The sequence below is a fragment of the Budorcas taxicolor genome, chromosome 9 (genome assembly GCF_023091745.1).
Source record: "Budorcas taxicolor isolate Tak-1 chromosome 9, Takin1.1, whole genome shotgun sequence".
Classification (NCBI taxonomy): domain Eukaryota; kingdom Metazoa; phylum Chordata; class Mammalia; order Artiodactyla; family Bovidae; genus Budorcas; species Budorcas taxicolor.
The window spans coordinates 68,171,150-68,236,059 of NC_068918.1; the positions used below are offsets into that span (position 1 = coordinate 68,171,150).

The following is a 64,910-nucleotide window of genomic DNA, read 5'->3' on the forward strand; positions in this document are numbered from 1 at the left end:
GAGTTCCAAGATTCTTTACTGGAAAGCTGGGTTAATTAAAGAAGATCACACTGTATAGGAAGAGAGAACTGTAAATTGTCAGTTAACATAGTTTTCCCTCCACAGTTCATGGGAAAAGAACATATACACTCAACAAATACATGCCAGCTGTCCTGCTGAGGTGCCCAAGACAGATAAAATGTCCTACATGTTGAACTTTCACTTGAGAAGCAGATAGACAGGAAATAAGTAAACATATATACATTGACAACCTAATTAGAGATGGATGAGGTGGTACTTCTGATAGCCCTTTTGGGGAATGGCGTCAGTTCTATCATTGTGAAGGAAGTGATGTGTTTGAGCTGAGACCTGAAGGGTGGGAAGGAGCTAGTCTTCAAAAAAGCCGAAAAGAGTTGCAGAAAAAGAGACCACGGGAAATTGTTCCTGGGGTTCCCTGCCCCTCAAGTCACTGCCTTATCACTGGTGTCACCCTCTGCTCTCCACCTGCTCACAACAGTGGCCGCCGGGCTTTCAGGACAACTCAGTCCACGGGGATTGGGTGTCCCCTCCAGGAAGAGCCTGCTTCTCCGTCCCTGGAGACGTTTAGTATCATCCCTGGATGGTGGGTTCTGTTGGAACCAGCGGTTTCACCACTAGACTGTGACGGCCTTCCATTCACGGACTCTTCTGTCCTTTCTCATTTTCTAGGAACTTGACTCGATTTCTTTAATTAGTGAATCTACAATTGTTTCTGAATGGCAGAGCATTTTGATGTATGATTAATTAGAAACCCTTTGTTTTCCAATTCTGTTCTGGTCACCTCCCCACCCCCATTTTCTGCCGATCATATTGTTCTAAGACTCAATTACATGAAGGTCAGAAGGCCTCCGACTGACTAACTCCAGATGCCACTGGACTGGCGTTTAGGGCCATTTCAGGAAGGTAGGTCCGCAGGCACCCAGGTGCAGTCGGAGACCCGGAGTGCGGGCGCCCCGATGACGTCACTCCAAGGCTGCCGGCTCAGCGCGGGGCGTGACGTCACGCGGGCGGGCCAGGCCACCATGAGGTCACCTAGTGGGTGCGGCCAGGCCGAATCCCCAGTGTCGTCACGGGAGGGGGCGGGGCCAGAGCGTGTCAGCGAAGCCGAATCAAAACAAGCCCGAGACCCGCCTTTTCCCTCCGGCTGGAGAGCTTCTTGCTCGCGCCCCGAGCCCGCGGCGCCCGCGCGGCTGCGAGCCTCGGGTGACCGCGCGCCGGCTCCAGGAAGCCGGGGAGGGCGCGGCGGCCGGGATGGCGCGGCGCGGGCCGCGCGGCTAGACGGGCGCCAGCGGAGCCGCCGGCCCGCGCCCTCCGTTCTCGGCCTCCCGAACGCGGCGTCGCGCCGCTGGGAGCCGCCTTCACCGACGCGGGGCACCTGGACGCTCGCGAGATGCCCAATCCCAAAAACAGTAAAGGCGGCCGCAAAAACAAGCGCGCCAACAGCAGCGGGGACGAGCAGGAAAATGGAGCCGGGGCCCTGGCAGTGGCGGGCGCGGCGGGCGCGGCGGCCGGGGGGGCCCTGGCGGCGGCGGCCGGCTGCGGAGCAGCGGCGGCGGGCGCACCCGGCACCGGGGGCGCGGCGGGCGCGGGAGGCGCGGGGCCGGGCGCCGCCAACGCCGCGGCCGCCGCGGGGGCTGCAGCCGCGGGCGACGCCAAGAACGGTAAGTCGGGTCCGGTCGGGCGAGCGCCAACTTCCTCACCGACGGGGACGGCGCGGCGGCGGCGGGGCCCAGGGTGGCGCGGGCGATGCGTGGACAATGCGAGAGTCAGGAAGTGCTCACCCCGCCCCTCCGCCCCGCCGCGGCTGCCCCTTCCCGGTCCCCACGCACGGCGGCGGCGATCGATCGCCGGCCCCGGCTCGGGGTCCGCGCGGCTCTCCGGTCGCGCGCCTCGGGCAGCCTGCGCCCCAAACTCCGAGGGGCTTTCGGGTCCCCGGTCGGGGCGGCGCTCCCCTCGGGCCCTGCCCGTTGTGCTCGCGCTGGCAAAGCCGAGTGTGTGCTCTAGACCAGGGAGGACGAAGGAAGGGAAGAAAGAGCTGCTCAAGTTGAGAAGAATGGTCCGATTGGAAACTTAGGCACCAGTTCCTTCTTCCCTGTGCTCCCCTCACCCACCCGCCTTCCCCTCCCCTGAGTGAAGGGGAGCCTCAAATTCCGGCCGACCGGGGCTTGCTGTGTCGACTGCCACAGGTGAAGAGGCCCTGAGACATTTTTACTGTAGGGTGTGTGTGTGTGTGTGTGTCGCTGGGCTGAGGGGGCGGGGGTGTGCTCTTTAATTCTGCTCGCTTGAGGAAGGAAGAGAATATGAACTTGACTTCCGTTCTCAGCCCGGAGTTAAAAAAAAAAAAATCATTATTTAATTCTACTTCACATTTTAGGAGGAAGCTTAATAACCTGAATGCACCTTTTGAGAGAGCGTTTAAGGAATAGTGAAGATGCCACAAGATTGCCGTTGTCACTGCAGAGACACAGTCTTATAGCGTGCTGGGCAAACACTTTTTCGGACTTGGGCAGTTCTTTGAATTCCTCTGGTCAAGCAGGTTTTCGGAGCAGGGAATATAGGTATATTTTAATGAAGAGAGATTGGGTTCCCAATATCTGACTTTTAACTTGTAGGTTTCAGCTTCCAAAGCCCTTCTTTATGTAAATCACTTGCTTTTTAAACTGGTGAACTGCACTTAGAAGAACCCGCATGGTTATCAGAGCAGAGGAGGCTGAAGATTAGCCTATTAGAACCTTAGGCCCCTTGGCTATATCTCTGCAATTTTGAAATAGGAAGGTTCCCCACCCCCACGCCGCCCGCCCCCCAGGAACAAACATCCCATTTGTGAATGTTTGAAAAGTCAAAATTTGGCCAGACTGTCTTTGGCGTGTTCTGTTTTGTTTTTTGTTTTTTGCCACCCCATGGGCTGTAGTCCGCCAGGCTCCTCTGTGAAATTCTCCAGGCAAGAATACTGAGTGGGTTGCCAGTCCCTTTTCCAGGGGATCTTCCTGACCCAGGGATCAAACCTGGGTCTCCTCCTTGCAGGCAGATTCTTTACCTTCTGAGTCACTTTAATCGACCCCCCCCCCCCGCTTTTTTTTGTACTAAACTTCATCTTGGTATTGATGTGGCAGAGGAGAAAGAAGCGACTCCTTGCTCAGCCATTCAGTTTTGTCATCTCGGGAAGGACAGCTGTTCTGAGCTTCAATTTCCTACCCTGTAAAATCGGGGAAGAAAGAATTACGCTGATTGTATTGGCTCCCTCAGGAAGTTATCCGTGAGGCTCAGAGTGTCCCTTCTCTACCCAGTCCCCAGTACTTGTTGTTTTAGAAGCTGGTTACATTTGTAACAAGCTTAGTAAAGTTTGTCAAGGAAAGTAAGTGATCAGTGAATGACAGCTGTCATTCACTCATTCAAAAGATACTAAGCATTTACCATGTTACAAGTACTGTGTTAAGTATTAAAGGACAGGTGGCAGTCAAAGAAAGGACCTGCTGGTCCTCACCGGAGCTTGCATTCCTGGGGATGGTTCAGAGGGCTTACCCTGCGTCTGCTTGAAAGTTTCAGGTTGACTGTTCCCTTTTCTTCTTTAAAAGATAAGACCTCGTAAGTGGTGTGAGGAAATGTTTTCCTTAGGCTATGGTTATGGTGCCCCTGTTAATGCTTTCCACTGAAGTGGCAATCTCAGGTATATTTAGCAGTTCTGTGTATGTCTGTGTGAAGGTATGTATTTGTGATTTGGAGTTTGTTTTATTACATGAATAGAGGGAAAAAGGAATAAATGGGCCAAACATTGCAATAATCACACTTAGAGAAGGTACAAACTTATGTTAGAGCAGTGAGTTGCAATTTTTTTGCTTTTAATGTTTGTTTATTTATTTATTTGGCTGCTTTGTGGCTCAGTTGGGCATGCAGGATCTTTAGTTTCAGCATGTGGGATCTAGTTCCCTGGCCAGGGATTGAATCTGGGCCCCTTGCACTGGGAGCACGGGTGGAGTCTTAACCACTGAACCACCAAGGAGTCCCCAGTGAGTTGAATTTTATGATGCCAAATTCTTGATGCTGACGTGGTGTGAAGTCTCAGTGAGTGATCCACCTTAATGTGAAGAATCTGTCACTCCAGTTGATGATCATTGCACATCGGTGCTGAGGTCTCCTGTGTGCAAAATTGATAAATAAGGATATTATAAATGCTTGTTTGTTCTCTCTCTCTTTTTTTTTTTGCCATTTAAAGTTGTGGTTTTTAATGTGGACATGGGAAAGGTGGCATTGGTGAATTTTTAAAGGAGGGGGCAGCTGATAACATGCAGCCTCTCAATCAACTGATAAAACCCACTTATTTTTAAATTTCAGGATGTTAATTGAACTCATAGTATTTCTAAGTCAATTTTTTATTTAGCTATGACATGAAATTTCATAATCATGAATATTACACATCATTTATTTCAAGAGTGTAGTACATTTACATTATTAAACTTTTAAATGATTTGCTCTCACTGTTCAAGTCCGTTGTGATCTACATCTGCAAACATTCAAACTTTGTGACTTCACCTAAAGTTAATAGTATTTATTTGTTTTTGTTTGGAGTTCATAGAATGGTTTTATGTCTTGTGCTTCCTGGGCAGTGTGGACACTAGGGCAGGGTAGTATTGTTCATAGTTTTTCACTGTTAGTCAGTAGTTATTTATAACTACTGATTCTATAAAAAAAGATTTGATGGTTAGGGAAACCTTGAGGAAGCCGTGGCTGAGTTATAGTTGAAGTTAAACTACTTGAAGTTAAGCTTCTTGGTTAAGTTGAATATTAATTGTAAGGACTTTGTACCCCTAAGAAGAAATTAATTAGTACATTTTCAGATACTGGTTTATGAAATTTTTGTGGGGATTGGAGTAAAAGATGAAGAAGCACTGTCCTCTTTCTACATAGTAAACATCTGTTTGCACATATTGCAACATTTTGATTGTAGATGGACAAGATTTGCAGTGATTAGAAGGCAATGGCACCCCACTCCAGTACTCTTGCCTGGAAAATCCCACGGATGGAGGAGCCTGGTAGGCTACAGTCCATGGGGTCGCAAAGGGTCGGACATGACTGAGTGACTTCACTTGGAATCATGCATAGATTATACCCATGTATAGTTTCACTCTGGAATTCTGGTTCTATAAGGCCACTGGTTTTCGCTTGAGGCCTAAAAATATATGAGCCTTGGTCATAGTATCTACTTTTTAATGGGCCTGGATCTTAAATCCTTTTTATAAATTTCTGTTTTATGGATGACCATGGTTCACCATTCCATTCATTCCTGACTACCGCCAGAACCTCTGGGCTGCTGAGTTTGCCTTCATTCATTCAACCATTCATTCATTATTCTTTGTAGTAGATTGGGTTAGTTTACCCAGTGATTAATCTTGTATTTATTATAATATTATGTATATAACATTATACATAATGTTAAGCTGATGCTTAAGCTCCAATACTTTGGTGACCTGATATGAAGAGCCAACTCATTGGAAATACCCTGATGCTGGGAAAGGTGAAGGCAGGAGGAGAAGGGTTGACAGAGGATGAGTTGGTTAGGTAGCATCACTGACTCAGTGGACATGAATTTGAGCAAACTCCAGGAGATAGTGGAGGACAGAGGAACCTGACGTGCTGAAGTCTATAGGGTCCCAAAGAGTCAGACTTGGCTTAGCAACTGAACAACAACAACAATATATAATATAATATAATATAATATATATATGTGTGTGTGTATATATATATATATATATAGTGGCTGACTTGCATGATACGAGCCTACTAAGGGTTAGCCACTCATGTTAGATTCTGGAAATAGTCTTTGAGACAAAGATTTACCTGCCAGATGTTTACTGGATGTGCTCTTTGCATCATTAGTGGTCAGGGAGTGAGGGAAGCAAGACTGAGCAGAGGGAGGAGCTGAGCTGTGATGCAGAGGGAGCTCTGGAGCTCCGCTGGCCTCCTGAGTTATCTTACCTTGAGGCATATGGGCGGGGCCTTAACTACCCCCCTCACCCCCACATACACATTGGTTGGTCATTGGACATGGGGTACCCCCAGGAAGAGGGAATGATCTGGGAGGGGGGTGACAACTGTTAGCTGTAGAGCTTCTGTGGACATTTCAGCAGAGTAGTAAGTACAGGTACATCACTATTTTTAATGATTGCATATAATATGCCATTGTGTGTCTGTATCTTGGATAAACTGATCATTCTGCTCTTGTTTAATCTTTAAGTTCTTATTTGTATATCTCTAAGCATTATTCAATGGCACCCCACTCCAGTACTCTTGCCTGGAAGATCCCATGGGCGGAGGAGCCTGGTAGGCTGCAGTCCATGGGGTCGCTGAGTTGGACACAACTGAGCGACTTCACTTTCACTTTTCACTTTCATGCATTGGAGAAGGAAATGGCAACCCACTCCAGTGTTCTTGCCTGGAGAATCCCCGGGACGAGGAAGCCTGGTGGGCTGCCGTCTATGGGGTCACACAGAGTCGGACACGACTGAAGTGACTTAGCAGCAGCAGCAAGCATTATTCAGTTACTTCTTTAAGATAAACTATTACCTGTAGACTTGCTATGTCCAAGAATATGCACTTTGTTATGATTTTTAATATATGCCTGGAGATTGCCCTATGGAAAGGTTGTACCATTTTAACTTCACTGTGGTCAGAGTGCCCTTTCCCCACGGCCTCTTCAGTTTCTGGCTCATACTGTTTTAAAGGTGTGCTGGAGAATTGCTGGTACTCTCCAAACGTATCAACAGTAGGGAGGCCCATGTTTAGATTCAGAGCCTGGAGCAGATGCTGCCATACTTGGGGGTATTTTCCAAGGCTGCATTTATTTCTCCTGTGATCTTGTTAGCCACCAGATCAACAAGGATTCAACAAAATACCTAATAGTGGTAAATGGTATCTTACTAACTGGTGATAGTCCATGGGATCACAAAGAGTCAGACATGACTCAGAGATTGAACATGCATGCACGATTGTTAGTGAGGATGCAAGCATAAGCTTTTGAAATTCTTGCTGCACTGTTATTTTAATCTTAAAAAATAAGCCCTAGAACTTTTTGTAAGTTTTAGTCAAAACGTGGTGTTTGAACAGACCTGGGTGTAACCCAAGGTGCCACAACTTAAGGGCAAAGTGACCTAACCTCTCTCAGCCTTCATTTTCTGAACACAAGCCTTTGGAGTGTTTTTGCAGATTAAGAAAAATGGTATATGTGAGAGATCTTGGCATAGGGCCTGGCAAATATGAACACTATTAACAATGTCAAAAGTTTTGTGATTTGTTCAGCCTTATCTAGTTACAAAACTTGTTAAATTATTCTGTTGGGAACAGACACTGAGAGACAATAAGCTGGTTTCTTAATGTAGAAAAACACTGGTGTCATACAGATTTTTATTCAGGCATTGATTTGACTATACATGATTTTCTATTCTTCCCTCATCATCTCTCTTTTTCCATAGTTTACCTGGAAAAATCAGAGGATTTAACCAAAAGAAAAAAGTAAAAAGCAAACTGTGAAAATGGTTTCCTCTTCCTTTCTTCGTTCAGTCGTTTGTCTATCTAGTATGTACTGAGCGCCTGCTAGGTGCTGTGTCAGGGCACTGTGTTAGGTTCTGGGATTACAAGGACAAAAGAATCAGCCCCTGGGGGCTTATGGCTTAGTTGGGAGTCCTTATGGAAATGAATGAGAGTAGGTTATTGCATGTACTACGCAAAGGCAGCTATGGAATAAGGAGCAGGAACTTGTGAGGTGGTCACGTATCGGATTAAAGCTGGGGCTTGTGTCTGAGGACATGAGCAAATGAACTGAGCACATAGAAGTAAAGAGTAATTCAGAGGAGGTGAGGCGCTCCGGGTGTTCTTTGGGGATCAGCTGGGGCTTAATATTATTAATTAAAGACCCTTTCCTCTCTCCAGGAAGCAGCTTGAAAGCTCATTCATTAGCTCCTGTGTTTGTTTGTTTGCTCATTCACTATTTTGTTCATCTGTGCACTCATGCATTTACTAAACATTTATTTTGTGCCCGCTGTCTTCTATGACTGGAAGTGTGACACTGAATTATACATGGAGACATCAGAATCTGCATGGCTCATGGAAACTGGGAGAGAGACATGTACACGTCAGGGGTAATGATCATAGGTGCCCAGTACAAGAAAGGATTTGTTTCCTGCAAGAGGGGGACCTTTGAGCTGAGTCTTGCAGGAAAAGAAGCAAGGCTCTGAAAGCAGAGGAAGGATGTTTTGAGGGTGGCTGGGGGAGGTGGGCAAGAGCCTTGAGTTCTGGTTGCTGCTGTAGTAGTTCATGGCTGGTGTGAGGTTCGGTGGTAGAAAGGAAATGGGTCCAGACAGTCAAATCTGGGTGCTTAGTCACCAGTACAGAACCCTCCCTGAGGTTTATAAGCAAAGACATGATTGGTTGACCCTGCAAAGGGGAATAATCATCAGTTGGCAAGCTTGTAAAGTTGTTGTTTATTTTAACATCATGGGTATCTTTCGGCAATCTTTCTTTTATTACAGCTAATCATGGTTTGGTGGTCCAGCCTGCCACTGACCGTTGATTGTGATTTTTTTAGTAAAGTAGTGGGCACACAGCACACACTGCTTTTCTGCACAGCAAGATGAAAGTGTGACAGCCCCAAGGAAAAGTCTCTCTTAATTGTGGGCACCAGCATCCTGATGCTCTGTTAGCCATGGGAGGTTAGCTAATTGAGGTGAACTTCAGAGAACCTGACGCCAAGGGAGGGCTGGGTACCATATGAGCCAAAGAGCTTCCTCTGGATGGATGGGTTGTCGCTATGGTTTATTTTTCACATCTTGATAGAAAGTGTCTATCTCTGTGCTGGGTTGGACTAATTATATTTGTAATTTTATTTTTTATCCTCATTTATTGTTTTAAAACAATAAAGTCTGGTGAGGGAGATGTCATTATTTTATACAAAGTGACTGTGTTTTTAAGTCTGTGTGTTTCAGAAAGCTTCCATTTCTCAGTGGTTGGTGAAATAGTAGCTTGCTTTATTTAATCAACAGGATGCTTTAGCTCAATTGTACTTGAGAGGTTTTTGTAAACTGGCAAAAAATGAGTAGCATTTCTAATTCTTAATTGTATGTTCTGATTTATCAGAAGTGGATAGAAAAATTATTTCTGCTAAATTATACTTAGGAGGATAGTACTTGAAAGCATTCTAAAAGTTAGAAACAAGAAAGATATTAAGAGGAAGTTTAAAGAAAAGTGAAGGAGAACTTAAAAGGAAGTGTTTAATGTTAATCATATCATTGTTTAGAATAACAAGAACGTTTGCATGGTTCTCATATGTACGCATAGTGCAGTGTATTGATACTTCACTGATTTAAGTTGTCAAGGAGGAAAAACTTTTCTTCTCCCCTCTTAGGTTCATGATTTTGGGGCTTGCAAATTAAACTGACAGAGTAGCAAGAGAAAAGACAGATTTACTCACAGACAAAAACGTGACTCAAAGGTGTGGTTAGAATTTGTGTCTTATCTACTATCTTAATGAGAGATGGGGCGGGGAGAAGGGTTCTTCTTGGAAAGCAAGTGGCTTCCTAGTAAGAGTAGAGGAGAGGGAGAAAGGGCACCTATAAGAAAAGAAATGAATTTTTGAAGAGCTCAGTGGGCCCTAAAAGAATACATGGGTGATGATCATTTTGTGACAGTGTGTGTTTAGGTGTGGTGTGGAGACTTATTTCTGATGGTAAAAGTCAGTCTTCTCAGGTTGCTTTTGAAAGGGATTTATGAGTTGTTTTGAGAGGCTCTGTTTTTAGGCAGAGATTTCAGCAACTCAGATGCCTTCAGCTTAGAATAATTTTTAGGCCACAGTGGCAGATTCTGAACCCCTTCAAAACTTGTTGAAGTTTAGTATCACCCCCATAATAGCAGTTAGAAAAGATAGTGCTATAATTCTGGATTTCTATTTTTCATTTTATTGTAAATTTATTAGAAATAGATGGCCTTAAGCCATATGCCTTTATAAACTGAGAGAGTAAATTAGGCAAAAGTTAGGAAGATATCAACTTGCTCCTATAAGTAAAGGAGATATACTCGTCAAATTTCAAATGGATGTTTCTCCCAGGGGTTAGTATAGGCTTGATACCTGAGATCGTGTCCCTTTAAATCATAAAAGCATCTCAGGAGTCTTTGACACTAGTATTGAAACTAAATCACAGACTACTTTAGGTTTCTAAATGAGCACTCCTGAATGTGACATTACATCAATATAATATTTAGTTGAACTGTAGAATTTATTAAAATGACACATTACTTGTTATGCCTGACAGACCTCAGTGTCTGGACAGAAATGGAGGGAATGGGCAATGGAGGGAATCAAGGTCTGGCTATTTTTGATTGGCAGCAGGTGCAGTCTGTAATCTGAGAGGCTGAACCTGGAATGCTTGGTGATGGTTGTTACGAACAAACGCAGCGCTGCCAGAGGCCATGAGAGAGCCTGGCATTGGAAGATAGGAAGCGTTTTTCTGTGGTGGAGGCAGAAACGAGCATGTCTGATACACACAGGGCAACTTGGAGAATTCTTCCACTTCACCTCCTCAGATCTGTTCTTACTGGGCAGTGCTTACAAGTTGGAGTATTGTTAATCCTATAATGATATGTATTGGGCATTTAGTTTTACAAATGCTGATGATGTGTTGTGGTTCAGTAGCAAATTAGGTAAAATGCCTAGATGGTAGTTATGTTGGGGCTGTAGAACCCCTGGAACTCACAGAAAGCAGGAGCAGCTTTTGCCGGCAACAGGAACAATGATCACTCCCTTTATGGAGCTCTGACTGGGAGCCAGGTGGGACGCCCCTGCCGTCTGCAGTCTGCATTGGAGGACAGGGACACTAAGCTCCAGAAATGGCCTCCTTCTCTTTTTACAGAAAAGGCACACTGGTGTTGGAGGGATGTGCTGGACCCTGATGTTGCAGTCAGATCTTACATGATACTGGGTCTGTTTTGACTGATATGCAAACCTGTGTATGAATAATGAACAAGTTTTTAAGTAGAGGGCTTAAATTTAGTATAAAAACATTAGGGGAAGCAATCATTGTTATTGTTGTTTAGTCACTAAGTTGTGTTCAACTCTTTTAGACCCCATGGACTCTAGCCCACTAGGCTCCTCTGTCTATGGGGTTTCCTAGGCAAAAATACAGGAGAAGGCAATGGTACCCTACTCCAGTACTCTTGCCTGGAAAATCCCATGGATGGAGGAGCCTGGTGGGCTACAGTCCATGGGGTCACTGAGAGTCGGACACGACTCAGTGACTTCACTCTCACTTTTCACTTTCCTGCATTGGAGAAGGAAATGGCAACCCACTCCTGTGTTCTTGCCTGGAGAATCCCAGGGACGGGGGAGCCTGGTGGGCTGCCGTCTATGGGGTCGCACAGAGTCGGACACAACTGAAGTGACTTAGCAGCAGGCAAAAATACTGGAGTGGGTGGCCATTCTTGTCTCCAGGGGATCTTGCCAATCCAGGGATCAAACTCGGGCCTCCTGCATTGCAGGCAGATTCTTTACCGCTGAGCCACCAGGGAATCCCAAGAAAGCAATAGGGCCATTTAAATTACTTTTAAAAGACCTCATGCTTATCTTTCTGGTACTTGAACTGAAATTAAATTTGTGAAACAAGAAAACATTTGTCCAAGGAAGTACTTAGCTTACACATTGTACGCTCATATTAATTTGATCCTTCTCATGATAGAAGGACTTCCTGGTCTTGGGATGGCGGAAACAGGCCATCTGCATGGACACTTCCAGTTCTTAATGGATCACAGTTCATAGCGCAGATGTGATTATCTTCTTTAGGCCGAAGTTCTAGAAGTGAGATCACTGGTCACCAGGCGTGTGATTTTCAAGGCTTTGATGCCTCTTGCCAAACTGCTGTCCAGAAAGGGTTCCCCTCTTTCCACTGTCTCTGGCGCTGCATGGAGTGCTCCATTCTCCACACTCTTCCACCGGGAGTTTGATAACCACTTTCCCCTATGCCAATCAGATAGGTGAAAAATCACATCCCATTGTAATGTTCATTTCCATTTGTTGACTTGCCAGCTGAGTGAATGTCTTATTACGTGTATGCTGTTCATTTGTGTTTTTTCCTGTTTGTGTTTTTGGGCCATTTAACTAATGGGCATTGATCTGCACAAGGTCTTTGTATATTCAGGATACTTTTTGACATACATTTCTCCTGGCTTATTGTTTATCTTCTTACCTTGTTTGAAGCATCCTGGCTGGTTAGAAATGTTATCGATTTGTATGATCCCAGAAAATCCACGAAGAGATAGAAACTTAAGAGAAAGACAAGAGAGAGTGGGGAAAGTTGTCTGTAAAGTTACTTGTAGGAAAAGCAGTTTGGGCCTGGCGTCAGGGTAATGACTGAATTCATTTGGGTGTCAACGCATAGTAACACTGTTAGGTTTGTGAGGTTCTGTTTCCTTCTGTTTGTGAGGTTCCTGAGGTTCTGTTTGTATTTAATTTGCAAGGCTTTGTTTCACAGGATTGGTTATAGTTCCCATCACCCTCCTTCACCTCCTCCCTGACCACTCCTGCCCATGGGAGCTGAGCTCCCATGCTCAACACCTGTTGTTTCCTGCACATTCTTAAAGTCCCCTGCAGTTTTTATTCCAGCCAGTTCCAAGGACTTTGAAACTTGTAGATAAAAGCTTACTAATTTACTTATCACTTCTGCTACAAACTGAGGCCGCTTATGGCTAAGTTACCTGTAAATTCCCTGTGATCATAAACTTAAATGCTGAATTATAGGAAAGTTTTCACTTTTTTCATTCTGGTACTTGCATTCAAATTACATTTCTGTGTTAAGAAAGTGAGAACACAGAACTCACCTGGACCAAAAGTTTATTTGTGCGCTGTTCATCACGCTGATCCAGTCTGCCCTGTGCTTCTCAAATGTCTGTGACTTGCAGGAGATTCCCAAACTCAGTGCTTTTTTTAAAGAGTGTGAGATTTGAGAGACCCAGGTCCTAGTTTGAGGTTTGCCATTTTGCAAGGCTGATGGAGCTTTCTGAGGCCAACTATTCTTATCTGTGGAAAGCAGGATAACATGATACTGCGTATGACTAACTCTTTGCAAAAACCTGTATTGCTATTTGAAAAAGCCCATGGTTGTGTCATGCTTTGGGGTTTTGGCTGTTTTCTAGTTGGTGTTTTGGTTTTCTGTTTGTCATGTGGTTGTGTGTCTGCTTCCCCTAGTGGTGAATGCATGCTCTGATTTGTTGAAAGAACCGGGGCCAACCTGGGCTTTGCCCCACAGCTTGCAGTGAATGTTGCTCTTCCAAAATGCTGATTCTACTTCCTTGGGAGAGCCTTTCGTTTCTCTGTAGGTTCAGGTCTGGCAGCTCTTGCTGTGTGGGTTTTCCCAAGGAATCTGCAGTGTTTACCTGCTGGTCTCAGGGTGAGCGCCCTCCTTGAGTGGGTTCTTCTAGGGTTTCTGACCCACGGAGGGGAAGGCCTGTGGAGGCTGAAGTCATGGGGCGGGTGCTTTCCCCCAGCCTGAGTAGAGCTGACTTGTGGATTGTTTCATTGTGATTTGTGAATCATCTGTCCCCAGGTTTCATTATAACCACAAACTGTGCTGTGGTTTTAACCATTTGATTAGCAGAGCCTTGCTTTTGGCCTGGTGTGCCTGTGTCTGTAATCATGCCTTCTTTATTTAGTTTGTGTCCACTCGCTTCAGGCCTTTGTGCTCCCTGCTCTTTACCAACCTCTGGGGTTCTGTGGAGTAGGAGTTTGTATTGTAAAAGCATTTGGGATACTTTCGTAACACTTGCGTGCATGCTTGCTAAGTCGCTTCAGTCATGTCCGACTCTGTGCGACCCTATGGACTATAGCCTGCCAGGCTCCTCTGTCCATGGGATTCTCCAGGCAAGAATACTGGAGTGGGTTGCCATTTCCTCCTGCAGGTCATAACACTTTGGGTTGTTTCCTTACCTCCCTTTCAGATTTTACATCTTAAATAAAATTTAAGAATTGTGAATGTACCAAATTGTATTATGGGTTTTAACAAGATAACTTCTACAGGCATATGACACTTGGTATGTATCTGTGTTGGTGTGTTTATATAAATGTATGGGTGCGTTTTTTTAAATCATTGTTTTTCTTGGGATTTGGTTGATTAAAAACAAGCCTTCTCTTTGAGATATTCAGATTTGAAATTTTTGACTTTGTATCAGTTTTCCTCATAATTTATTTTTTAATGTTCATGAGGTGTGTGATCTAAAGATGAATTGGAAAAGTTTTTGAAGAATTAATTTGAAATTTTTTCTCTTGACAGATTTGGAAATACTGATTAGAATTTATATGGAGTATAATCATATATACATTTGTATATGTTTATATATTTTAATAAAATTGTATTTAACTGGACAAATTCTTTTATGACAAAAGAGAAATGTCTAGATATTTTTGTTAACTCTTTTATAAATGGTATATTCCCTCTCTAGGTTAGAAATGAATAGTTTTGAACCTTTGAAAATAATCATACTATAAAATTATATTTTGTGTTCCACAAAAGTTAGTAACTGGGAAAGGAAGGATTGTTTAGTTATTAATATAATGACATCTTTGGCTTAATATATCAGTGGGATAAAAACTTTTGGGGAAGAACTTTGAGCTTCCTTTGCAGTAGAAAATTTTATGGCATATTCTTGTGAAAATAAGTCATATTATAGCAGCTTTATTGAGTATGTATATGTGGTGAACTACTGAGTTTAGACATAGACATGATTTATTTTTGAGTCTAGTTTTCATTTTCACTGAGGTATGTATAAGGCTTAGACACACCCTCTGCTTTGACAAGTCTTTCCTTGTTACAGCAGATTCTATAACTTGCTTGTTGGTTGCTGATGCAGCATTTTAGAAATAGGCCGAGTAGTGTGGCCCCCCCAGGCTAAAGCTTTGTCTTCTCTCCCTAGCTCACAGCAGAGTGACTGCGGGGGTGGAAGGGAATGCTATAACACTTTTTCTCAGCTTTATTTTGAAGGGGAGGCAAGGGAACTGAGAGTGTATTTTTCAGGGAGTTCAGCAGGATAGGAAAGGAATATGGAAAACAAAGGAGTGTAAGGATTTGATTTAGCTAGGAGTGTGGATAGAGTAGGGAAATGAATTTAGCCACGTTGTGCTGGGGATTTATTGATTTAATGACAATAGTAGCCTGAAAATCTTCTTGGGGATTGCTGGCATGTTGACCCAAGAAGGGTTCAGGCAAAGCAGGTTGAGGTTCTGCTTCTCAACGCCAGCGCTCTTTCTGCTGCCCCATTCCATAGTGTCTACTGATACAATGCCAAATCTTTATGTTCTTTCTGAGAAAAGTTGCTTTATTCTCGTTGACATGTAAGCCTTTTTTTTTTTTTTTTTTGAGATTAGCACTTCTGTTAGCTAGAGTAGATTTACCTCACTCTCTTTCTTTGTTTTTAAGGAGTGCGAAGATTGGGGTCAGGAAATCTTTATGTTGTAATCGGGTTTAAGCACTTGTTTCTTTAATTTGACTTTCTGTAGACCTAGTTTTTAAATAATTCTGGATTGATGTGGGCATTGGCCATTCTGAATAAACTTGTGTCACCAGATCATAGTCAGTAGTTCGATAATTTTGCATGAGACACTATTTCAGATTCTAGAACTGGTTACTGTACCTTGTTACACAGAGTTATTGGTCACTGCCTCTCCTTATAAGCTGGCTCTGTGCTCTGTTGATCTCTGTGCAGTATGAGTGGGTATGGAAGAGGGAAGGCGCCTTGCTAGCTGAATGACTTTGGGCAGAGCAGTAAAGGATCCTCTTGTGGGCTTAGGATGTGTTTGTAGAATGTGAACCAAGGGATTGTCTTATTTGTATTGTGTGAAGTTTTGGTATTTTTAAGAAACTTTCAGGGAAAATTATGAAACCATTATCTTCATCCTGATATTCAGCCAAAAGCGGACGTATCTGGGGTCTGTGTCCTTTTAGGTCTTGACATGATCTCTGGTAGATAACAAAACTGTGAGTTTTCTACTTTAACATCATTATTGACACAGATTTCTTACTGGTATCAGGGTTTTTGAGCCAGAATGGAAATTTAAAAATGGGTAAAATAGAAGTCTGTAGCTTTCTATTTAGTTTTAACTTCAGAGTAGGTAGGCTTGTGAATTTTAACTGAACCTAAGAAAGAGTGAGTCTAGGAGAATAAACTGAATCTATTGAGACAACCTTAAAAACCCAAGTTGTTAAATATAGTTGGAGAGCACGTTGTTGTTGTTGTTTTTTTGGTTGGTGGGGGAAATATGAGGCTTCCATGTTTATTTGGGTGGAGTGGTTTGTTTGAGTAGAAGTCTTGTGTTTAATCCTATTCAAAGCATGAAAACATGTTTAACTGAATTTAATCTCCATGTACTCAACTTGCTACCCTCTTTGGAACAGTCTCACACACTAAAATAACATCAGAGAGGATAAACTAAATCAGAGGTTAAGACAGATATGCTTAAGTGAGCTTTACTATAGCTCCCATACTAATTAAAACAAGTTGACAAAATACTTTGAAAGTATTAGTTTCCCTTCGTTATAGGACTTAGTATCTTTTAAAAAGTTTTAGTAGAGAAGGGTCTCGAAATAGTTGAGAAAATTTACTTAAAAACTTTTTAAATTTTCACTTGAGAAAATACTCACCAGTTAGTCAAGAAATGATTTTTAACCCCCTGGTGAGTCTGAGGTGTGGTATGGGCACCGGCCTCCTTCTCCTCTGATCTGCGCTCAGTACTGCCCCACAGGGAGGGCTGGTGACCGAAGCAGAGGCTTGGCACATGGGCCTTATGGGTGACCAGGTGGCAGATCCAGTCCTGGACCTAGTTGTGGCGCTCTTTGAGTCCAGCCGAGGGACGTGGGGCTTTGGGCTGGGAGTTTCTGAGATTCCTGAATGCATCTGTGATGTCATCACTGTAATTTTCAGCAGGCTGATTTGAAGGTGTTGATAAAACTTTTTTTTTAAATTTTTATTTTTACTTCATTTTACTTTACAATACTGTATTGGTTTTGCCATACATTGACATGAATCCAACACGGGTGTACATGCGTTCCCAAACATGAACCCCCCTCCCTTGATAAAACTTTTTTAAGACAGATATACTTAAGTGAGCTTTACTATAGCTCCTATACTAATTAAAACAAGTTGACAAAATACTTGAAAAATACTTTTTTTCGCTTGTGTATCCCCTAAAGGAATTTGAGAAAGCAAAGTCCCTTTTACTTAATACTATTTCACCCTTTTTTTTTTTTTTGGTTGTTGTTGTTTAAGTTTAAATGCAGAGGGTACAGTCTTCAGTTTATTGTAAAACTCGTCATTTTGATGTATTTAAACAGAATCCAAATATCATAGTAACTTGATAGCCATAGTCATTTAAAAGATCATGGTCAGAAATTTTACATTTTTTTTCTATTTTTATCATCTTGTCATTTTTCTATAACAAAATATATCTTTAAACTTAAATTTATATTAAGACCTACTTCCAGAATGATAGAAGGACCTCTGGATATCTGCCTCTCCTTAAAAACAATGTGAACACCGGAAAAAATGATCAAAATCAACTTTTCAGAATTCTAGAAATTAACAAAAGACTTGCTTTAATCCTCGGAGTTTTTATTCAAGGGAAATGCCTGAGTCATAGTAGGAACAATGAATTTTGTTTTCTCTTAACTTACTCTATTCCCGTTCCCTCTCCTTGGCTCCATGGTAGCTTCGTTTTTTTTAAAAATATATGTGTGTGTGTGTGTGTGTGTGTTTGAAGTATGGTTGATTTACAGTGTTGTGTTAGTTTCTGGTGTACAGCAAAGTGATTTAATTTTATGCATATATATATATATGTATACTTTTCAGATTCTTTTCCTTTGGTTGTTATAAGATATTGAATATAATTTCCTGTGCTGTGCAGTAGGGTCTTATTTATCTATTTTATATATAGTAGTATACATTGTGAAAGTAGTGTCTGACTCTTTGCGACCCGATAGACTGTACAGTCCATGGAATTCTCCAGGCCAGAATACTGGAGTGGGTAGCTGTTCACTTCTCCAGGGGATCTTCCCAACCCAGGGATTGAACCCAGGTCTCTTACATTGCTGGTGGGTTCTTTACCAGATCAGCCCCGAGGGAAGCCCTGTAATATTCGTAGTAGCTTTGAAACAAGCAGCCTAGTAGTCATTGGAGGGGGAAGAACAGATTTGAAGCTTCCCCCAAAACTCTAGTCCCAGAGAACTACCACCTTTCGACATGTCTGGAAGCTGCCTGGTAAAATCTCATTCACAGGGCTGGTCTTTATTTGACCTGGCTCAGAGATTACCCAGTGTTAGAAGCCCTCTTACGATGTCTGCTGAACACACTCAGCAGCAGTTGTTTGTCATTGTAATTATGATACTAGCCAGCAGCCAGAGCAAACAAGAAATGGGTCAAAACACTTAGGAAGAATGTCTTGAAAGTGGGAAGTCCATAAGGTGTTTTGAGAAGCTCTGACACATTCCTGGTGCCCTAGAGCAGGGGTCCCCAGCCTCCAGGATCTAATGCCTGATGATCTGAGGTGAAGTTGATGCAGTAATAATAGAAATAATGTGCACAATAAATGTATTGTACTTGAACCATCCCGAAACCATCCCCCCAACCCCTGGTCTATGGAAAATTTGTCTTCCGTGAAACCTATGCCTGGTGCCAAAGAAGTTAGGGACCGCTGCTCTAGAAGACCATGCATGTGGGCAGGGCTCAGAGCATGCCCAGGGAAGACTTGAAGAGCCCCTCATTGTTGCTTCTGGCTGATCTGGAGACTCCAAAAAAAAAAAAGTAAAGGCCAGTAAGGTTGTAAATTGTTGAAGCATTGAAGGCTTACCCAAGACACACACAGCCGCTTGGCAAAGGGTGGGACACTTACTGTCCCAAAGGGTGGGACACTTACTGTTCAGGGCATTTAAGGAAATCTCCATCTCTTATTAGCTGACCACTAAACTAACTGAGCAGAAACTTCGGTGGCTACATGTGATGGAAAAATAGAGACCTTATAGAATTAGTCACTAAACAAGCAAACAGCAGTAACAACAGCAGCAGCATACTGGAAGGAGGGAAAATCTGATTTTCAGAGTTGCCACTGTTAGTAAAAGTGTCTAGTTTTCAACAAAAAAATATAAGATACTCAAAGACACAGGAAAGTGTGGCTAACAAATTTATTCATCATTTGCAGCCCCTATATGAAGCTCTGGACTGGGCACACAACAGGTGTTCAGAAGTGTTATTGAGTTGACTTGTAATTAGCTGATTTTCAGAGACCCTGTGTGTTTTTCTTTTGTAATAAGTGTTTAACCCTGAGACAAACCCTGGTATGTTTATTTTGTCCCCTAGAACAGGGTCTTTATTAAATAATAACTATTAATAGAAGCCATACATTTGCCCAAATGAGTGTTTATTAGTATTCTGGAAAATTTGAAAGCTGTTTCTTTAATTAATTAAGTATAATAAATCTGCTAAGAAAACTGCCTCATTCAGAGACCAGATTAGTTTGAAATATTTCCTGTGTAAAGTTTGCCTGTATAGTTTTACAGCATTTTGAGAATATAACTATTCTGTTTTGCAAATGTCCAGATCTCTAGAGACCTGTAATCAAGTGCTCATGTTATCCAGTATTTGACTTCTTTATAGTAGATTCCAAAACTTTAGTGTGTCAGACCTAGTAAACCAGTGTTACATCTACATATCTGGACATGCTTATTAAAAAAAAAATCTGGAAAACAAATCTGGCCTCTAATCCATAATATTTGCAGATGATAAATAAACCTTTACTGTGTTCATGATCAGTCTTGAGGATGGCAGAAATTCAGGGTTATGTACTATATTGACATTCCCTGATTCATCCCAGGAGCAGAGGAGGAAAGTGGAACTGCTGAAGACATCACAGCAGTGCACAGAGTGTTATCAGTATATCCTGGTTTCAGATACTTACTTGTATATATTTTTCTATATTTTTCATCATCCTTTTCTGCTCCAGTGTCTGTAAAAAAAGATGAAGCAAACCTACTGGACCTGCAGGCCTCAAAACCCCATGTCACTGCAAGGAGAAGATGCTCACTGAATTTGCATTGATGCCAGGGAGGAAGGCAAGGGAAGATTAATATCTTGGAGAATGTGGTCAGAATTCCAAAAGCTGTTGACAGATCCCTGCCGAGGCTAATGCTAGGCTGGCAATATTCAAAGAGCGACACGAGCAGGAGCAAGCTGTAAAACTGGTAGTTGTTTACTGGCAGTTGTAATTGCCAAAAAGTCTGGGGTTTACCGTGGATCTTGAGGCTAAAATTTAACTGTTGAAGAACTTGGTTAGCCAAAGCCCGGGTCTTTTGTTGTTGTTCACTGTGGAAGTAATGTTGCATCTAGAGTAGGTGTGTATGCGTGTAAACATGCACGTGTATGAAACTACACTGTTAGGGTGATATCTGGTTATTCATAGATACACTCATGTACACCTATGTATGACTGTGTGCCTTATTTCAGTTGGCATGTTATAAACTTGTTTTATTCTTATATTCTTACATGTGAATACATGTATCTAAAATTAGTATACCAATGGACATGACTTTTATTATTAAAACAAGTTGTCATTATAATTGCTAATGCCATTAATAAAGGCTCGATGGCTATAGTAATCTGCTATTCTTGCTGTTAGGTTTTACACTGGCGTTTTTTCCACTTGCCATCTTGTAGGGGCTCAGATGGTAAAGAATCTGCCTGCAATGCAGGAGACCTGGGTTCGATCCCTGGGTGGGGAATATCCCTTGGAGAAGGGAATGGCTACCCTCTCCATAGGGTCGCAAGGAGCCAAACACAACTGAGCAGCTAACACGTTCATCCGTAGAAGGTGAAGTTGGTTGGACTCTTGTAGCTGTCAGTGGTGATGTAACCTCGCAGCAGGTTCAGATTGTGTGGCCGCATCTGTAATACTTGCCATCTCGCGGTTCACTGCTCTTTTGTCTGCCTCTCCCTTAGAGCTGATCTCTGCAGTGAACATGCGGTCTGTCAGAAATGAAGTCCTGGGTTTGCTAGGTGAGGGAGGAGTGGGAAGAAGGGGAAGTAAAGAGGCTGCTGTTGGCAAGAGCTGAGTGGAGACAAGACTGGGCCCACACGGGGATGACAGAGTCTAGGCTTTGTGGTTTAGAGCCCTGCAGACAGGATCTCCTCTTCCCCGAAGAAGATGAGGTGGGGTGGAGTTGGCAGGCGCCAGAGCCCACTTCACCATGTCTCGACTTCACCGGTGAGGCTGGGAGCAGGTGACGGAGGAGGCACCTGCCTGGTCCAGGCAGGACAAGGAGGCCGGAGGGGCTGGATTGGCTGGCAGAGCTCTGAGCAGCAGGAGTCAGCCTGGGATGTGTCTGAGAGACACCAGGCTGGTTGGGAACAGGTGGATGGCTGGGCATGAAGAGCGGAGTGGGAAGCTGAAGGGGCTGAGCCCAGGAGAAGGAGTGAGTGTGGAGCTGGTGAGCACGGCGGCTCCAGGACTCACTGCTTATGCCGCAGCCAGCCGCCCTTCCTGAAGGGGCTGTGTCTGTGGGGCTCCTGGGCTCCGTGGGTCAGCACTGGCCTCTTCTCTCAGTTTGCATCCTTTTCTGGCTGACTTTGGAAAATGAGGAGGGAGGAGAGCATCTGCCCCCACCCCAAAGTCCATAGTTTGATATGAATTAGGCAAAGCTGGTTTGAAATTTACAGGAAAATGTGGGGAATGGATTTTTGTTTTGATCATTTATAGCCTCCTCCTTCTACAAATAAACTGGCTTTCAAAAATACATGTAATACTATAATAAATAGTAAATAAGTGAGAATATTAGTAATAGGGATGACACTGTTAGGAAAAATAATGGATATCTTGGGGCATTGCAAGAGGTAGGTCACAAATTTGGCTTTCAGATTTCTAGTACATGGAGGGAAGAGGCAAACAGAAGCAGAGGTCTGCACTCCAGGGTCCATCAGATAAGAAAACAAAGCAAAACAAAACCAGTGACTTACAATATGTTATAAAATACTGAGCAATGTCCATGACAATATCCTTTCATAAATAAAACAGATTTATAAGGTCTGCTCACATCATTAAGGGGCTTCCCAGGTGGCACTAGTGGTAGAGAATTCACCTGCCAATGCATGTAATACCTTAATACTGTAAGAGACATGGGTTTGAATCCCTGGGTCAGGAAGATCCCTTGGAGGAGGGCATGGCAACCCACTGCAGTATTCTTGCCTGGAAAATCCCATGGACAGAGGAGCCTGGCGGGCTACAGTCCATGGGGTCACAAAGAGTCGGACATGACTGAGCAACTGAGCATGCATCGTATGCACCATTAAGAGCAGCCTGTCCAGGGAATAAAACAGTGTGGTCCAGGTAACCAGCCCTGTGACACCTGGCTCTACTAAGAGATAGCTTTTACCAGGTGCAAGGCTGACACACTCAGATGCCTCCAGGGTCCTGGTGTATGAATAAGTACGTGAACAGGGCGCGATGCATCTAAAAGGCATTTACACTTCATAACAAGAATCCCTGTACTGGTTTAATAAGACACTGCAGGCTAGACCACCCCACTGGAGCTCAGATCTAGAAGACTGTGGACATCATCTTTGACATCTTTCCCAAAAATTGTTTCTCTCAGTAGAATGTTTGGACGGTATTAAACAGCAGTGAGTCGTGGGCATATTTTTTGACGGGTGTCTTGTCTGGGATGACCCCTGTTGCCAGTTGATCACACAGCTGAATGTTTTACCCGCTGGACAGACTTGGGGGAGGTGAAGCCATTTGTCTTTTCAGCTGAGGCCTTCAGGAATCCATAGGCAAGGGGAGGGCCCAACTCCACTGTGGCCTTTGGTCTTCAGGCACCATTCTGGATGCACCAAGAGAGAAGTAAGCCAACATTTTCGGGACACTGTACTTATAACTTAGGTGGTAAATGGCAATCACATATAAAAATATTATTTTGGAGTTTTGATTATGGCTGTATTTGGAATATTTGTGCACGCAAAGGTAAGGCCATTGACAGGGATAATCAGAATCAGGTTCTTTAGTGTTTCAGGGAAGCAAGGCAAATGCTTTAAAATTGGATTATAGTACTGTTCCCCAAGCCAGACTTCAGCAATACATGAACCGTGAACTCCTGATGTTCAAGCTGGTTTTAGAAGAGGCAGAGGAACCAGAGATCAAATTGCCAACATCTGCTGGATCATGGAAAAAGCAAGAGAGTTCCAGAAAAACATCTACTTCTGCTTTATTGACTATGCCAAAGCCTTTGACTGGGTGGATCACAAGAAACTGTGGAAAATTCTTCAAGAGATGGAAATACCAGACCACCTAACCTGCCTCTTGAGAAATCTGTATGCAGGTCAGGAAGCAACAGTTAGAACTGGACATGGAACAACAGACTGGTTCCACATAGGAAAAGGAGTACGTCAAGGCTGTATATTGTCACCCTGCTTATTTAACTTATATGCAGAGTACATCATGAGAAACGCTGGACTGGAAGAAACACAAGCTGGAATCAAGATTGCCGGGAGAAATATCAATCACCTCAGATATGCAGATGACACCACCCTCATGGCAGAAAGTGAAGAGGAACTAAAAAGCCTCTTGATAAAAGTGAAAGAGGAGAGTGAAAAAGTTGGCTTAAAGCTCAACATTCAGAAAACGAAGATCATGGCATCTGGTCCCATCACTTCATGGGAAATAGATGGGGAAACAGTGGAAACAGTGTCAGACTTTATTTTTTTGGGCTCCAAAATCACTGCAGATGGTGACTGCAGCCATGAAATTAAAAGATGCTTACTCCTTGGAAGAAAAGTTATGACCAACCTAGATAGTATATTCAAAAGCAGAGACATTACTTTGCCGACTAAGGTCCGTCTAGTCAAGGCTATGGTTTTTCCAGTAGTCATGTATGGATGTGAGAGTTGGACTGTGAAGAAGGCTGAGTGCCGAAGAATTGATGCGTTTGAACTGTGGTGTTGGAGAAGACTCTTGAGAGTCCCTTGGACTGCAAGGAGATCCAACCAGTCCATTCTGAAGGAGATCAACCCTGGGATTTCTTTGGAAGGAATGATGCTAAAGCTGAAACTCCAGTACTTTGGCCAGCTCATGCGAAGAGTTGACTCATTGGAAAAGACTCTGATGCTGGGAGGGATTGGGGGCAGGAGGAGGAGGGGACGACAGAGGATGAGATGGCTGGATGGCATCATGGACTCGATGGACGTGAGTCTGAGTGAACTCCGGGAGTTGGTGATGGACAGGGAGGCCTGGCGTGCTGCGATTCATGCGGTCCCAAAGAGTCGGACACGACTGAGTGACTGAACTGAAGCGGAGGATAACATGAAGTCTTTTCTGGAGTCTCAACAGTGGGATGGTTTAATAGCTGGGCAGTCTCTCTGTTGTTATATATGTGCACACATTCAGACACACGTGCATATACACATATACTTAACCTGGAGTTCTGTCTGCATCCTGTGATATTGTGGATTGGTTCCAAGAGCTCATGGACCAGTCTTCAGAGTGAGTGCATGCGGTACATGAAATGCCAGGGTGCTGTGTAGTTCTCTGTGATTTAGTGCCCTCAAGATCTAAATCTCCAGGCAGGAGAAAAGGCAGTCTGCTAATTTATTTCTTAGTATCACATGATCCCATTGTATACAAATTGAATTATGCAAATTTCAACTAATGATACATAAATGATAATAAAAGTTTCACGTTATGTGCAAAGTTTTGGCAGGCACATTCCCCCAAATTATGCATCAGGCTATCTCATGTTTTCAAAGCCAGCAGGTCAACTGAATTGTAAAAATGCTTTGTTACCCAATGTCACATCCTTTTCTTTTTAAGAGAAATACCTTCTAACCCTTGGCAATATTATGTGAACTCTTGTTGCTTACAGATATTCTTCATGGATTTAAGTAACATTTGTGTTATTATTTTCAAATTAGCTTATAACTCAAACCTTTATTACAGCATTCAGAGTAACCGAGTTGTGCTAATAATACTCATGCTGGAAAACATCCTGAAAATCTGTAACTTTGGAACAGAAATAGGATAAAACACTGTGCTGTGCCATGCTGTCAATTTATGAGGTACAACTGAGAAATATTAGAGATAATTCTGATATTAAAAAGCAGCAGTAAACCAAAAACACAGCACAGCGGCTGAGCTGCAGATTTATGCGTTCCGAGGATGCATTCCCCATACTCCGCCCGCGGACTGTGAGATAATCAGTCTTGAATTATGTAAGTTCTTTAGGAACACATCTCATGAATCAAAGGCAGCCATGCTTTTTGTGAATCCCAGTTACCCAGGCGTGGAAAAGATCTTTTTAGGTTGAAAACTACATATAGCAAGGTACTTGGCTGACACTGAATAGAAGATCTTTAACGGGCTAGGAGAACAGAATTTTCCTTCTGCTTCTTTAAAACTTGTCAGTACATATTTAGTGACTTATTTTATGCATGCCACCCTGCTTTGTTTATGGGGGGAAAGCACTTATATTTTGCACTTACCTACAGATGGAGAAAGGAGGTTGGTCACTTCCTGGTTGTAGCTTTGCTCTAAATGAGGTCCTTTTGTTTCTACATCAAGTAATATAAAGTGATAGGGCTTTTAATAATAATTGCGTGTATTTAAATTGTGCTCATTATGGGCCGGGCACCATTTAAACTGCCTTAATAACTCCTTTGATATTCACGGCAACCCTTTGAGGTAGGTGCTCACTCTTGTTGCTGCCATTTTACAGATGAGAAGAAAGAAGCCCAGGGAGGTTGAAGTGGCTAGTCAGAGGTCTTAAAACTGCTAAGTTTAGAGTTACAAGTCAATCCAGGCTGGTTGGCTGGCTCCAGAGGCCATATCCTCAATCACCGTGCTCCAGCCCCTCCGGAAGCTTGGAGATAAATGAGCATCCTCAGGTCAGAACAGTTGTCCCCCCAGGGGAACTTGCTCTTCAGACAAGAGGGTGTGCTCCCACTAAGAGGAATTACTGTATGGAACAGACCTGTATCATAAAACAGTTGTTCAGAAACCTTAAAGTTTGCATTTGGTACCTGGATGCTGAAGGAAGGTAGAATAGATTGTGGTAAGTTTGAGGAAGTGAGTGTGAGGGCCAGGCGGTGCCCGAGAGGGGCTCCTGGCTGAGTCTTGAAGGCCTGTGGAGACTGCTAGACAGGGGGCTGAGCTCCCTGGGGGTCACCTTCCCCCACCTTCCCTCCTCCAGCACTCCATCACTGCAGACTCCTAAATCTGACTGGACCCTAGTTGCCTTCCCTGAGACATTTATTAGACACGTGACACAGTTTTCACTGTAGTGGGTTTGCAAGGATGAATGTGACCGAATCCCTACCTTAGGCTTTGTCTAGAAAGCCTCACATGACTTCAGAAGCCTCTCTACCCCGCCAAACTCCCCACCTGCCTGTGATGCTTGAAATTATTTTAAGATCTGTGAGAACAGTTAATTTCACAGTTAAGAAGCTGAAAACAGCAGTGTCTGGTTTGGGGGTTCCTGTGAGTGTGAACGAGTTTATCATCAAGAACTTTGGGTTGGTTGGGCAGGCAGTGTAAATGGCCGCTGTCAGATCCTTCCCTTTCATTAGGTGCTGGGGGTGGAGTTGGGGAGGGGGACACAGGATGAGATGGAGAGGGACAGATGTTGCCCAAGTGATGTCAGCCTCCTTATCTTATTGTCCAGACTGGAAATGACTTGAGATTTTTGCCCAGAATGGAGTGAAAGTAGAAGTGAAAGTAGCTCAGTCGTGTCCGACTCTAGGCCAGAATACTGGAGTGGGTAGCCTTTCCCTTCTTCAGGGGATCTTCCAACCCAGGGATCGAACCTAGGTCTCCTGCATTGGTTGCAGGCTGATTCTTTACCAGCTGAGCCACAAGGGAAGCCCAAGAATAATGGAGTGGGTAGCCTATCCCGTCTCCAGGGGATCTACCTGACCCAGGAATCGAACTGGGGTCTCCTGCATTGCAAGTGGATTCTTTACCAACTGAGCTATCAGGGAGCAGAATGAGGTGAGCCCTGATTATTTTCACTTGGGCAGGGAGAAATTGAGTGTGAGATATTTGATGGTGAAGCCGTAAAAACATGTACTGGAGAGTTCCTATACGTTTTTTAAAACTATACTGTCTTCATATGAAGGAACCTTTTCTCATTTTGCTTGTTAGGCAACACAGCTCAGACAAAAGTCCCGAGGGTTGTGCATAACAGAGGCCCTCACTGAAGTGAGGGTTCCCTTCTCCTCACTTCCCCTCATTTATACCTTTGTGGGACTACTGTTCTTAATAGTTAAGAATTTTCTAAATTTAGAAGTAGCTTTCAGGAAACAATCAAATACTTTCTATAATGTGGCAAATTTTGTTATAGGTGTGATATTTGAATGCCACTAGTGCTGTTTTTTACAGTTAAAAGAACGTTTGCTATATGTTTCAGTAAATTGCAAAACTTAGGAAACTGAAAAAAAGGCATGGCATTATTCATTTATTGACTTACTGTCTAAATGTCTTGGAGCAGCTTGCATTTAATGGGGGAGCACTACATTTAGAAGAGTTTTTATGGAACTTTACTGTCACGAAGCGCTTCCACCTGCATTTGAGGTGAGTGCGCGCAAGCATCTGTAGCCTTACTTTACAGATGAGGAAACTACTCCAAGTCAAACAGCTAGTCAGTGGTGGAATGGGTACCCACACCCCTTTCATTCTTCCCAGCTGCCTTTCCAAACAAATCCTGAAGGAAATCGTGTCTTTGAGCAGAAAGGCAAGCCCTCCATGGCTTCACTGGAAGCCTGTGTAAGAAAAAGAAAAGGGGGGAAGAAAAAGAAGGCTGTGTAGATACAAAAGGTTTGTCAGAGGCCCTTTCCCAAGGTTCCCCTATTCCTCACCCTGTTCCTCAGAGCCTCGCCCTAAGGCTGGAGGTATGTAACGGGGCAGGGTGTCTGTTGCATATGTTTGGTGTTAAACAAGCCCTGGCTTTATATCTTCGCATGCGGGCCTGCATGTTAATGCTATATTTAGCGCTTCCCAGGTGGCGCTAGTGGTAATGAACCTGCCTGCCTGCCAATGCAGGATACCTGGGTTCGATCCCTGGGTCGGGAAGATCTCTTTGAGAAGGAAATGGCAACCCCATTCCAGTATTCTTGCCCGGAGAATCCCATGGACTAAGAGGAGCCTAGTGGGCTACAGTCCATAGGGTTGCAGAGAGTTGGACATGATTGAAGCATCTTAGCATGCATACACTTGGCTTTATATATGTTTTTGAGGTCTAACCATAAGGCCCATCAAAGTGGCTGCCATGTGAACCAGCCGAGCTGGCAGGTTGGAGTGGAGACACTTTGTTGTGGAGTCCCACCTGGAGAAATAGGTGGGAATGGCTGTGATGAAGACAGACAGTGTTAGAGGGACAGGGACGTGGAGCTGTGTTCCCTCCTCTGTGCATGTGGTCCAGGCACGAATGTCTTTAGAGCTCTTACCATGGCTTGCCAATCCTTCCAAGTCCAAAGACATGATATGTAGGAAGTGCTCAGGATTGGCTGAATGATATGCATTTGGAACTTAAAAAAGATGTAAGAATAATTTTTCCCCTTTTAGTCTACCTTTCTTTAATGTGAAAAATACTTTTAAAAGAAACATCAAGTCAATCTCAACATTTAAAATGTAAAGTTTTAGATATTGTGAATGAAGAGGTACTCCTGGGTCATTCTTAAATTTGATTTCCTTAGTCCTGGGTTAATATCACTTAGGTTTTTGCTGGTACATTTCAGAGTTGCTCCCTTCAAAGCTGTTCCTCTGCAGGATTGACGATAAAAGCCACTGAACTTTGTTTAATTGACTAATTAACATTTTGAAATACTGTGTTTTAAAATGTCACCTGGAGCCTAGGTGACTACAGTTAATTTACCCAGTGCACACACAACTCTTCTTTTCAGTGTGCTTCCCTACCCTAGTCTTTATGCTAGGATCACAGCCTTCTCTCTTCCTTCCGCTCTGCTTATCATGTGTGGGTTTCATGTGCCAGTGTCTTTTTAGTGAGCCTTTATGCAGCACTGGATGTGTGCAAGACCTGAGCCCAGTGGTGCCAGGAAATCAGATAAGTGTAATAGGCATCCTCACCTAAGTCATCACCTGATGAGACCACAGTGTGGACTCAGATAAGGTTCAGATCAGAGCCTTCCTGAGAGTGGGGGATTAGGATGCAAGGGAAGAGGGGAGTCCTGATGTCTAGAGGTGGGCCTTGAAGAATGGGAGGAAGCAGAGGTGGTTTACTGCATGCCAGGCTCTGCTCTAAGCACCACCTGTGTATCCATATATTTCATCCTTTTAAGAACCATATAAGGTCCATTCAGTTGACACCTGCATTTTATACAGAGGAAGCTGACGCAAAGAGAAGTAGTAGCCTGTCCGCGAGCACACAGCTCATTGGTGGTACTGCTGGAGTTCTCACCCAGGCAGTCCAGCTGCAGAGTTCATGCTGCAAATTGCTACACTGGGTACTTGGGGTTTGAACAAGTGAAGATGAAGTGTTGTGACTCCCAGGAGGTAGATGGGGAAGCCATGGTAGTCACGGAGGTGGATAAGTCAGTTTGGGCCATTTTGCTGAGTTCCTGGAATCCCACACTGAAGGGGATGATTGTACCATAGAGGGCCATGGCTTTTTGGGCCCCATCATTGGCATTACTTTGTTTGGTGGCATGTTGTACTTGTCATCAGTGGGCAGCGGGGATGCCGGGAAGGTTTAGGGAAACTGCATAGCTTCCAAATGTTCATAAGTCTTATTTACTTCTTAAGAAATGGGGTCTACTCTGTGTTACCAAGTTTTACCTCCCTTCTGGGAATCTGCTTGGCCTTTTTACACCCTGTGGGTAGAGATACCTTGGTGTTCCTGCTTGCTGTCCTCATGGCTTAAGGAGAATTGTTTTTTTTTTTTTTTTCTTCATGAACTGGCATGAAGACCAACAGTTAGTTTAATCAAACATCCCACCATTAGGTATCAGACCATTCTAGAGTGCTGGGGATGAGGCAAGACTGTTTTCTTTTCTCCATGGTATTCAGGATTACACAACCCTATGAGAAAGGGTTTGAGAGCCCTTTTGGAGCTACCATCTGAACTTGTTGGTTCAATTGTTACTGTTATTTAGTTGCTAAGTTGTGTCCAACTCTTAGCGACTTTGTGAACTGTAGCCCACCAGGCTCCCCTGTCCATGGGATTCTCCAGGCAAGAATACTGCAGTGGGTTTCCATGTCCTCCTCCAGGGGATCTTCGTGACCCAGGGGTGGAACCCACATCTCCTGCTTGGCAGGCAGATTCTTTACAGTTGAGCCACCAGGGAAGCCCTCTTGTTGGTTCCCTCGCTGCATCATATTTTATAGTTCAGCGGAGTGATTCATTTTTTAAAAAACCCTGAAACTGCCTGTCATTACACTCATGTCTCAGGAAGACCTCATACTACACTGTTGCAAGTACTGATGTGCAGCTAATTGCACTGTGAAGGATTTGGGCTTTTTGAAGCTTAATGGTTTTTTCAGCTGATAACAAATATCACAGAATAAATTCCCTTGGTACAACATCCCACCAAAAGAAAGCGGTGAACGTTTTCGAACCCCGTCTGGTGTTATTCCAGTAGTGGGAATCCCCTCACCAGAAACGTGCTTTGCCGTGAATGGGCTCAGGCGGGATGGTGAGTGAGCTTGGATCTCACTCTTGGCGTCGGCTGGAATGGCTGACTCTCTCTCTCTGTGCTTCTCCCCAGAAGCCCCTTGTGCAACGCCGCTGATCTGCAGCTTCGGGAGGCCGGTGGACCTGGAGAAAGACGACTACCAGAAGGTGGTGTGCAACAACGAGCACTGCCCGCACAGCACCTGGATGCACCTGCAGTGCTTCTACGAGTGGGAGAGCAGCATCCTGGCCCAGTTCAACTGCATCGGCCGGGCCCGGAGCTGGAACGAGAAGCAGTGCCGCCAGAACATGTGGACCAAGAAGGGCTACGACCTGGCCTTCCGCTTCTGCTCCTGCCGCTGCGGCCAGGGCCACCTGAAGAAGGACACGGACTGGTACCAGGTGAAGCGGATGCAGGATGAGAAGAAGAAGAAGTCGGGGTCGGAGAAGAACACTGGGAGGCCCCCCGGCGAGGCGGTGGAGGAGGCCAAGAAGTGCCGGCCGCCCTCCAAGCCCCAGAAAGGCCTGAGCCACGACCTGCCGCGCCGGCACTCCATGGACCGGCAGAACTCGCAGGAGAAGGGCGGTGCCGGGGCCGGCGCGGCAGTCTACGCGGCGCGCTCGCCCTGCGGCTCCCCGGGCCAGTCCCCGCCCACCGGCTACTCCATCCTCTCCCCCGCCCACTTCAGCGGCCCCCGCTCCTCCAGGTACCTCGGGGAGTTCCTTAAGAACGCCATCCACCTGGAGCCTCACAAAAAGGCCCTGGCCGCGGGCCACGTGTTCCGAAACGCCCACTTTGACTACAGTCCGGCGGGGTTGTCGGGTCATAGAGGGGGCCACTTCGATGCGCCGGTGCAGTTCCTCCGGCGCCTGGACCTGTCCGAGCTCCTGACTCACATCCCCCGGCACAAGCTGAACACTTTCCACGTGCGGATGGAGGACGATGCCCAGATGGGCCAGGGCGAGGACCTGCGCAAGTTCATCCTGGCAGCCCTGAGCGCCAGCCACAGGAACGTGGTGAACTGCGCCCTGTGCCACCGGGCGCTCCCGGTGTTCGAGCAGTTCCCGCTGGTGGACGGAACTCTGTTCTTAAGCCCCTCGAGACACGATGAGATCGAATACGATGTTCCCTGTCACCTTCAAGGTACAGGTGTTCACTCACCTTGCCGGTGTTCTGTGTGAGAAGTGAAAAGCCAACGAGAAGGGATGGCTGTGTTCGGGCTTCATTTTACCTGCTGGTGTGTCTTTGTTCTAGTCAGGAGCTAGCTAACGTTTGAATATTTGAGCTCTGCCCAGTGAGGTGGTGGAGGTGGTATCCTTCACTCTGATGTCGCACTATACCAAGTATACAGTGGTCCTGGTGGGTAGTTTTATGTTTTTGTCTTGCTCTCATTTGAAGAGAGGATTCGGATGTGTAGTGTTTAGTAATTGGGAAGAAAGAGAAGGAATTGCATAAAAATGTTTTACTTGCTATGAAATAGTTGCCTTTGAAATCTGTGTTAATATACTCAGCAAGCTATAGTATATTCTCTTTGATCCTTGTAAACATAACACAGTAAAGGAAAAGGAGGGTCAGAGACAGTGAGTTTTTAGATTAGTTGAATTAATCTTAAAATTTGTGAAAGGCGAGACTTTCTTGATCGCAGCAAAAGGAAAAGTCAGATATTATTCTGGTAGTGAGAGGTGGCTTCCCTGGTAGCTCAGCTGATGAAGAACCTGCCTGCAATGCAGGAGACCCCGATTTGATTCCTAGGGTTGGGAAGATCCCCTGGAGGAGGGATAGGCTACCCACTCCAGTACTCTTGGGCTTGCTTGCTGGCTCAGAACGTAAAGAATCTGCCTGCAATGCTGAAGACCTGGGTTTGATCCCTGGGTTGGGACGATCACCTGAAGGAGGCCGTGGCAACCCACTCCAGTATTCTTGCCTGGAGAATCCCTGTGGACAGAGGAGCCTGGCAGGTTGCAGTACATGGGGTCACAAAAAGTCGGAGATGACTCAGCGACTAAGAACACACATGCAAGAGTAAGAGGTGGGGAGCTTATTAGTGCTGTGGATAACATACAGAAACTGGAGCATTTCAGCCGAGAAATGAATGACAGGGCTGGTCAGTTGACAGAGAACTCTGTCAATTCATATAAAACTATTGAATTTACATAAATATGGGATATATGACATATAAGCTGTTGATAACTTTAAAACTGTGCTGAGAAAGCCTGTAGTAAGAAGGATATATCTCCACTTAACTTCTTCCTACCATCCCCTGCTGTCTCACTTCTCAGAGACACTCTCAAATCTTAACTAACTTCAGATTTTTACGATCGTAATTTTAAAACTGCGAACTTTATTCTCTAATTTTAGGTATTACTTATTGATTTACCTTTAAAAATTAAAAAAAAATTTTTTTTGGCTGTGTTGGGTCTTCGTTGCTGCGCAGGCTTTTCTCTAGTTACTGTGAGTGGGGGCTAGTCTGTAGTTGCCGTGGGCGGGCTTCTTGTGGTGGCTTCTCTTGATGTGGAGCCTGGGCTCCAGGGCTCGAGGACTTCAGTAGTTATGACATTTGGGCTCAGTAGTTTCAGCTCCCAACTCTAGAGCACAGGCTCAAAAGTTGGGCTCACAGGCTTAGTTGCTGTGTAGTATGTGGGGTCTTCCTGGACCAGGGATCAAACCTGTGTCTCCTGTATTGGCAGGTGGATTCTTTACCTCTACCCACCAGAGAAGTAAAGTATTGATTTACTTTTAAGGTGGATGATGATTTATGCTTTCTTGTATCTTCCCCTTTCTCTCAGGATAATGCATCAGAATTCTTAGTTGAATACATCACAATTCTTAGTTGAATCCTTAATGATTTTGCTATTATGAGTATGTAATCCTGAGCCAGCAAGTATAGATATATTTCCTGTATAGAGAGTCATATGTTCCAGGACACCTTTTGTTTTTATCAGAGTTAATAATTGCTTAACCTTTATTGAAGCTTTGGTTGGTAATTCTAACTCTGTAGTGACTCTATAAACCACCTTTCAAAAACATTTCCACATACCTGTCAAACATTTAATGAATTTTTTTCTAGAAATTTTTTTCGTGGACACTTTCACCTTCCTGCTCCTGTCCATCCTGGTGCACTTAAATGCTACCTAGCTATACTACTTAGGTGTCCTAGGAAATTCCTTCATCTCTTTCCTATTTTTTATCTTCTGCTTCCTTGACTTCATACTTTCTTTTTTATTCTTGGTTAATTTCCTGTTTGTTGAGAAGCATCCTTTAGGAGCTTTCTGAGAAAGGAGGCTTGGGAATAGATGTTTTGAGATGTTGAAAGTCTGATAATATCTTGATTCTGTCTTCACACTTGATTGGTAGTTGGCTGGGTATAGTCTTCCAAGTTATAATTATTTTCCCTTTGGAATTTTGAAGGCTTTTTTTCACTGACTCCTGTCTTCCCTAGTTGCTACTGAGAAGTCTAATATTATTCTTACTCCTGTTCCTTTATCCCCCCTTCCTATCCTCCAAAGGTTTTTAGATTTTCTCTTTCTAGTGTTCTGAAGTTTCATGATGATGTGAGTCTCTTTTTCCATTCATTGTGCAAGATGCTTTCTTAGCTTTAAGATTTTGTAAACTTAGAGTCTTCAGTTTGGGGAAATTTTCTTTTGATTTATTTCTTTGATGATTTACTCCCATTTTCGTTTTCTTCTTTTTTTTTAACTGTAAAACAGTTAATCAGATGTTGGAGCTCTTAGACTGATTTTTTTTTTTTTTTGAGGTGGAGGAGATGCTTCATTATGTATGTTTTTGGTCCTTCTGTTCATCTCTTTATCATTTGTTTCTCTGGAAGATTTCTGTGATTTTATATTCCAGTATTTTTACTGAGTTTAAGGTTTTCTGTTCTGTGTTGTATTTGTAATTTCCTAAAGTTCTTTTTAATAGCATCCTGTTCTTATTTCATGGATGCTATTTCTATTTTATTTTTCTCAGCAGGGAAAGTGAGCTGAATTTGGTCTTACTCGTTTTCTGGAATTTCACCTACTCCTCTGTGTCTTTTAGCCTTTGTTATTGGGCAGACCACTCTGAAACATAGTGGTGTGAAACAGTGATGATTCATAATTTCTCACAGTTCTATGAGTTGGTTGGTTAGGATGGCATCTCACACATCTCACAGTTGGCAGACTGGTTGGCCTTGGGAGCCTTGGCTAGAATGTCTTATCCCTGTTTATACATCCTTTCGTGTGCCAGTAGACTAGCCGGGGCTTTTTCACATGCTGTTTTCAGGATGGCAGTAAAGATGGCAAGAAGGGAGCTGCATGGCCCTTCTCTCTTGAGACTTAAGCTTAGGACTGAGTAACTCACTTCAGTCACATTCTGTTCTTCAAAATAAGTTGTCAGGCTATCCCAAATTCAGGGGATCATTCAATAGACTCTGCTTCTTGATGAAAGTTGTATAGAATGTGTGGTTATTTAGTAATAAATAACTCTTTCTCTGTTAGCACTTCATCTCAACCTCCCCTGTGCTTTTTGTCCAGTTTCAGAGCTGCACCATTTACTATTTCTCCATTTTATTTCTGACCTCATATTTTGGTTCACAGTTACAAGTATGTCATTGTTTCATGGAAGATGGAATTTGTATTTTGTTACATGATCTTTCTACTGTGTGGGGATGGTTATAGAGGAAAGAAGATGGAAACATCTTCATCATTTCATGACTGGAAGTATTCTTTATGAAAATGAATGAGGGTACAAGGGTACAGGGTACAAGAGAGGAGAGTTGTCCTTTTTCTATTCATGATGGACAAATTCCTTTCATTTAATCAGTTCACCAACCAACCAGACTTATGCATTGCATACTCGTACTGGGTACTATCAGTTCTTGCTACTCATCAATCTATAATCTTAGGGTGTAAGATGTATTTATAAAAATGTAACTAACTTTACCAGGCCTAAGGCCCTAGTCTTACCTATGGAACTGGTATCACCTGGCTATTATGTACACAAAGCAGCATCTTATCATTTCCAAGGAGGAAAAGGGCACTTTGACCTGGATAGTCAAAGGAGGCAGTGTGAAGACAGATATCAGGAGGTGCGGTGGACTGATAAACGCAGGGTCTAACTACTACGTCAGGTGTTTGTTGATAAGCAGTAATGTGAGCAAAGGAATGGTGGTTCATGAAAAGATCAGGAGACAGAGAATTGAGAGAACCATTGGGTTGGAGCAGAGGTTCTCGAGTGGAAAATGAGTAAAGTACGTGGAGAACAGATTACAGATGTCCTTTCAAGCCATGACAAAGAGCTTTGCCATGTTGATGAACTGAAGAATTTAGCAATTTTTTTTTTAAGCCAATGGTTTCTTGGGAGAAAAATTGTTTGCAAGGGGTGGAAGCTATGCAGTTGTAACTTAAATCTTCATTCTAGATGCAAGGAGAAAAGGGACCAGCTGAGTGGTGACAGTGGAGATTGAAAGGTGGGAATAGCTGTGAGAGATTATGTTAAAGGGAAGATTATAGCTTTGGAGACAGCTTGACTGTGGAGGATAAAGATGTGTCCTTGTTGGCTCACTCTTAGTCTAGACAAAGTAAATGGTATTATCATGAACAGGAGTGGAGAAAGTTGGGGAAGGGACCAGGCCTTAGACGAAAGAAGATGAAGCATTTGTGTGTATTGGGTTTGAGGAGATGCTGGGACTTTTGTGTGGAGATGTCTCTCACAAGTGCTATGAGAAATAAACATCTAAGATGAACACTGAAGCTTATTTATAATGTTAGTGGCTAAAAGAGTGGAAGAGTTCTTGAATGGGGAGAAAAGAGAAGGAAAAGCAGGAGTGTATGACCGAGCCCAGGACTAATCTTGGATACCCATCAGAGAGTGGATGAGAAGGGTAAAAATTAGATAGCCTGAAAATTCTGTGTGTGTACACACCTGAAGTACATATACATCCACAGATAATGAATGCATTAGGTGTGTACTACAAAGGTCTTGAGCAGTTTGATTGTTGATAATAAAAATCTGAGGATCTGGGTATTTTATCAGTACCCGACAAGTCAGTGCCACAAGTGGGGCCTTGGCATGTGTCTGTGTTTTTATTGCCACATCTAAGAGAAGTCCGTGCAATCTTTTTTATAACAAGCCAGTGTCAATCATTTCTTCCATTCCAGAGTTTCAACCATGTATTCCTTCAAGCATTTTCAGTTCCAGTAGAAAGGCCCATTCCAGGCCATAAGATTGCAGGCTGCAGTTGGTGATACACTCCTGAAATATTGTGTTATTTCCAGTGGTGGACTCTGTGGATTGTCACGCCCTTGCCCTGGGGCCCTGTCCCCCTCACTGTCTTCCCCGGCTTCCAGCTCCTCTTGCCTGACTTTTCCAGATGAAGATGCTTTTGCTTGGTTGTGATCATTTATTAAGGTTTAATACTTTATTAATTTACTGAGAGAGATGGAATTAAGAATTTCTTTTGGTGCTTCTTTACCACTTAGAACCACAGAAATATACTATTTGTTTGAATTCACAATTCTAGAATAGATTTAGAAATTTTAAATTCTCAGTACTTAGGACAACGTGTAAACAGTAATTGAAACAAATCCAGAGACTCAGTCCAGGCCAGAAATTCCCATGATGTAGAGTGGAGGTTAAGAGTCAGACAGAAATTTAAGTCTGGACTTTGCTACTTACTATCTTTTTGAACGTGAGCAAGCTACTTCAGCTCTAGTAAGTTTTACTTCCTCCTATCTGAAGTGGGAATAACAATAATGCCTACATTATAGGGTTGTCGTGAGGGTCAAAGTGAGTCACATAGCCTCCAAGCACAGTGCCAGGTCCTGGGTAAGCACTCAGGGAGGTTCACTGTCAGCTTCATCATAGTGGTTAGTGCTACCAACATGTGACTTCTCCATCTGTCCCTGCCCCAACCAGCCACCTGGGTGTCTTTGAGTGTTAGAGAACTGCAGTGAGTAAGTCTAGGAGGGAGATTGGAAATGAAGCCTTTTCCAGTGGCAGCTGGATACTGAACTGACATCCTGAAATGCCCCAGGCCACTCTGAGTGGGGATGGCATGTGAGATCATTTTATTTTCAGAACACTGCAGAGCAGAGGTGGGCAGTATTGCAAGAAACTGTTGTCACCCATCCCATTTTTGGCAGAGGCCCCCAAGGTTAAAATGTCTTTGGCTGTTAACATATTCCATTCGTTCATGCAACATGCAATTATGGAGTGCTTTCCATGTTCCAGATACTGTGCCAGACATTGCACCTTTAAGGAAGGCATAATTCTCACAGAAGTGGAGAGAGTCTTGAAAGTGAATGAAATGGAAGGTTTCCTTATAAGTACTGTATATCCCTTTCCAGTGGGTAAGGAGCAGGTTGACCCTTAACCACTGAAAAGATGGCAGTGGGCAGCACATTCTGAATAAGAAGCCGCATAGGAGTATGTGTCCTGCTGATGGTAGTTTTTAGCACAGTGGAACCCTGATCCCCGTAGAGAGCACGTTGTTGCTGCTACCTGTTGCCTGATGCTGGACATTCTAACTTCCTGATTGAACCTAAACCCTTCCAAATAAACGAGGGTGATGTCTTTCCTTTATAAGCATTAGATATCGATAAATAGTAGAGGGATGAACTTGTGACTTTCAAGAGCCTAGTAAATAACAAGACATCAAACTCCTTTCGGAAAAAAAACACAAGTAAGATATAATTCTGGTTCCTAAATTGGATGTGGTGATGGCTGAGCAATTTTGGAGGCAAGAATAGTTAACGTAGTAATTTTGGTTGTGGCATAATTCTGGGCTATCAATACCAAGACAGACTCTGGGCTTTTTATGAGGGGACGATGAGAGCCCCTGAGCACAGACCGGCATTGCTGGTTCAGCCTCCATATTCCACAGTAGACCGCTGAGCAGAAAGCCCTGCATGATCCCAGGTTGGTTACGAGCCTCTGTGGCTTGGTCACGTGAGTTTGGGTGTACGTATTGTAAACCTGGCGGCACTTCTCAGAAAAGTGAGTTGAAGCCAGTGTTTAATAAACTTGAATTTAAAGTACGTGTTTCATTGACAGTAGTTGGTAATCCATCATTATTCTAAAAGGACAACTTGGGGATATATGATATGTGTCATCTATTTTGCTTTTTATGTTTGTTCAGATGAAAAAGTGTTAGCTTATAACTGATAAATAAGCGATTGTTTTAATCCCCTTTGGCGACCAAAGGTGGCTTCTTTGCCAGCCGCTCTCAGCCTCGTGTCTTCTGTGCACAGGGAGGCTCATGCACCTGTACGCGGTGTGTGTGGACTGCCTGGAAGGTGTTCACAAGATCATCTGCATCAAGTGTAAGTCGCGGTGGGACGGCAGCTGGCACCAGCTGGGCACCATGTACACCTACGACATCCTGGCCGCCTCTCCGTGCTGTCAGGTTGGTGTTGACCCCGCAGAGCAAGCAGTGGGGGACCTCAAGCTTCTGTCCCCAAGTAAATATGGAAGAGTCAGGGGCGGCCCTGGGGTGACGCTGGGGGAGGAGGGAGGGCGTGGAGAGCGTGCCGCAGGAAGGAGCGGCCAAGGGCCTCCCAGGAGTCCAGCAGTGACGCTTGATTAACTACAGCATGGTGCCGCTGCTCCTGGAATACTTGGCAGTCATTAAATGGGATCTTGCAGGATACTGTATAATTCTGTGGGAAATAGTTTCAGTCTTTTAAGTCAAAAAAAGCACGTCTTAAATGGCAGAATAGCACACTTTGATTTGTAAAAAGTGAACATGAAAAGGACTCTGCTAGCCTGTTACCAGAGCTTGTTTCTGGATGGTGGGATGGGATGCTCAATGGTTCCTTTAGTTTTCTTCTTGCTTACTTAGAGTTTTTAAAGCTTTAAATGTAAGAAAAAGTTGTCATTTAAAAGGAAAGAAGAAAGTCTTACTTCCTCTCGTAGACAAGATTTTCTTTTTGTTTCCTTTGTGTGGGACAGTGCAATTTATACAGGATCTGCCTGCCATGGAATGTGTCTGAGGCTTACTTGAAAGATTTGTAATCCTTAAAGCTCTGCTAAAGGGAGGCATATTCTGATGCTAAGAAAGCATCTGAAATTTAGCTGTCATGAGGAAAAGAGGGAAGTATTAACATGTGAAAATGCATTAAATAAGTCCATAGAAACAGAAGACAAAACAATCCTTGGAAATATCTTGATTTGTTTCCAAGTGCTTTGGAAAAGAAAAGGCTTTTTATATAATTCCTTGATATTTACAGACTGGAGAGATTATTTTCCTTTCCTCTTAAGTGGCTAAGCCTTTAATATAAACACCTGATAAACATTTCAGTAGTTTATTAATAGTTTTATATCTTTAGCATTATGATTTGATTTTTATAAAGAGAACATCCTTACCATTAGCAATGTATTCAGAAGATAAGCTGTGTTGGTTGAATGAAGAGGTTGGCAGGGTTGGTATTTCAGCCTTTCTGTGTCTGTACTACTGATCTTAGAAGAGAAATGTAGTCGTGAGAGCCCTGAATGGGTCATTCGTAGCCTGTCGTTTGATTCTAGATATAATTGATTCCTTTTATGCTATTCTCATATACAGACCACATTTCCATTTTAAAACTTAGTCTTGGAAATGAGATATCATTGTCTTTTACTAAGAGTTATTCACTGTAGCATTTTATAATACCCATATACCTTGATGCCTGCTCTTGAGATGAGAGAAACAAAGGGAAGAGTTCTCTCCCACACACACCAGAGAGTTACCTTTTAAAGAATAGGGAAGTGAAAGAATGTGTGGGCCTGTAACTCGTAAGAGTGCTAGCACTGGAAAGGACTCTTTATTTTTCACATGCTGTGGAGGCCTGAACAATTAGAACTTTTTCCCCAGGTCTACCCACACATATCAGCATGACCACAAACCTCTGTCTCTCCCAGCCTGGTTGCTCTTTCTGCTTCACCACTGACAGGCCCTGGGATTGCTGTCTTATCTTCAGGGAGAAAAGCAGAGTGGTATCATGCCACACCCAGCCTGTTGTTACTCACCATATATTTCTTCCTTAAAACAATTTAATCCCAGACACTTTTTTTTTTTCTTGCCCCTTACTGGAGTGGACTTAAAAAAAAATCAATTTTTTGACTTAAAAAAATTAATTAACTATATTCATTGGGAAAGGTACAAATGTTAGATGCTACAAAGGCATCAAGGAGTGTCTTCAGGAAGACTTTGAGGCCGAAATAAGCAGGAATTCATTATTAGAAACGAGTAACAGGTTAAAGAGAGTGGTTAAAGAGAGAGGTGTGCTTAGAATCTCACTTTTAATACTGTTCGGAGAGATTAGTCAGTTAAAAGGGAGTTTATCTCAGGGAGACTGTACTGACCAAGAGGGTAGGCTCTGGGAAAGCTACTGGGTTCAGATCTCAGCCTTTCTGCTTCATCACCATGCGCTTCAGTATGACCATCTAAAATTGATATGCTGCTACCTTCCTGTGGGAGCGTTTTGAGGATGAAGTGGTTGTAGAATGCATCGAATTGAGAGCCCATTGTACTTTATAATTTCCTATTATTCACTGAAGTCCTTGGACCTGTTGCTGAAAGCTTAGGTCTGGCGCTACTAGAGGGAGGCCAGGGCATGAATGAAGGTACAGTGTTTTTGCAGGTTCCAGAAGCCTCGGCATAAACATGGACCTTATTTCCAGATCCTCAATTTTACTAGAGTATTTGAAGGAGATTTTATTTTTACCTCGAAGAAAGCAGAAGTATAGTTAGGAGTAGAATGAAAAATGTATATATATACATTTAAGAAATAAACTCAAAAACAATCTTCAAAGAAATTTCATGCAGGTTTGGATAAGAGAGGTTGGTTTCAGCCACTTTTTAAAACCCACGGGGAAGAGATTTTTGATTGTTAGGAGTTTTACTGGAGAAGTTTAGGCAGTAGAGGTTGAGAATTTTCTTCCCATCTGTAGAGTAATTACAAGCAGTGCTGCACATCAGGAGAGAAATGAAGAATCGTTAATCTTTTAGGCTGCTGGGTAAATATTTGTGTGTATAGTATCTCATGCTTATCTGATGCTCTGCCCACTCTGTTTGGGGTAATAAAGGGATGCTTTATTAAACTCTTGATCAGTTTCCCAGGTAAGCAGTCTTGAGTGTTGGTTGGTAATGCTGGGGGGCAGAGGGGTAGTGTGGCTCATGGCCTCTTGTTTCCCCCGCAGGCCCGCCTGAACTGTAAGCACTGCGGGAAGCCGGTGATCGACGTGCGGATCGGCATGCAGTACTTCTCCGAGTACAGCAACGTCCAGCAGTGTCCACACTGTGGCAACCTGGACTACCATTTCGTGAAGCCATTTTCCTCCTTCAAAGTTCTTGAAGCTTATTGATGAAAGCTTTGCTTTAGTAATAGCTATTTTATTGATATTACTTTGTTACATATCTTTTCTAGGGAAGCCTTCTGTGACATTCATTTCTTTTCTAATTGAAAGGAGAGTTCCTTTGTGTACGTGTGCCACTTAAAGGGGTCCTGCCCCTTGCCCTCTCTTGACCCCCATGTGTTAGTCTGTGGTCATGACCAGCACCCAGCCAGGTACTCCTGTGAGCTTGGGGGAATGGTTCGCTATCACTAAGAGTCTCTCAGGCAGCTTTTAGGGTGGTGGGGAGGATGGGGTGAATTTAGGAAAGGGATTACATGGTCATAAACTGAGAGCATGGAAGGAGTTGGGGAGAAACTCTTACTAAGATGTTAACTGCCTACAGATCCACTTTTAAGTCTTCTCTGGGCCTTGGGCAAAACATGTGACAAGTGAATGTAACCTGTGCCTGGAGAGCTGATGGTGTGTTTGTCCACTTTGGTTTGGCATTCTGCAGCACACACTGACCTGCAGCTTCCCCTCACTGGCAGATCACTGGGAAGTGGACGTGAGCCCTGATTCTGTCCCTGTTGTATTCTAGCAGCCAGTTTTCATACTGAAAATAATATCCAAATTATAAGACATGTGAAAACAATGGGTGTTGCACATATTTTTAGGTAAAACTGACCCGTAACAAAGAGAATATGCTAAAAGAATTTGGAAATGGTGCATACTGACTCAGAGGGCAAAAGGGCAGAACGCTGTCATTTGAATTGTATCTTTGAGGTTGGTCAAACAAGCTTGTAAGGAGAATTCCATGAATAACATGATTTGGGCGGTACTGATTTATATAGGTTTACACTGTCGAAGTGTCATTTGATGTCAGATTCTTCTCACAGGTAAATCTCACAGCCACAGACCCTAACTGGTAAGTTTCACAAGCAATCATTGCCACACTTACCTTCTCCCCAAACTGCTTATGGCTGCATTTTACTCGGTTAGTGCTGAGTTTCCAAAATCAAAGATTTGACCTTTGGAAGGAATGGAAAAAAATTATTTGTGAAGCTTTGAGGAAAAGAATAATTTTAGTATTTCTTTTTGAAGTGTTTCATTTTGGAAGATCACCAATTATAATGCATAACAATATGTTTGAGGATAGATTATTCTAAAGATCTCCATGATAGCTTACCACTGTTGAAAAAGATGGTAATTTATAGAACTTTGTTAGTGAGAGCATTGAGCTTTCTAAAATACAGCCTCTGTTTAGAGTTTCCTGATTTAAATAGACTGACACCCCTTATCTTTATAAAACTGGAATTGGAATATGATTTCTCAAAAAATGAATTTGGTAATTTCAGCTATAATACACATATGTGTTATAAGGATGCTGAGAATATCCTTTTATGGGTAACTAAATTTGGGGTTATGTGGATATTTTCTATTATTTAGTTTATATCATTTCCCCCTCTCACCCCCAAGAAAAAACAGTTGTTTTTCCTCTCAGAAGTGTTTAGGCATCAATGCAAGTGAGTTTCAGTTCTGCTACATGGAATATTTGATTTTTTTTTGAAAGAACACAGCTGACTGTGAGAGTTTGACTAATACTCTTCATCTTTCGGTTTGGATGATGATAATTTGGCTGACCACATCTAGTTTGCATCTAGTTTGATATTTGATGATCTGAAGAATATTTCACAGTGGCGGGAAATGCTCAACGCTCATAAGACGCCGCAAGTTGTTATTAGCCTGACAGTGTTTGATGCAAGGAAAAGAGGTCTATAGGACATAGCCCTTGCAAATCTGTCTTTATTACACAAAACTGTAACTGAATCAGCTGTTTCCCTATTGATTCTCTGTCATGTACCAGGTCTAAAAAATTGAGGAGTTTCTCTTGTCTTCAGCGTACCATTGGATTTTATTTCTTAATTTCAAATGAGTAGTAAAATATTTGTAATGCTGTTCTTTAACCCACCTAAATTTCTAAAGAGAAACCTGCTTGTATTGTTGTTCTGAAGCTTAAAAGCTTACATGTAGATCACCTACACGCCCCTCAGCCTAAAACCACTGCAAGTGTAGATGTTTTCCCCTTACGTTGTTGTCTGCTCTCGGAGAAATAAGTATGAGGGAGTTTCACTGTAGTTGAATAAAATTTGCTTGTGGCCTTTATTTTGATGGCTCTGTTAGGATTCTGTGGGTGCTAAATTGATAATGCCTTTACGGCATTGCATTTTTGTCTAAAATGGAAAATTTGGCAGATTTGAGAATAAAATACAATTGAGTATGCAACCATGTGAAGAATAAATTTTATTTTGGAATCTGCTGACCTTAATATTTTCATCATACTTTCTAGAAGTACTTTGCTCTGAGTACCTTGATAGGAATTGGAATGTACCACAAAAGATGATTATTTTGATTGAGTTCAGATGTTAAAGAATATTAGTCATCCAAGAGGTCCCTTTTCTGTTTTTCTAATAGTGTTCAAAGACATGAACCCACTTACAGGTAATTTTTATCTACTTTAACTTGTTTTATCATTATTTTTAAGAGTTAGGAAGGAACGTCAGAAGGAAGGAAGGAACGTCGCTCAGTCGTGTCTGACTCTTTGTGACCCCGTGGACTGTAGCCTCCAGGCTCCTCTGTCCATGGGATTTTCCAGGCAGTAGTACTGGAGTGGATTGCCATTTCCTTCTCCAGCGGATCTTCCTGACCCAGGGATCGAACCCAGGTCTCCCCATTGTAGACAGATGCTTTACCGTCTGAGCCATAATAAGGCTCAGAGTTAAACCTTGAACAAATAAAATTACCTGCTTTAGTTTAGTGGGATGACTATTTCTGATTGTATTGTCGTCTTCTCTTCAGGCTAGCTCAGTTCTTCACTCTCTTCTGTTTTCTGGTTGCATTTGAAGCAATTGATACACCTATGGCCGTGAAGTTAGGGAGTGGGCTGAATTATCCCATTGTAATTAAGAAAGAGCTTTCTCCAAACAGAATATTCCTAGGTGTTTAAATCCTAAAACTAACAGATAAACTTTTAATGTAACTTGTTAGATCACCCAGACTAACTTGCTGAAATCTTTCGTTTTGTCCCGTAAGATCAGTGCTTAACATGCAGTCTCTACTCCTGTGTTCGGGTCAGCCAGTCCAGTTTGCTCTTCTATTTAGTCTCACGGTAGCAGCTGTTGGGTCACTGCAGTCAGAGGTTGGGGAGGAGGTGAGGAGAAAGTGCTCTTGTTCAGTGTTTTGGTTCCTGTAAAAGGATGCTGCCTAACCCAACTCATCTCTGTGTCCTGTTGACTTTATTATTATTCCACATCATTGAAAGAAAACATAATGGATGGGCGTCATTAACACCAGCTCAAAAATACATTCTTGTCAGTAAAGATTTCTTGTCAAGATGTCTTGGATTGCACTTTTGTTGAGAGAAGACAGTGTAAATAGTTAAAGAATGTTGATAAAGTTGAAACATTTGGAATTGTGTGGTGTTAGAAGGTTTCTGTTTGTGAAATGTATGTATTAAAAATAATAAAATTTCAGAAACTAATACTGTATTCTCTCTTTAGTGTGCCACTTTATTTTCTGTTGGGATTTTAGGTTTTTGAGCATGGGATTGTTTGATCAGAAAAGATAATAGAGAAGTCTTTCCTATGGTTTGGTCACTATTCATGTAGCTATTTCAAAGTCCCTATTGCAGCTAATAAAGACTCAGAACTTTTTTTGCTGTTTAAAAGTGATGTGTCACATACAAATTCCCTTTACAACAACATAAGCATTCTGTATTAACAGAGTTGGTTCCATGTGGATGATCCACAATTATTGTTCTGGATATAGGGAATTATATCTGACTAAATAGATAATCCTATTCTACAATTTTTTGTTGTTGTTTCTAGGCCTGTAACAATTTGCATAATGAAAAGACTAGATTATATCCTTCATTATAAGAAAATGAGAACTGAGTTGTTAAACTTCTTGCTGACTTAAGGCACTGTGATCTAGTTTAGCTTATGTTTCAAATTTCCTTGTTCCCTTCATTTCACATATTATTCTTAGCCAAAGAATTGAAATCCACAAAATCATTAGAATACATAATAACACGTGGAAAGGAGGGTGAGGAGAGAGTCTCCAAGGGATTCCAAGCTTGTTTTACCATTATTTCCTATAGACATCTGAGATATAAATTTTATTTTATTCAAAGCCTAGTGACTTAGGATATCATGATTGCTACTAGTGTAATTTGTTTCAACAAAATTCCTTTGCAGTTGTAAGGAACATATAGTTCTTACTATGGTAGAAAGAAAAAAAGTTAAACTGATTATTAAGAATTATGTTTAATGGAGGAAAATTTTATTTGTTCTTAGTAGTTTCCATTTCTTTAAATCTTGCTTATGTAGCTTTGACTTAAATTTAGCAGCAGTTAGCTTGCTAATTTTATAGGCTGTTTCTCTAGTAAAGAGTTAAATTTTGGAAGAAAAGCTGTGTGTGAGCTTTTATTCTTTTTATGTTCTTTCAGTTCTCTATACCTGGGATAAACCTTATCTAATGAATATGAAATATCTTTGAAGATCGTAAAGTGTCATACAGATACACTAGAAATAATGTATTTTTAAAGAACACTTTTATTCTAACGATAATCTTTGACACTGTGGTAATTAATTCATATAAGCTCAATTTGGTATTGTCTCAGGGACAGCAAAAATAAACAAAGTGCTTTGTCTCATGGTATTCAGTAAAGACACTGATTACATCTGTCAGTATCCAAGTGGAACCCAAGTGGAATCTGGCCCCATAGCACCATTTCCTTGTGATGGACACCATGCCAGGGGTTCTGATACAGTTGTTTGAAAGTTTAGATCATAACTAAAATCAAGTTTGGAATTATCTAATTACATTCCCCATAAGCCTAAAAGTAGAAAATTCATAGCTGTAACAGTCATAGAATTAGAGATCCCAGAATTTAGAGTGAGGACTGTGTTTTTTGTCACGTTCACGTTGTGTGTGTGTGCGCGCGCGCGCATGCGTGCATGTGCGTGCATGCACGAGCGTGGGCTTCGCAGGTGGCTCGGTGGTAAAGAATCCACCTGCCAGTGCAGGAGTGCGAGAGACACGGGTTTGATCTCTGGGTGGGGAAGATCTAGAAGAGGAAATGGCAACCTGCTCCAGTATTCTTGCCTTGAAAATTCCATGAAAAGAAGAGCCTGGCAGGCTAGGGCTGCAAAGAGTTGGACACAATTGAGCATACACACACATACCTTTAACTGAAGTATAGTTGAGTTACAATATTATATTAGTTTCACATGTGCAACATAGTGATTCTGTGTTTTTATAGATTATATTCCATTTACAATTGTAAAAGATTGGCTGTATTCCCTGTGCTGTACCATATATCCTTAAAGTTTATATATGTTATGCATAGTAATTTATACCGCTTAATCCCTTCTATCATGCGCTTCCCCACTTCCCTCCCCCCATTGGTAACCAGTAGTTTTGTTCTCTGTTTTGTTATTTTCATTTGTTTGTTTCAATCTTACTGACTGTTACATTCATCTTAAAGATAAACTGAGGCCCAGAGAACTTGCTGCTGCTGTTGCTAAGTCGCTTCAGTCGTGTCCAACTCTGTGTAACCCCACAGACGGCAGCCCACCAGGCTCCCCTGTCCCTGGGATTCTCCAGGCAAGAACACTGGAGTGGGTTGCCATTTCCTTCTCCAATGCATGAAAGTGAAAAGTGAAAGTGAGGTCGCTCAGTCATGTCCAACTCTTCGTGACCGGATGGACTGCAGCCCACCAGGCTCCCCCGTCCATGGCATTTTCCAGGCAAGAGTACTGGCGTGGGTTGCCATTGCCTTCTCTGCCAGAGAACTTAAATCTACATAAACAAGTCTGAACAGTTATTGGCTGACTGGGAATTAAGTCTGGATTTCCTCTCCTATTTCTCAAAATGACATCAGTGAGTGTGTAGTTTGTTTTCAGTTGAGAGAGAGCTTTGGATTTGTTTTGACAAGGCATGTGTGTGCTTAGTCGCCTCTGACTCTGCAACTCTGTGGACTGTAGCCCGCCAGGCTTCTCTGTCCATGGGATGTTTGAGAGTACTGAAGTGGGTTACCATTTCCTCCTCCAGCCTATCTTCCTGACCCAGGGACCAAACCCCTGTTTCCTGTGTCTCCTGCATTGCAGGCAGATTCTTCACCCACTGAGCCACAGGGGAAGCCCTTTGACAAGGTGCTGGATTTCAAAGGTACAGTGGCCTTCAATTCAGCAGCAGTGGTGCTAGAATGGAAGTAATTCTAAGAGGCTTGCTGAGCCCCCTGTGTGAGGGTGAGAAGCACAAGGGAAAACATCTCCTATTTTTAGAAAGAAGAAAACAAACGAGAACACTTCTAATTTCTAAAGAGGAGAAGTAATATTTGAAATCAGAATAATTGTGTCTTTTCTCTCATTTTTTTGTGCGTTCATTTGTTGACTGCTGTTCTTTTGTTAAAATCAATCATTGCTTGAGGAGAGCTGTGTCTGAGTGTCGGGTGACATTGCAACAGTCTACACTAAGAATCTGTCACTTCTTCACTTGGGATCTGACTTTAAGATGTTTCTGGATTCAAACATGTCAGGCTGTCAGATTTGATAGCTTTGGTCTCCCCAGCTGGGACAGGGTTTTCCTTTTTGACTAAGTTTTCAAACAGTTGCTTTTGGTGTGTTTCATGTTCTATTTCTCTTCAGTGCTCTTTGTCTGAAGCTCTAGTATTTCAGACTTTTTTGAGTTGCTCTACCTGATCACTGTTTTTTTGTAGTGCTGAGAGAGAAATTTTTTCATGTTGTAGGGGTTATCTCTTGAGCTAATCATTAGTGGCCTCCCTAATTACTGTAAAACCATGGATTGGCAATCACTGCCTTACAGTTTCTTGTTATTTTTTATCACATCAATGAATCACATATTTTTCTGAGGCTCTGATGACACCGCAAGTCGTTGATGGAGAAAGTAAAGCCAGATGAAGCCCCTGGGCTGGAGTTTGTCTGAAGCTCCAGAAGAACACCATGGCTCTCAGAAGAGAGTGGTTTGGGCCACGGATGAGACAGTGGCAGTCCCAGGGGCTTCTGTGACTGTTTCACAAAACTTCATGGGGTTCAAGATGTTACCTATCGCAAGACTGCACAGGATATCTAAAAGGTCAGTTTATTTTTGGCATGAGTTACAGCAATCTTGGTTATCCCATACTGCTCAGAAACAATGGTATATGCCTTTGATGAATTATATATGAGAACATAAATGAATTAATATCTAATGCTGTTTATTTTGTAGACATAACTTTTCAAAACAAGATAAGAGTTCTCTTAGGTGGAGGGTGGTCTTTGTTGATGGCAGAGTTGAGAAAAAGCCACTTTTTATTAATGGAAGTGTCAGCTTTTTCTAATCTTTGTCTTATTACCTGTTGTGATACCTTTACTTTATCTTTTTTCTACCTGCCCATCTTGTCCTTTCTTCTGCCTTCCCTTCCCTATCAGTTTTCTTAACCATTGGAATATAGCAAAGTGAAGGTGGCTCAGTTGTGTCTGACTATTTGCAACCCCATGGATTGTAGCCCACCAGGCTTCTCTGTTCATGGACGTCTCTAGGCCAGAATACTGGAGTGGGTAGCCATTCCCATCTCCAGGGGATCTTCCCAACCCAGGGATTGAACCCAGGTCTCCCACATTGCAGGAATACAGTAAAAGCCCCCAGACAAACCTAGACATGAGCTGGTTGGTAAATCAAAAAAGTTAAAAAGAAAAGATTGCTACAGTTGGCACAGAAATGGGAAAGTGAAAGTGTTGTCGCTTAGTTGTGTCTGACTCTTTGGGATCCCATGGACTGCAGCCTGCCAGGCTCCTTTGTCCATGGATTTCTCCAGGCAAGAATACTAGAGTGGGTTGCCATTTGCTACTCCATGGGGTCTTCCCGATTCACGGATTGAACTCATGTTTTCTGCTTTGCAGGCAGATTCTTTACCATCTAAGCCACCAGGAAAGCCTGCACAGACGTGGGCAATTTGATCAATGGAAGGATAGAGTTCAAAAGTAAACCACACTTACGTAGATGGGCAATTAATTTTTGCCGAAGGCATGAAAAGAATTCAGTGAAGAGAAGAGAATGTAACAAATGGAGCTGGAAAATTTGATATCCATATGTGAAAAAACAAACTTGGATCAAGACTCTTACCTTATTAAAAAAAATTTAACTAAAAGTGGATCATAAATGTAAAATCTAAAAAAGATTAAAAAGATACTAAAATTAAGAGCTTCTCAAAAGACATTATTAAGAAAAAAAAGCCACAAACTGGAAGAAAAGGGCTTAGATCCAGAAAATAATGAATAATTCCAAAATGTAGTAATAAAACAAATGAGCCAATTAAAAAAAAGTGCAAAATATTTGAATGCTTTGTCAAAAAAATAAAAATGACAAACACATGATAAGATACTCAACATTATTAGTCACTAGGGATATGCACTTTAAAACCATCATGAAATGCCACTACACACCCATTGGAATGACTTTTAAAAAAAGAATACCAATTGCTGGCAAAAAATGTGACATAAAAAACACTCACACGCTATTGGAAAATAGCCGGTAGTTTCTTAAAAATTTAAACATATACCTATTCTGTGTCTTGGCCATTCCACTTCTATGTGTTTACCCAAGAGAAGTGAAGGCATGTCCACAAAAAGACTTGTTTAGAAGTTTCTGGCAGCTTTATTTGTAATAGCGCCTAACAGGAACAACACAAATGTCTATATCAAAAGGAGAGTGGATGAACAAAGTGGGGGCTACCTATACTATAGAATAGTACTCCACAATAAAAGGGAACAAACTATTGATGCATGCAACATGGCTGAGTCTCATTTACACTAAAGAGAAGTCAGGAGGAGGAAAGTATATACTATATGACTCCATTTATGTAGAATTTTAGAAAATGCAAATGAGCCTATATTGGCAGATCAATTTTGCCGGGGGATGGAAAGAGGAAATGGGGGAGGGTTTCTCTGGTGGCTCAGATGGTAAAAATTCCGCCTATAATGCGGGAGACCTGGGTTCGATCCCTGGGTTAGGAAGATTCCCTGGAGGAGGGCATGGCAACCCACTCTAGTATTCTTGCTTGGAGAATCCCCATGGACAGAAGGGCCTGGCAGGCTACAGTCCATGGAGTTGCAAAGAGTTGGACATGACTGAGCGACTAAGCACAGCACAGTGAGGGGGAGGGTAGGTAAAATGATTACAAAGAGGCACGAGGACCTTTTGGGGGTGATGAGTGAGTGAGTGAAGTCGCTCAGTCGTGTCCAACTGCAACCCCATGAACTGTAGCCTGCCAGACTCCTCTGTCCATGGAATTTTCCAGGCAAGAATACTGGAGTGGGTTGCCATTTCCTTCTCCATTGGCAGTGATAGATGTGTTCATAATCTTGATTTTGATGATGACTTCTTATATATATGTCAAAATTTACTGTATACTTTATGTGTAGTTTATTATGTGAATTATCCCTCCATAAAACAGAAAAGTCCCACTCCCAATGACTTATATACCATCAATATTTTTTTTAATTTATATAAGACATACACATTCATTGGGCAGATGTGGTTCTTTTGCTTGTTTTAACGTGTGATTCTGTCACTTGTAGGACCAGGCTGCCTTTCTTTCTTGCAAAATCTCCTTTTGTGATGCATTCTCTAAGAAACCTCCCATTTGGATTTCTTCAAGATGGAATGAGAACATAAAGGCGTAGGAGAAACTATAAATTTACCAACTGTCTTGACTTTGGGGGTTTCTGGCCCCTAATCTTTGACTGTACTATCTCTTGTGTGTATTATACTCAACAACATTTTTGTGTGTCTATGATTTGTCCTGTCACTCCAAAGCATCTTAGTGAGTTACTGAAACGGTGTTTTCTTTATATAATTATATGTCATTGGCTTATGTACTATTTTTATTAAATTACATTTTTGCAGTGCCAAGTATGACCAACTCTTGGTAAGGACACAGCTTTGCAGGGGTAAACTGTATGGAGACCCTGCCTAAGAGCAGCTACCAGCTACTAACATCCACAGTACGGAGGTCATCCATCACAGTGTAGATTTACAAAATGAACTGGAGTCAGTGAGTGCACTTGCTAGACTGGCCAAGGAAAGGTTGGTTGAGGACGATTTTCCTGCTCAAGCACTCATACTGTCTTTCATCAGCTGCAAATAGTAAGAGTGTCTGCCTAGGGGTAAGGGTATTATTATTAAGGTTTAAATGAAGTAATGTAAACAAAGTGCTTAATGCAATAAAATGCTTTAGCACATGCCCTGGTGGGTAATAAGTGCTAAAAATGCACCTTATTTTGATCATGTATGTTATTTCAGAAAGCGTTTTTATAATAGTAGGGCAGGAAAGACCTTAGAAATGGACTCGACCCATTTATTTTACAGATGAGGAAAGTGGCCCAATCACATACACATTGGCAAGCATTTTGCCAAAAGTGGGTAATGCTAAGGGTGCTTCACAGAAGGCTTCTTCCTAAGGGGCTCCTGAAGATATGGAGAGTTCTCTAATACCAGGGGAGGAATTGCACACCTTGTGTCAGACTCATAAAAGCTTCTTTTGAGAGCAGGCTTGCTTGTTCAGAAGGCGGATCATCTTCAATAGCTGTGAACATCTTTTGAAAAACGTTTGCTGAATTCTGCCCTTGAAGTGTCAGTATTCCTCCCCGCAGCCTAAAGCAGTGGGTGTGTGAAGTGAGCTAAAACCAGCATCAGTGAGGCAGTAAGGAAAGGGGAGGGGGATGAGAAGGTGATGGGACTAATAGGTGACACCTGATTTAGTAAGGTGGGTTAGGCATCTCGTGAAAGCCATGTTTGATTATGCCTATTTGGGTTTTTAGCTTCAAACTGAGACCTGTGCTTTCTTGGGCTGGGAGATGATCCACTTTTTCCCCCCTTCATGGTGGAAACAGACAGGGGCCCGTCAGTTGTCCTATAGTGATTATATTTTTCATCTCAAGTATGCCCATGAAGACTGGCATCCGTACTCCTGACTTAGTGCAGTGAACATCACTTGCAGATGATAACGCTTGGAGTGTGACAGTGAGATCATGGTCGCCCTGTGCTGGCCAGGGTGATGTCCTATGGTGTTGGTATCTGCCTCTACTGGCCTGATCCAGCTTGAGGCATCAAGGTTGCGATGCACCTGCTGAAACACTGCAGAATCAGTAACCCCTAACAGGCATCTGAACTCACTCAGCCAACCAGGGACTCGGAGGCAGGAAACCTGGGTTTAAACTGTGCCTTCTTCACACCCAGGCGTATCACTTGACCTTTTGGGTCACGCTTTCTGTTACTGCAGGAAAACACAAGTACCAACTTTCTAATATTCTTAGAGTGAGGTTTAATGAGTTAATAGCTTCATGAATTTATAAACTCTTCACTGAGAAACAGATGTAAGAGTTTATTAAAATGAACAAGTTAGTAATGACTCTGTTTCTACTTAAAAAAAAAAATCTATCCCAGATGCTCTTGATTTCTGATATTAAACAGCTATGACTATCTCACTAAAATTCATCTTTCACACGTCATGCTTGAGATGCTAAATGCTAGTCAATTCAGTGTTTATTGAGCACATATTATGTGCAGGGGTAGGAGCCAAAAGGAGTCAGATTGTTTGTTCAGAAGACTGGTCATATTTGATAGCTGTGTGGAACTTTTAAAAACTGCTGAATTCTACTTCTGAAGTGGTGGCATTCCATGAGAGGGGACAAGACTCCTCAAGGTATGCACACCTAAAATATTCTTGCTGAGAATTACTGTGTCATCTGTGATCTTCCCTGACACTGAAATGAAATTTTAAATATAGATCCTTCTTAAAATAATGAATTGAAATTCTAACAAAGCGTTTGGCATATATGATTTGCGTTTTTTGATTAAGAAGAATTTTACTAGATTGAAAAAATTCTGAAGAAGTTTCAGTCCTGGCATGTCTCTCATTTACATTTTTGTCAGGTTTCTTAATGCATATGTACCACATTGTGTGCAAGGCAGCAAGAGTTCTTTTTGAAGAATTGTGTTGAAATCACAATCATTTTCCAGATGTCTTTTAATCTGTCATCTAGGTAGATGGGATGTAGGGTCTGGTTCTTACTCTTTTGAAATTGGGATTTTAACATTAAGTATTTATATGATGTTTAGTGTAAGAGGCACTAATGTTTTATTATAGCTTTTGGGGGTGAAAAAATTAAAAAGGAGGTAACAGGCAAATTCTGTTTCTGTTGCTAAAAACCTTATAATTTCTCTTAAAGCTGGTGTGCATATTTGGGTTTGTATTAGTTGAAAGCTTTAAGAAAATATCTCTAGAAAATCACTGAAGCTGTGCAAGAAAGTGTATTCAAAATTCCTAAGTTCTAAAATTCAAAAGAAACAATTTTATCAAAGAAGAATGATGTTTAAAATAGTTCAGGAGAAGTTTTTTCTTTTAAAGCTGTCTCTATTTTGAGATCGGAGTGGGTACTTTGGCACTTTCAGTTTTCTTGGTTTGTGCTATGCTCTGCTAAGTCACTTCAGTTGTGTCCGGCTCTTTGCGACCCTGTGGACTGTAGCCTGCCAGGTTCCTCTGGCCATGGGATTCTCCAGGCAAGAATACTGGAGTGGGTTGCCATTCCCTTCTCCAAGGTATTTTTCTGATTCAGGGATTGAACCTGCATTTCTTAGGTCTCCTGTACTGGCAGTTGGATCTTTTACCTCTAGCATTACCTGGGTAAGCCCTTTCTTGGTTCAAATATAATTTAAGTTAACAAGATACTAATTATGAGTGTAAAGATTTCAAAATTTATAGTTCAACCCCAAAGGAAGAAAATCAGAAAGGCCTTGAAGTAAACAGTCTGCTTTGGAGCTGTGCTCATTTTGAAAGTATACATTTCTGGACCAGATTTCTAATGTGTGCCAAGGAAGTAAGCTTGCAAGGTACTGAGAGCAGCTCACCTAATGGTTAAACTTGAATTTGTAGTAGCTGATATTTGCTTTAGGTGCCCTCATTGAACTGAATTGTAGGAATTAAAGAATAAGCCATCTAAGAAGTCTTACCAGGTCAACAGTTGAATGATTGGCTGGAAACATGTTTTCAAAACTACTTTGCACAGAACCTTGCAAAAAGAAGGGGGCGGCAATGGATGGAAAACATGATGATTGAATCTTTATGGGTAAAACTATGAGCTCACATAAATATTTAATACCTTAAGTTATTGCCCACCTGGACTATAGTCAAAAATAAAATCATAGTAAAATACCAGAAAGTTTAGCAGGGCCTTAAATGCAATTCTCACAGTAGTAGCTTAAGAAAGTTTGTGATGTGATGTGAAAGTCGCTCAGTTGTGCCCAACCCTTTGTGACCCACAGGACTATATCAGTCCATGGAATTCTCCAGGCCAGAATATTGGAGTGGGTAACCTTTCCCTTCTTTAGGGGATCTTCCCAACCAAGGGATCAAACCCAGATCTCCCACATTGCAGGCAGATTCTTTACCAGCTGAGCCACCAGGGGAGCCCAAGAATACTGGTGTGGGTAGCCTATCCCATCTCCAGCGGATCTTCCCGACCCAGGAATTGAACTGGGGTCTCCTGCATTGCAGGTGGATTCTTTACCAACTGAGCTATCAGGGAAACCCTAAGAAAGTTTAGTTTGTGAATTATTGATTCTCCCTTCAATCTGGGTATCTTGCATCCAACATGCATCTTTGCCCATTTCCAATTATTTGTGTTTACCTGGCCTCTTCCTGGAGAAGGAAGCACCCCTGTGCAGTTCATTGGATTATGCTTGGATGATGGCTGTGGACCAAGGCTGGGCACCAGGATCTCTCTGCAGGAAGGGTCCCCTGGGGTGTTCAGGTTCTGCTGCCCAGATGCAAAAGTGTGTGACCATATCACCCAGTTTGGGGTTTTTTACTTAATAGACTGTTTATTTACTAACTAACCTATTATTTGTATGTATTGAGGAAGTAAGATTGGGTCATTAGGTGCTAAAAACATTTGAAACCATATTTTATTGATCATTGTCAGAAATGCGCTATTAGCACATGTGGAGGAGTTTGTGAATACAGGGAAGGGATTGAATACTTTGAGAGTTTTCCTGGCATTATTTTCAGAAAGCCTGGCCAAGAGGACCGGCTTAGGGCATCTGCAAAGCAGCTATTTTGAGAACAAAACTCCAAACATATCATTTGTCAGTCAGCAACTCAAGAATCAAACCAAAACAGAACAATAAAGAAGTCTTCATGACTTCTTCTCAGCTTAGTGACAGTGGTGATGGAACACAGGGAAAGATGGAAAACCCTTGGAGGTGGACTCTGGGGAGTGAATCGTGGCTGAGTTCAGTGAGCGTGTTTCTCAGCTGTGGAATACAGACACAGCTTCACCACCTTTCTGTTGTTGGTCTAGTGTAGATCATTCCTCCTTCTGTCCCTGGTGCCTCACCCACTGCCTGCTTAAGGGTGAGTCCTTAATTGTGTTCTATAAACTCTGCAGTTGCTGGCTTGCCCATGTCTCACTTAAGTGGAAAACTGCCTGGATCCCAACTGTAGTTAAGTTTCAAGTTTGTTCAGAGCAAAATGAACTTCCTTGTAACTTTTTTCAGTGTAACTCTCAAAAACAGTCACCAACTTTGGCAGAAGATGAGGCCTCCTTAATGACTGTACAAAGGTGGTTTTCAGGCCCGCCCTGGGTGCCATGCTCGTCTTGCTGGCCGTGAAGCCAGCTAGGCCTGCAGTGCTCAGTAGGTGGCGCTCGTGCTCTCTCTGTGCCGCAGCCATCGCGGAGGGTGTGGGTTTGGGCCGCAGGAATGCAGATACATCGTCAACTCAAAGCAGCTTCCTTGGGTCGGCAGCAGCATAAACCCATTATCGGCGCGGTGGCAGCTGCTGCTGAACTGTCCTTGCTTTGGCATCTGTGAGGTTGGGCACTGCAAGAAGCAAAACCGCTGACTGAAATAAGCAGGTTAGGGGTCTGTTATCTGGTTCCCTGCAGATGGGTCTGGGAGCAGCTTGGAGGCCGAGACCAGAGTCCAGGAAGGCCCTTCTCTCCTGTAACTGTGGTCTGGAAAAATCTCATCAATGTGGCCAGCTCTCTAAAGCCCCATTTTGGAGCCAATTTAGTGAAAATCAAGAACATTTTGAACCAGTGACAGAATTATAATTTTTGTACTTATGAGCTGGCTTCTCCTGGTCAGTCTTGATTTCCAGCATTCGATCTTATTACTGATGTAAGAGCAGTAGCCCTCAGTGCTTCCTTCTATTTGGGGTATAGAATATATAGTCACCATAATTACCACTTTCTGACAGCTGCTGCTGCTGCTAAGTCGCTTCAGTCGTGTCTGACTCTGTGCGACCCCATAGATGGCAGCCCACCAGGCTCTGCCGTCCCTGGGATTCTCCAGGCAAGAACACTGGAGGGGGTTGCCATTTCCTTCTCCAATGCGTGAAAGTGAAAAGTGAAAGTGAAGTCACTCAGTCATGTCCAACTCTTCGCAACCCCATGGACTGCAGCCTTCCAGGCTCCTCAGTCCATGGGATTTTCCAGGAAGAAGTACTGGAGTGGGCTGCCATTGCCTTCTCCTTCTGACAGCTGAGTCTCAAGCAGTGTTATGGACTGAATGTGTTCTTCGAAGTTCTTGTGTTTAAATTGTAATCCCCAATATGATGAGATCCCCTGGAGGAGGGTGTGGCAACCCATTCCAATATTCTTGCCTGGAGAATTCCATGGACAGAGGAGCCTGGCAGGCTCATGGGGTGACAAAGAGTCGGACACCAGTGAGCGACTAATGTGATGGTATTAAGATGTGGGGCCGTTGAGAGGTGATTCAGTCATAAGGGTGGAACCCTAATGAATGGGATGAATGCCCTTGGAGAAGAGGTTCCAGAGAGCCTTCTCATCCCTCCAGCAGGTGAAGACACAGAAGATGGCCAGCTCTGAACCAGAAAGCAGGCTCTCACCAGACATTGAATCTGCCTGCACCTTGATTTTGGACTTTCCAGCCTCCAGAACTGTGAGAAATAAATTTACGTTGTTTTTAAGCCACTCGGTCTGTGATATTTTGGTATAGCAGTATGAAGACTAAGACAATCAACAACATGCCCCCTATTTCTAACTTCAATTCTTATAAACAAAGTGATGGGAAACCAAAACCATGAGTCACTGAGATTTGGCTTTTGCTAGTCTCTGGTAGTTCAGCTGGTAAAGAATCTGCCTGCAATGCTGGAGATCCTGGTTCGATTCCTGGGTTGGGAGGATCCGCTGGAGAAGGAATAGGCTACCCACTCCAGTATTCTTGGGCTTCCCTGGTGGCTGGTAAAGAATCTGCCTGTCATGCGGGAGACCTGGGTTTGATCCCTGGGTTGGGAAGATCCCCTGGAAAAGGGAATGGCTACCCACTCCACTATTCTGGCCTGCAGAATTCCATGAACTGTACAGTCCATGGAGTGGCAAAGAGTCAGACGTGATTAAGTGATTTTCACTTTAGTCTCTTTTAATAAACAATGCAAAGAAGTATAAGAAAACAATAGAGTGAGAAGGACTAAAGATCTCTTTGAGAAAATAGGAGGTAACAAGGGAACATTTCAGGCAAGGATGGGCACGATAAACATCAGAAATGGTAAGGACCTAACAGAGGCAGAAGAGATTAAGAAGAGGTGGCAAGAATACACAGAAGAATTATACAAGAAAGGTCTTAAAGACCTGGATAACCACAGTAGTGTGGTTATTCCCCTATAGCCAGACATCCTGGAGTGTGAAATGAAGTGGGCCTTAGGAAGCATTACTATGAACAAAGCTAGTGGAGGTGATGGAATTCCAGCTGAGCTATTTCAAATACTAAAAGATAATGCTGTTAAAATGCTACACTCAATATGTCAGCAAATTTGGAAAACTCAGCAGTGGCCACAGGACTGGAAAAGGTCAGTTTTCATTCCAGTCACAAAGAAGGGCAGTGCCAAAGAATGTTCAACTTCAGGACAATTGTGCTTATTTCACAGGCTTGTAAGCTAATGCTCAAGCCAGGCTTTGGCACTAGGTGAACCAAGAACGTCCAGATGTACAAACTGGGTTTAGAAAAGGCAAAGGAACCAGAGATCAAATGGCCAACTGATTCATTGGATCATAGGGAAAGCAAGGGAATTCCGGAAAAATATCTACTTCTGCTTCATTGACTATGCTAAATAAAGCCTTTGACTGTGTGGATCATCACAAGAAATTGTGGAAAACTCTTAAAGAAATGGGACTACTTAGACCACCTTACTTGTCTCCTGAGAAACCTGTATGTGGGTCAAGAAACAACAGTTAGAACCTTACATGGAACAAATGACTGGTTCAAAATTGGGAAAGGAGTATAAGGTTGTATATTTTCATCCTGTTTATTTAACTTCTATGCAGAATATATCATGTGAAATTCTGGGCTGGATGAATCCCAAGCTGGAATCAAGATTGCAAGGAGAAATATCAACAACTTACATAGGCAGGTGATACTACTTTAATGGCACAAATTGAAGGGAAACTAAAGAGCCTCTTTAGTTCCTCTTTAGAAAGAGGAGAGTGAAAAAGCTGACTAAAAACAACATTCAAAAAACTAAGATCATGGCATCAGGTCTCAGCACTTCTTGGCAAATAGAAGGGGGAAAAGTAGAAGCAGTGACAGATTTTCTTTTCTTGGGCTCCAAAATCACTGTAAACAGTGACTGCAGCCATGTAATTAAAAGACACTTTCTTCTTGGAAGGAAAGCTATGATAAACCTAGAAAGTGTATTAAAAATAAAGACATCACTTTGTGGACAAACTGTTCTATAGTCAAAGCTATGGTTTTTTCAGTCATCATGTATAGATGTGAGAGTTGCACCATAAAGAAGGCTGAATGCTGAAGAATTGCTGCTTGAACTGTGGTGCTGGAGAAGACTCTTGAGAGTCTTTTGCACAGCAAGGAGATCAAACCAGTCAATCCAGAGGAAATCATTCCTAAATATTCACGGAAAGGACTGATGCTGAAGCTGAATCTCCAACACTTTGGCCACCTGATGCAAAGAACTGACTCACTGGAAAAGACCTTGATGCTGGGAAAGATTGAAGGCAAAAGGAGAAGAGGGTGGCAGAGGATGAGATGTTTAGATAGCATCATTGACTCAGTGGACATGAGTTTGAGCACACTCCGGGAGATAGTGAAGGACAGGGAAGCCTGGCATGCTGCAGTCCATGGGGTTGCAGAGTCGGACATGACTTAGCGACTGAACAACAACAACAATCTCTTAGTTTATGGGATGAATATCTGCCATGTTAGCAAACCTTTGCCCACCTTGCAAAGAGAGGTATTAGCTGTGTCTTTTAAAAATCTGAATGCATACAAAGTAACTTCTCAGAGAGATGAGTCCACTTGTGGGGCATTTTCTTTGTGTCTGACAAATGCCTGGTAAATATGGGCCACCACTCCTCTAAAGGGCAGGCACTATTCATTTATCATGGCACTTTCCTGCTGGATCGATTGTAGCCTCAGAGTCTTTGGCACATGGGAAAAAAAAACTTCTTTGTCTGGTTTCAACTATGGTTGATCTTTAGCATTTTCATTGTATTAGATAATAATAAAGATCAAAATGTTAGCTGAAACAACAAAGCAGATCCCCTTGACTTGGTTCTTTAAGGGAACAGAAACTCTAAGGAGAGCCGTAGGGAATAATTTAATTTTAGAGCTCAAAAGAAATGGGATGAATTTCCAGAATCTCAAAATGAAATTGATGCTCAGAAGACAAGCTGGGTGGGAATTTTGCTTCTAGTAAGGGAGGAAGCACTCATTGTAGCTGTTCTTTGCTCCAAGAACAACTAGAAAAGATGAAGAAAATACATAAAATGCCTTTGTGAAGGCTCTGGAATGCTACTCAGGCAGCAAAAACTTGAAGGGACAAGGTTCTTAAGAAAAGGAAAAAAAAAAAAACAAATGAAGTGACATGGGACAAGGTCCTTAAGAAAAGGAGAAAAAAAAAAAAAAAAAAACCCCACCAAAACAGAAATGAAGTGGCATTTGGACTGGTTTTCTCCCTCAAGGAACTTGCAAAAATCTGAACTGTGGCTGAGAGGCTGAGAAGCTCAGCAAAGCTTCCTATAGCTTTATGGGGCATCAAGAACAGAATTGGTGTTTAGAGAGTTGATGACCTAGGCTTCCCAGGTGGCACTAGTTGTAAAGAACCCGCTTGCCAATGCAGGAGACCTAAGAGATGTGGGTTCGATCCCTGGGTCAGGAAGATTCCCCTGGAGAAGGAAATGGCAGCCCACTCCAGTACTCTTGTCTGGAGAATCCCATGAACAGAGGAGCCTGGCAGGCTACAGCCCAGGCTCTTTAAGTCACAAAGAGTCAGGCACAACTGAAGTGACTTAGCATGCAATGATCTAGGGTCCTGACAAAAACTCAGGCTGTGGGATGGGACTGTCTAATTACTATATCATAGGAAGTAGAAGATTCTTTAAAAAGTCAGAAGCCCAACTTCAAATCACTTCAATTTATGCTTGGGTAAGGCAATCTGCTCCAATTTAAGTGTCTGTTAAATTGCTAATATTTGACATTACCAATATTTAAATTTTTGTCAGTCTAATGAGCAAAAGTGATAGTATTTTTTTAAATTTGTTTTATACTTTTTGTTGGCCTGATGTATTTCAGTCATTTACATGTCTTCTGTGAATTCCCATCCTGTTCCATGCCAGAAGTGTAAAACTCTTCTGAGTTTACATTGCTTTGTAGGATTTCTGTTTGTTTTCTGCATGTTAATGCTTTGTTGTAATTTATTATGACTGACTTCTCCCAATCTGTGCTTGTCTTTTAATTTTATTTATGGTTAGTTGTTTTGTTCCCCTTAACTTTGGAAGATCATCAGTTAACTTGTATGACAGGCAGTTCATTTGTTATAAAGAAATCTCACTCTCCTTCCTTTGGCTATTGCTTTGAATTACTCCCAGATGGAACTGGAGGACTTCTGGATCAGTTTTCTAATAATGGACAAGGGAGCAGCCAGTTGGTCCAGCTATGACAGCACAGCTCATCAATACTAGGTATTTTTGGAAGATGAACTGTATTAGAGCCAAAAAGCTCTCTGTGCAAAGGATGAGTCATGGGCATGACTGGTGGACTGGTAGCATCTGCAATCAACTCTGGTTCCCTTCTGACTCACTGATTAAGGCATAAACGGATTGGGGGACTATCTCCTTGGCTTTAAGTTCAGAGAAACATTCTTAATATTCAGGGGGTTGGTTTCAGCTGGATACTGGTTTAGCAGAGAGAGAGAAGATTATAACGCTGCCTCCAAGGATCCTGCCTTTAGAGACGGAGGCCATGTGAGAAACTTATTTTACATACAGAAAGACCAGGCTTTTTGCTGCCACTGCTTATGTTCCTTGCTCACAAGTTCTCATAAGGTCTGTGTAAATTTCCCCATATATACCCATAGCCTTGCTTGACGATGGAGTCATGAGTCAGTGGTGGCCGGCACCTTGGGCTGGTGGTGTGTGCAAGTATTTCATGAATAGCAGCCACTTTTGTGGTTTATACACCTGCCTGTTTATTCAGAGGCAGATTGTCAGCCAAAAAAGAATGAGTCTTGTGACACTACAAGCAAAAAAATAAAGGATTAGCTGTGTAAACGGAAGTCTGCAATAAGACATAATCCTATGAAAACAAGCTAGCCACATGCCTAAAAGCACATGTATAGCATTTCAGCTTTTCAGTTCCCAGACATCATGCACATGCCATAAACCCAGACACAACTACACACACTTATGTAGGCTCACGTCAACTTACTATGCAGTGGTATAGTTACATTCAGCTATAAGCATTCACATAGAGATACATTATAGCACACACTTGCACAAAACTGCACACATAAACTGGTACATATAACATACAAACCTTGTAAATGCCCTCACACACAAGTATGCACTCAGACACATATATTCACATATATGTACATACACATATATATGCATATACATTCACACACACAAATAACCACAAACATGTTTCATATAATCTTCCTGCTCTACCAGGAACACGCACTTTCCCACCTGGAGATCTGGGTGGCATTTGTAATGAAAATGCTCCTAGAGGTTTCCTTCCTGCTGTTTGGCTGCTGAAATTTGTGGGACAAGTAGTGGGAGGGATGCTCAAGTCTGAGTTAGATGACCAGGTGCTCTGATTGGAAGCAGATACAGTTAAGGTGTGGGTGGTCCTGAAATCCTTGGTTCAGCCTTGTAGCCACTGCCATTCCAGTGGCCACTATGGAACCTCACACATAGAAGGACTTCAGTATTTGTTGAGAAAAATCAACAAACCCCTTAACACTTTGTCTTTTAAAATTAAAAACAATTTATTAGGGTAATTTCGTGTTTCTTTCCCCTTGCCTAACTTCAAATAGACGTGCCCAAGGTGATGTGCAGATCTCTTAGACTAAAACCTCCCTGTAGAGCATAAAACACACATAACTTCTGATGTCTTTTGAGAATTTAATCAGAGATGCCAAAACCCTCAGAGATCATCTGCTGCTGCTGCTGCTAAGTCACTTCAGTCGTGTCCGACTCTGTGCGACCCCATAGACGGCAGCCCAACAGGCTCCCCCGTCCCTGGGATTCTCCAGACAAGAGCACTGGAATGGGTTGCCATTTCCTTCTCCAATGCATGAAAGTGAAAAGTGAAAGTGAAGTCGCTCAGTCGTGTTCGACGCTACTTCAAATACAACTAAGGAGACAGCAACAAAAAATCTAATCGTAAAGTACATTAATATCATAGATAAATCCAAGGTAATCATTTTGTAGTTGAGTGAATTGAGGCCCCGCTATGTTAGGTGGTTTCTCCAAAGTCACACAGCAAGTGGGCAGCAAAACAGGAACAAGAGACTCAACAGCCTGATTCCTGGATTAGTGCTATTTACATTTTTCACTTTGATTGGACTTGAGTGATTTTATTCCAGGGAATGACTCTTTGATAAGAATGTTAAGAAAACAAAGACTTACTTGTAGTATAGACTATATTACAGTAGTTATGAGGAATTACACTGGTTTGGGTAGAGCATTGCTATATTCGATTAAATCTTGCCTATGCTATCACACTGGTAGTATTCCAACTAATACATGTTTAACCACGTGACTTTAGATGTGATGAAAGACATCTCTGTCATACTCTTTTTATAAATTTGGACTCTGATTTTCTTAGCATATGGGATTCTTGGCTATTCCATGGCTGTTTGCATCTGCCTGGTAGATATTAGAGCAATCTCAGGTTTACAATGGTTTTTAGCCTTGTCCAGCTTAATGGATATACTATAGCTAGTGCCGGCAACCATCATTTCATTAGCGCAACAAAACCACTAACGGTCTCATTAACTTTGAAGAAATTAGATTTGCTTGAGAACATTGACCTTTATTTAGCAGTGATAGATGGTATTATCATATGTTTCCTGTCACTTCATCAACTGGAGTTTGACTTTCTCTTGTTTTGTTATTTAAGGCATTTGTATTTCTTTAGAGTAGGTTTCTGATTTTTATATAATTTTTGAGCTGTGTTAGGTTTAGACATCTCACTCTAGCCTATGTCCAGGAGATTTACTTGGAAATGGTAGAATGTTTACGTGAATTGCATTGCATAACTTTTCCAAACAATGTATAAGTGTGCTCTGTATTTGTCTTTGCATAGTCATGCTTATTCCATAAGTAATATAATAAGCTTCCATGTAAGCATATAAAATTTGAATACACAGTGTGAATGCACAGATCTGGTGGCTATTAATAGCTATTACCCTCACTTGAACTACTGTGCCCTCCCAGTGTTAAATAAAAAAGATAATTTAAAATACACCATTATATAGTGAATACTGACAGTGGTTGTTAGTGTGATGAAGTCATGGGAAATTTTTGTTTTCTAAATGTTCT

General features: G+C 42.5%; 1 protein-coding gene across 1 annotated transcript; it reads left to right on the top strand.

The window, feature by feature from the left end:
• The first annotated feature begins 1,408 nt into the window (after nt 1-1,408).
• On the top strand, nt 1,409-45,517 carry HECA (hdc homolog, cell cycle regulator). Its single transcript, XM_052645517.1, has 4 exons — nt 1,409-1,679; nt 30,790-31,839; nt 38,925-39,079; nt 41,851-45,517. The coding sequence occupies exons 1-4, from the start codon at nt 1,409-1,411 to the stop codon at nt 42,013-42,015; spliced, it is 1,641 nt and encodes a 546-aa protein (XP_052501477.1). The 3' UTR covers nt 42,016-45,517.
• Nucleotides 45,518-64,910: the final 19,393 nt, after the last annotated feature.

What these genes read in the sequence shown, in the direction of transcription:
- HECA (XM_052645517.1), top strand. Translation starts at nt 1,409, where the DNA reads ATGCCCAATCCCAAAAACAGTAAAGGCGGCCGCAAAAACAAGCGCGCC. An exon ending in CGCGGGCGACGCCAAGAACG is followed by an intron (nt 1,680 to 30,789) that starts GTAAGTCGGGTC and finishes GCTTCTCCCCAG; the next exon opens with AAGCCCCTTGTGCAACGCCG. An exon ending in CCGCCTCTCCGTGCTGTCAG is followed by an intron (nt 39,080 to 41,850) that starts GTTGGTGTTGAC and finishes TTTCCCCCGCAG; the next exon opens with GCCCGCCTGAACTGTAAGCA.